A 62,569-nucleotide genomic window follows, 5' to 3' on the forward strand; every position below is an offset into this window, starting at 1 on the left:
TTTAAAATACACAAGGGGGGAAATTATGAGCCAAAGATTTTATATCCAGCAAAGCTGACTTTCAAATATAAATCCATTGATAAATTGTTAGCAAAATGCAAGAGTTCAAAGAATAGAGTTCTCTTGAGTCTTTCCAAGAAATCTAGAAACTAAGTTTCAGGCATCATATATCTTGAGAAACACCAGATAAAGAGTGGTGGCAAGCAGTAGACATGTAGTTGCTCATACATCAAAGTGTAAATAAATGTTAAAGGGAGAAAGAATGTATTTAATTACTGCATGCTGAGAAAATATAAACAGACTTAGGAGAATTGAAATAACACATGCAAAATTTTTAACTTTTCTCAAGTAATCATATCAGTGGTGATGATGTTAAGATTGTTATTTTGAGACTGTTATATATGTAATATAGGACCACTAAATGAATAATTATGAAATTTGAATATTCTAATCCTATAAGCCTCTTGGTTCTTTGTTTTAAGGTTTATTTTTATTTGTTTACTACTGAAATACACTGCTGAGGGGAGTAGCGGGAGAGACAGGAGAGGTCTGCTGGGCCATGTGGGTAGCTCCCTGCCGGGGATCGAACATATGGTGCAGTGGCTAGTGCTAGATAGAGCTGAGACTTTAACCCCTGCACCACCAGGGAGGCCTCCTCTTAGTTCTTGAGAAGCAAACCTGAAAGGAGAATTATCAGAATGAACTCTTGAAGTATTTTATTACAAGGTGTGTGGGGGGGGTGTGTTTGTGTGTGCGTGTGTGTGTGTGTGTGTGTGTGTGTGTGAGAGAGAGAGAGAGAGAGAGAGAGAGAGAGAGAGAAAATGAGCAAACTAGAACAATAAGCAGACTTAATGATCCAAATTCTTACATCCTGGTCTTCATATTTTTTTGCTTAAAAAGGCAAAGAATGATTTGGAGAAATCACTGCTTTCATGTATAAGATAAGCTAAAACTTTTTTTTTATATCAGCAGTGAGGATACTACTGAAGACTATGATCATGTCACAGACCTCAGAAATCAACTTGAAGACGCTCCCACCAGCTAAAGATGAGACTATCTGAACTTCAGAAATGATAATTATTACAATTGAAAGCCATGAAATACATTAAAATGCTTTCATTCACTATACTTTTTAAACCTAGTTGGAGGAAAATAGAGAATCGCTTATCTCAAAAGCTGGTAAGTTTAAGAAAGAAACTTAAGTCTTTTATTTTCCCTATCACCTTGCTATCTCTGGGTGCCCAAAGAGTAGATGTGAGAAATCATCTCTTTGTTAGAAGTTATAAATGAAAGAGAAATTACAGAATTAGAATGCACCCTTTTTTTCTACCTCTGAAAAATGAATGGACTTAGGTAATAAGCATGAATGGCTATAATTGTGGTTCATAAAAAAAGACAAGCAGGGTCTCCCTGGTGGCGCAAAGGGTTAAGCACCACACTATGAAGCAATCGGCAGCCTCTGCAGCACGAGTTCGAGTTCCGGAGTTCCATCCCCAGCCAGGGAGCAACCCACATGGAACGGCAGACCTCTCCTGACTTGCTTGCAACTCCCTTCAGCAGTGTATTTCAGTCTGCCTGTTCTGTTCCCCACTCTGTCTCTGGTGAATCCTCTCACCCCCCGCATCTCTGGCCTGTACCCTAGCTCTTGTATGCATAAATAAATAAATCTTTTAAAAAAAAAGAGAGAGGGAGAGACAAGCAAACTGTGTGTGCTTTCTGAACAAAATTCACAACATCACTTGCATGTTGCCAAGCGGACAGGACTGAGTGTGATGGTGCCTCTGCATCCACCTCCAATTCACAAAAATACAGAAAATGGAAGAACATATTAACTACATCTTGAGTATGAGAACACAATCAATAAAATCAGGGCTCTGGGAAATCTACAGATAAAACGCCCTGGGGTTTTCCAAAAGATAACTTGCTTTAAAAAAAAAAAAAAATGGAAGGAGGTATAACTATAAACTAAAAGAAATTTAAGACTTTTTTTTAATGGGATGTATCCATTAGGGATAAGTGATAAACTGTTAAAAATAGACGCATACAATGATTTTTACACAAGTCAGGGGTGTGGTTACTTTCAGAGAAAGGAATCGAGAGTAAAGGCACATGAAGGAGTTTCTAGGGTGGCTGGAAAAGTTTTATTTCTTGACCTGGGTTGTTTACAAGGGAATTCATCTGATAAAAATAATAACTATAATAATAACAAGATTAACAAACTACACATCTATTTTGTGTGGTTTTCTTGAAACTACACATCTCTTTTATAATAAAAATTCTTTTAAGGGCCTTCCTAGTGGCTCAGGGGTTAAAGTCTCAGCACTATCAAGCTATCGCTGTGGCCTGAGTTAGATCCCCGACCATGGAGCTAACCCACATGGTGCAGCAGACCTCTCCTGTCTCACCCGCTGCTCCCCTCAGCAGTGTATTTCAGTACATCTGCCTGTTCTGTTCCCCACTGTCTCTGTTCCCCACCCTGTTCTGTTCCCCACACCCTGACACCTCTGGCCTACACCCCAGTTCTTGTATGCATAAATAAATAAAATAAATCTCTTTAAAAAATTTCTTTTAAGACACTTTTGCAAAATGAAAAAAAATGTGTACAGCAAATCTAAAATCCTAAATTTTCTTTTCTTGGTAAATTCATATTTTATTAGTCTGTTAGATCAAGTACATGCAGGTGTACTAGGTGTGTGTTTTTAAGAACTATCACAATGCAATCAATCGACACATGTTTATTGAGTACCTGCTGTATGCAAGACACTCGGCTCCATTGTAAACGGCTATGTCTTCAGGTCTTTGCACCATTTCCCAGATTAGCTAACATTGTGGCGTGTTGAATGTACTCACTGTGCTATTACAGCTATGATGTTTAGGTGTATGGATTGAATGTCTGTAATCTTAGAGAGGAGATACTCATGAGACACTCCACTCCACAAAAGGAGCCTCTTTCCCTGGCCTTAGCTACTGCTGGAGTGAGACCACAGCCCAGTGGCCAGGGGCTGCCTCTGATTGCTGTCCACAGTGGAACTCTGCTTGCTGAGAATCTTCTCTGTTACTGGACTATACTTTGGTGACTCATCTTCCCAGCCTAACAACCACACCACATATCTGGACCACCAGTTCCTAGAAATGACAGTTTCAGAAAGGTTTATAATGAACACCAATTCCCAGCAAAACAAAGGAGTGTCTGAGAATTCTTACCAACCCTAAATCACAAACATCCCAAAACAACTTACTCTTTCCCACCAGAAAAAAACCCAGTTTCTAAATCTAAAACTTAGCAAGCACATCATTTTTTTTGGTTTGTTTTTGAATGCTATTTAAAAATTAACTTGGGCATCCCTGGTGACACAGGAGTTAACGTCTTTGACTATCGCCAGCCACTGCAGCAAAAGTTTTGAGACAGGGCAAGTTAGGGTTATTAGGCAGTTTTAGGGACAGTGCAGGAGGGGACCTCTGAAGAATTTAGGGAGGCTTCAGAGATAAGGACAAGCAAGGGAAAGTAACCCATTTCATTAGGAAAAACAAACATGCCAGGACCAAGGACAACATTGTTAATGCTGGTCCTGGTTTCCTTCAGGTGGTAAAGGGAGGCGGAGATTGGAGAAATGGAGAATGGTTTAATTTATGGTCATATTAGAAGGGCAGCTGTTTAACTTCAATGCAGGGATGCCCATCCAGAAGACTGGGCCATAAATTTAAAGATGCAACAAATGGGGAAAGAGAAAGCTGCTAGATAAGGAACGTGAAGATCCCCCTACTCAGTAGCAAATTAAGTGAGACAGCCGAGAACTGACCAATCACAAAGAGACTGGGGCAGCTTTAGAATAATGAGGGAAAAAAGGTCTATATTCCCTAAGACACGACTCCACTTTGGCTTCCTTGCCCCTCCCAGGCCTGGTTTCCTGGCCTGGGAGTCCCACTTTATTTCTGCTCTTTTTCTCCTCAATAAACTTTTTCTTTCTCTAAACAAACCTGCCTCTTCTCACTTGCTTGCCTGAGCGTCTGCGAAGTTCCTGCTGCGGCTTCGTAAGACACCAACCCGTGGGGGTCTAGCGGCTGGGGCTCAGCGCTGCCCTGCAGCCTGGAATCCGATCCCGGCTGGGAGACTAGGCCTGACAATTCCGGTATCAGTTTGATTCCCAACCAGGGGGCTGACCCACATGGCACAGCAGACCTCGCCTGTCTCACCCACTGCTCCCCTCAGCAGTGTTTTTCAGTCCATTTGCATGTTCTGATCCCCGCTCTGTCTCTGGTGAATCCTTTCACCCTCCCCCACACCTCTGACCTGTACCCCAGCTCTTGTATGCATAAATAAATAAAAATAAACTTTTAAAAAAGATTAACTTGTCAGTCATCTATATGTACACATAATCTTGGGATTATATTTTTATTCCTCCATTTGTGCCGTTTCATTCACCCTCCATCAAACTTCCCAAAGTACATCAAATGTTATGCTTTTTCTGGAAAGCCTAGGAAGAGAGTTGCAAAATTCCAAGAAGCTATGGCAATCAAAAGTACCAGAGTAGCAATAAGCAGGAAAAGAAGAAAGAGGAGAAGATAGGTAGATAATTGATAGATACATCCATCAACTGATAATTTCAACTAGGTGCCAGAGGGTGTTCTAGGCAGATGACTTGATTATTTTTATGTAAATCTCACCACAACCCAAGCAGAGGTGGCATTACCACATTCCCATTTTACAAAAAGTAACCAAGGGTTTAAATATCTTGGCCAAATCACACAGCTAGTAAATAGCAACGCTAAGACTCAACCCACGAGTTCTGACTCTAGAGCCTGCGCTGTCAGTCACGTTACTATATATCACCATGAGTTCTATACATTTTGACAAGCCTAGTAGAAGCAAGAGCAGGGAAGATAGTATTCTCTATTCCAACACTTACTGGCCCGTCAATTTTGTATTTTAGTTACCAACCTGTGGCAGCGAGCACAGTTAATCATTGATCAAATGACTTCCGCTCTATCTCCTTAACAACTCTCTTCCTAGGCTTTCCAACAGTTCTGTTGATGTCTTTCCATTGCTACTGCCTTGACTTTATTCAAGCCACCATCATTCTCCACTAGATAACTGCAGTAGTGGCCTTCCAACTAAGTGGCCTTCCAACCTCTAGCTTGAGTTGGAGAGGAAAATAAAAAATCAAGCAGAAATACAAAAGGCTGCCAACCTAGGCAAGAAAACACAAAGATCAACCCAACAACTTCTAGAAAGCAGTTGCACACTCAGGTCCTTTCAAATCTCTTAGAGAAAGCAGAAAAGCAGAAACTTTCAACAAACGAAGACTTTGAACAAAATCACACCATGAAGTATTGGTGGCTTGGAAGTGACCTCGGAAACTGTGGGCCCCAGAAGCCACTGTACGGGAGGACTGCCTGCTCTCCTTTCTACTGCAGCCTTCTGGGGCGTAAGGAAAGTCTGACTGGCTGAAATCACCCTCCCTCCTGCGCTGGCCTTGCTGAGCTGTGCCCTGGGGGGCACTGGGCAAGAGGGAGTCGCCTCACATGATCCAGCTTAATCCTCTTCTCCCTCTCCAAAGCTACTGGCTGCAGTAGGAGCACAGCAGAAATGCTGACAAAAGGAGGCCCGAGGTGGACAAGAAGGATCCTGCTCCTCGGCTTCTTCTGGGCCTCGGCACACCTGCCTCCCCCAGGTGCCTCCCTGCTCCAGCGTCTCCCAAGGACCACAGGTAGGTGGAAATTGGGGTCACTACCTCTGCTGCAGCTGCCACATATGGCTTGAAAGAAAAAAAGAGGGAATTTCTCACTTGACTCACTGTGCTTATAGTGCCTGTTATTAATTGCTCTGATTTTCAGGATTTAGAAGGAGATCAAATATTTTTGATCCCCCAAGGCAGTCCTCAAAAAGAGCGCCAAAATAATTTAAAGATATCATGAAGTAGGAAAGTCTCCAGATTTTATAGTTGGAGACTTCCTCATGAAAATATATCTTCTTTCACCCTAGAAATTCTCTCTGCAAAAAAGCGACAATTCTTTGCAGGCCTGTGGACAACTTGAGCTCTGCAATGGGAAAATAAAAATTGTACAGACGTTTAAATATTATATCTACTGCAAAGTAAGGAGGGTTTAAGAATTCCCTTTTAAAAATGAAGCAAGCAAGGAAGAGTGATTGCCCGATTTCCTCTCTTTAATTATTCTACTATCATTTGCTTATTTTACTAAATCACTTTTTTAAAGGATCTACAGCTGCATCACATTCAAAGGATTTTATATGTTTTCATGGGGCTCTTAAAATTCCACCTAGATCCTCCATACTTGGAAACTTCTTAAGGAAGCTATTTTGTGACTTTAGCATGTGTGACTTCCACAATATTCAAACATTCACCTCCTTTTCCTTACCAGGAAACAGCACCCAATGTGTTATGTCTCCATCATCAGAGTTTCCCGAAGGGTTTTTCACCAAACAGGAACGTGCAGATGGGGGCATCATCATCTACTTCCTAATTATCCTTTATATGTTCATGGCTGTGTCCATCGTCTGTGATGAATACTTCTTACCCTCCCTGGAAATCATCAGTGAATGTAAGTGGCTAGAAATTGTCCCTATAACCTTCCAGAATTGCTGTGTGTAAGGGCAGGACTGGACATGGAGCAGGTTTTCTGATCCCATGCAGACCGGGTAAAGGAGGAGTCAGAGTCCTCAGTGGTTTTGCAGGTTTTTTATTGGGATTTACCAGGTACATGGCAGGCAGGGGTGCTGGCTGGGGGGCTGGCAGGCTGGCAGGCCTCTCAGCCCCCAGCAAGTCTTCACTCTATCTGAGCTCTCTGGAGTTCGTTTTGCTGCTTCTCCGCTTCTCTTTCGGCTTTGGCTTCGGCTTCGGCTTCGGCTTCGGCTTCGGCTTCGGCTTCTACTGCTGCTGCCGGCGTCCCCGTGACGCCGCCCTTAAAAAGCACAGTCTTAGCTCAGCTGAATCCCATCTACCTATGCCCACACCCTACTCCAGGTGTCCGCCATCAGGCATGCATTCAGGACAAGGATCCATCATCTATCCTGATGGCGGAAGGGCAGAAAAGCCTGATATTTTCTTTACCCTACACTGTGTCAGACATATAAGTGACTGTGAAAAAGCTCAGCAACAATTCTGTCCATCTGAACCGGAGGCAAAGACCCTTTCTGTGTTTTGGGGGGTCCTGTGGTTTTTCTTGGTAGATTATGAGCACCAGAGTATAATTAAATGAGTACCCAGCAATTATTACTATTATCTGTCTAGCTCCAGAAACTTGCTGTTTGTCTACTCAACTGCCTCTTTGTTAATTAATCGCTCCAAGTGTTCCCATTTATGTGCTTGCTGTGGAACCCAATTACCTGCCATTTTATATTTTTAAAAACTTTTCTTGTTTTTACTCTAATAACATGAAAAAGGTTTTAAAGGGTAGATGATAAGCAAATGCCCTCTAGGTCTACCCTCCTTCTGTCCCTCCCCCAGCATCCTGCCAGTAAGGAAACTGATTGATGTTTATGAAACCAAAAGTCAGTAAATAAGACCTGCATCTTATGGAAAGTGACCTCAGCCAACAGATAATTACAAATTCAATTATTAAACATTAAACTTAGTGGCTGGTTTCTGAAGATAGGGTCTGCCAGTCAAAGCCTCTGGGATTTATCCCATCCATCCTGAACACTACCCAGGATTCTGAGCAGACACTTTTCTTTGGTGTGCTAGTCCCTCAAATATTATCACTGATGCTTTGTGCCACAGAAGCGAAAGTGCCAGCATATCCAGCCTCTCCCCCCTGCTTGTTAGTTGTGTGAGCATGCTCACTTCAGAGATGGATTGCACTGAAACAGCATTCTATCCTCCCAACACACACACACACACACACACACACACACACACACACACTGCTAGCATTTGTTCACAGGGAAAAGATTGTGCACCTAAACTCTGCCTTTTTCCATGGCCCATGCCCCGCCCCCACTGAAATGCAAGTTCTTATTTTCTCAAGTTATTTCCCTGCAGTATAGTGACATCCTTAGGATCTAAAACAGAACCTGACAACATGTATTTGTTTAATAAAAATTCTCACAGACTAGGTCAATGTAAGTTTATTATAATTATTTAACTTAGCAGATGTAAATATGTACATTTTTATAGTGACCTGACACTTTACATTGACATGGATTTTTTCTTGAATAGAGATTAAGTTACTTTAAGATAGCATTTTTACTTAAATTAATGATGCACAAGAAAAATAGAAGAAAACAAGTAAAATCACCCATCTTTCCCTCATTTGGAGATCCCAAAGTTACCATTTGGTGTGTTTCTTTTTTAATAGATGGGTTTGGTTTTGTTCTGATTGAGTTCTAAGACTTTTTAAATCTATATAAGAATATTAACCCTTTTTTAATGCAATTTTTATATAATTTGCTACTTCGTGATTTGTTGTTTCCCTTTTATTTTGTGTTTGTCACACTGAAGTTTGTATATTTTTAAGAAAATTTATAAATATTTGCTTTTATGATTTTCATTTTTGATCTATACTTAGAAAAACCCTTCATCCCTAGGTCAGAAAAATTGTAATATGTTCTTTCTATAATTTATTTTAAAATTTATTTCTTCCAGTAAGAATTTATTTTGTTAGAGAACACAATGCCATTTTTTCCAGAAGCTGATCAATTTTCATATACTAAGTTCTTTTTGCTGATAAATTTTCCTATAATATTACATAAGTCTCAGATGTACATCATTAAATATTAACATGTATATATACTCTACACTAAGTTCGCCATACCCTAAGTTCTCACATATATATGGATTTGTTTCTAGACTCTTCATTTGTCCTCTAATAATCTATTTGCTCATCCTGGTCAGTACCACACTTTTAATTAGAAAAACCAAACAGATTGTGTTAATTATAGAAACTAAGAAATTTGATATTCAAGGTACTCTATCCCACAAAGAAAATTAAGAAAATCTTCCCAGAAAATAAAAAGTCACGTCATTTTTGCTTTCACGTTTCCAAACAATGACTTGGCCAAAAGAATAAATCCATCAGTAATGCTTTTATAAAAAATTATCTTGGAAGTGGTAAATAAATGACTTTTCTAGCTCTGCGGAAGAAACAACTGCATTAAAATTTAGATTGCTACTTCAAGATAACATTCATTAAGTGAAGACAAAGAGTAGCTATAATCATGACTTCCACCATGCCACTTGTGGCATTACTTTGAAACACGTATTTCCTGAGTGAATTGCTATCTACTTTGAAATACAATATAGTAGCCCACACCACTGCCAAAGCTTCAGCACTAAGATTTGACCCTGGTCTCAAGTATTGAAAATACTGGCAACAAAACGTGACAGAAATAGTGCTAGCTCGATTCATTTTTACACGTCTATAAATTAATTGTGTTGTTTCTCTTTCCATGGTCTAGCATGGTCTTATCTAAATTAGGATATCGGCAATGAAAATCAATTTCCTTGAAATTCGTTTACATCCATAGAAACCCAGTTCAGAAAAGCAAGCAAATGCTTTACATTTCCCTACTGTTCTTTGATGTGCCTTGAATTATAATAGTTCCATCCACTTATCAACTAATAAGTATTAATATAATGCTCAAAACAGTTTACTGAAGGATTCCACAATGCAATGGAGTGTTATCATTTATTCATTTGTTAGTTATTGATCATGAAACAATTATAGAAGACCAAGCATGGTAACTTATAAACATATGTATATATTGTATGTATAAATATACATACTCTATGTATATGGTTTTATTTAGTTTTTATAAATAAAATGGGAACTATTAGATTGGTTTTTTTAAATAGAAAACCAAGCCTGAGAGGATATGTAATTCCCCAAGTTTGCAAGTCAGTTCACAGCAGAACCCTGTCTCTCCAAAAGCCCAAACCAGAGAATTCTCAACTGCCATATAATATAATTTAACACATCCTTGTTTGAGGTTATTTCAGAGGAACTACTCTATTTGAAAACTCTTAAGAGGTGTTTTCCTCCCAAGGGCACTGAAATTTTGACCAAAAATATACATCAAATACCCTTTGTAACTGTGGAGGAAGTATTCTACAAAACAGAGACTCCACTGCTACAAAAATCAGTGTAGACATCTGGTAACCTGTAAGGGGTTATAAATTAACATCACAAACACTTCTCCACAAATATTAGACTGAGTTCTAAGCATTTGTATAAGATGTACCTGAGCTCATAACTGTATTGTGTAACCCGATCAGCAGGTGGGATAGAGTGACTTTCCATGGGATACATGTTCTGAGGCCATCGTAGAACACCACTGCAGAACTGGCAGGTCACGGGCCCATTCCAGCCTCACTATCCTTTTACTCCTCCTCAAATCACCAGCAGTGGTTCTTTTGGTCAACAAAAGGGACTTCAGCAAGGCTATGTCCAGAAGAGGCTCATCTCCATGTAGGGGACAAGTAGGAGAAAATACCAAATCTAAGGTATGCCTGGTAGAACTTGCAAACCAAGTTTAGGCAAATAAAAACAAGGATGACTTAAATGTAAGAAGTCAATTTGTGAAACCCCTTTTTTGTATTTGACCTAATAGTCCATGCTTTACATTATGCCTTAAATATCTCTGGAATATATCCTTTAGAATTCCCTTTATTTCTTTTGAAGTCCATACTATTTACCACATCTTGTACAATCTTTTTTTTTTTTTTAAAGATTTATTTATTTATACAAGAACCGGGATACAGGCCGGATATGCGGGAGGGTGAGAGGATCCACCAAAGACAGAGTGGGGAACAGAACAGGCAGATGGACTGAAATACACTGCTGAGGGGAGAAGCGGGCAAGACAGGAAAGGTCTGCTGTGCCATGTGGGTATCTCCACGGCCGGCCGGAATCAAACCAGCATTGCAGAGGCCATAGACAGCCTCACAGAGCTGTGCTCAACCGCAGGTGCAATCGTTTATTGTTTAACAATGCTTTATTGTTTAAAAATCTTTTATTGTTTAAAAACGTTTTATTGTTTAAAAATTTACATATAAAAATATAAGCTATATTAACATATAGACAAAATAGGACTACTAGCTCTCATCTATAAGTTGTTCATTTTTAGAAACATAAAAATTCAGAATAAAACCAAAGCTATCTTCTTTTTATACATCTTTCTGCTATATTATGAGAGTCCCCTGGAGTTAATCATCCAGAAAAAACTGAGAACCCCTAAGATTAGTCCCAAAGAGTTAGCTATGAAATTATTTTTTTTTAATGTTACACTAGTATAATACTCAGCTAGAAATTCTAGTCCCTCCATCATGTCGATTCTTTGAGATATGTCTTAAACAAAAAATTATTTTCATAAGGTTTTGGGGAAACATATATTTACCTTTTTATTAAAAAATGGTTTTACTCACTCTGCTTTGTACTAATATTTGTCCATGTTCTCCTTTACGTTCAGAAATAAACAATAAAAAAGAAATGCAGGCTTTAATTCCAGGTAGAATTGGTTCTAAATTGATAAAATTGAAAGGAAGTCAAATCGTTCTGTGAGTGTGGCATTTGGATAGCCTACAGTTTCAGGGAATTGTTTGATTCTTAATCCTCATGAAATTTACAGAGGCAAAGCCTTCCCAAAGAACAAAGAATCTAAGAATAGTGCTTCTTCCCTGTCACACGGGTACTCATCCTCCTCTGAAAATCATTTTTATCCTCTTTGTTTTTCTTTTCTCTCTGATCGAAATTGTGGTCCCCTTGGATTGTATCTAAATCTACCTCAGCCATATGGATCTAAGTAAGTGCCAAATTATACAGATAGGAGAGAAGACCTGGATTAGATGTTACCAAGATGCTATTGCAAGAGCAAGCAATGAAAATAAATAACAATAATGATAATAATAAATAACAACAGCAGTTAATAACAAAGCCATGTATTAACCTCTTCACTTTACCAACACGGATAGCAGAAAAAATACTTTTTGTAAGTCAAAATTATCTAGGCACCCTCCCATCATCTGCAGGACCTTGGGTGACTTATGAAGCCCAAACTCTGGTCATTGCAGAATTTGGATATAAAATGTCTTGCATGCGCTTTATATGATAGTGCCCCTGGCAGGTGAAAATGCACTGGAATGTTAAAGCTGCTAGACTGAACATGATGGGAAGTCCTTCTTTTTCAGGCTTTTAAAAGCTTTATACAGGGTTTCATGATTCATCCTGTCATAGCTCAAAAATATGAGGTAGTTACTATAAAGTATACTCAAAATGTTTTTAATTTGTTGTTAAAAGCAACATAGCTCAAATAAGACATCAGTGTAAAAAAAAATAACAACAACAGCACAAAACACAGCAAAGCAAAAACAGACAATTATAAACCAGAGACATCCTGCAGGGGAAGAGGAGGGAAAGGGATCAGAGGGAGGGAGGAGCACAGGGGACTGAGGTGATGGTGCACGGGTGCCTTGGGGAAGGAAATTCTATGGGGACTCAATCTGAGGGGGTGGGGGAAGCAAATACTGTTTAACAAAAAAAATAAATTAAATTAAAAAAAAAAGCATCACAGCTCATAGAATGCATTTGCGTATTGTTGAGAGAGTAGGCATTTTTTCCAATGAAGATGACTATTTTCAAAATAATTTTGCAAATTATAAAAAAAAAAATGGTTCACAACTTCACTTTGGATACTCAATGAAATTACTCAGTAGGCCAACCCACCCTCATCACCAAAGTTGGGTCTGAATAACTTTTGATGGTTTCCAAAGCTCAAATTCATTCACAAAGAATGAAAATTTGCTATCATTAAAGACTTTTTCAAATTGTGCTAGAGAATGCCAAATTGCATATAGCTGTGGATGTAACTCTGATAAAATGTACACTGTGAAAAGGATTAGAAATACAATAAAATGATAGCAGTAATTAAAATACAAAAATAAAAGTGTAAGTGGCTCTCCCCCTTTTAATCCCCCCTCCACCTTCTATATTTTCAATAATGTAAGGGCTTATTTATTATAAAAATATTTAATAATGAAAAGTGGTATATATTCTTAAGGTATAGAATTTATACTCTACTTTTTGGGTAAAGATTGGTAAAATTAGAAGATAGCCTTACAATTTAGTGGTCAAACCCTCCATTTTATTGATGATGAAACACAAGTCTCATCTTGAGTTTTATATTAAGTTTTATAAAACTAGAATCCAGGTGTTCACTTTACCTTAAAACTTGCCCTATTCTATTTCCTATTGTATTTTTGAAAAACAATTTTCAAAAACTGTTATAAACTTTCCAAAGCAGCTTGTTTTCCAACAAAAAGAAAAAACATGCTTAAGGAAAATTCTAATGAGTATGCAGTTCATGATTATAAATTTGAACTTTATATAAACAATGTAAAGATATCCAAACCTATAAAGAAAGCTCACCTTGAACATTTCTCTAATACCATAATGAAAATATAATTATTCCTGAAGAGTCATAAAACCAGAACAATTTATCTTTAATAATAAACTATAGCAGGGAGAAATGCTACCCAAAGGTCAGGGAAGACAAAGGCAATCTATTCTAAAGTTCAAAGGTATAAACCATTTTACAAAATGGTTTAGAATCTTAAGATACAACTTGTTAAAATATCTCTGAAGTTTTACACATGCACCTAGACAGAATCTCTCCTTTCATAGCTCAATTAGATCCCAGTAAATACCAACAAGCTTTATTGTTACTGCCTTTTGACAGCAAAAGGGTTCCAAAGGGCCATTTTCCAACCTAGCAACAGCTCAATATATCACCGTTTCTCTCTTGAGATTGAATTTTTCTAATGAAGCATTTTTCAGGCAGCATTCAATAAAGATTGGTCATTCACTCTTCAGATGCAGCAAGTTTGGAGAATTACTTAAAGATAAAGCATTTGTTCTTTTTAGTTTTCTTTACATATCATCTAGCCCCGATTGAATTTGTGAAGAAAATTCATGATTATATTCAACATCACTACCTTTTTATATTCTCTGGGATAAGATGGGAAACTCAAAATGTTCCTGACTTCCAGAAACTATTTCTTCCCTTGAAAAGAAATGGAATGGGAGAGTAGAGAAGAAAATTATTCAACCATCTACCATTTTATAATTGGGGTGCCTAAGCACCATTCTTTTTTTTTTTTATCACCAATAGATTTCTTTTGTTTTTTATTTTATTTTATATTTGTGGGACCCTCACCGGTGGCCGGCGATTGAACCGGGGCTGCAGAGCAGCTCGCAACCCAGCACTCAACCGCTGCGCCGCCAGGGGAGGCCCCTCAGCACCATTCTTATACAGGGTTTCTAGGGTAAAACAGACTCATGGTTCATGTTTCAGGCTCATCACATTGAAGATTCTTACTATCCAGGTAACTGAGTTACATATTCTCCTGGACCTGTTTCTTTATCTGAAAAATGGGAGTACCATCACCCATATCTGAGAATCGTTGAGATTAAATTATGTGTATTAAAGTGATTGCCTATCACGAATTTAAGGTTTTTACACTTCATTCCTAAAATGAAAAAAATCTAATTACAAAGTAATGTATTTTATCTTTTTCTGTTTTAAATTTTATGTGGGTTAGATCCCTGGCCAGGGATCAAACTCAGGCCACACAGGCAGTAGCGATAGCGCTGAGACTTAACCCCAAGGCCACCAGGGATGCCTACTCTTTGCTACTTCTAATACATATTTTATCATGTCTATATTCTCTCCCATGGGAGCAGAAACATTTGTTTTGATACTGCCATTTTCCTAGCATATAAAAAGAGCATCTGGCATAGTATTCTAATTATCTATGGCTATATATTGCTAAGTGGCTTAAAGACCATTTTATTATTTCTCACAGCTTTGGGTGGTTTACTGGGGTCATCTAGGGAGTTCTTGTTCAAGGTCTTTCATGTGATTATAACCGAAAGATGGGGCTAGAATTATCTAAAAGCTCTCTCCCTCACATGTCCAGTGCCTGGGATAGAAGAGTCAACATTTGAAGGCTAAAATGGTAAGAATTATCAGGTACCTCTATTTTTCTTTTAATTTTTTTTTTTTTATGAAATGGAGCTTTTTTATTTTTTGTTTTTAAAGATTTATTTATTTATTTAAACAAGAGCTGGGGTACAGGCTAGAGGCACGGGAGGGTGAGAGAATTCACCAAAGCCAGAGAGGGGAGCAGAACAGGCAGACTGATGAAGTACACTGCTAGGTATCTCTATTTCTGTGTTCTTTATGTGATCTCTCTAGAATGTGGCTTCCAAGGTAACTCGACTTTTCATGTGGGAGTTTAAGGCTCTAAAGCAGAAGTCCCTTGAGGGAGAACCAGAAGAGAGTTGTTGCACATGTTCTGCCTCGGAAAATTATGGCTCTCCCATCCTCTGTTAGCAAAAGCAGTCACAAAGGCTCATCCAGGCTTAGGAGCATACTCCATCTTCATTTTTTTGATAGGAAATGGAAAGATTCTGGAAATCCCATGGGCAGAAATTTTATATCTGTTTATGGAAAATACAATCTGCCACACCAAGGGGAGAAAAAGCAACCAGTAAGGTCTAGCAGAGTAGAACATGAGGTGGACCTGAGTGTGATGGTCCCCCGCCCCAGGCAAGTAGTAAGGAAATGCTGACCACCGCTGACAGCCTCAACCAAGCACACCAGAATCTGAGGGTACAGGAAGAGTGAAGTGTCAAGAATAGGTATAGTAAATGATCAACAAAAGACTTGTTATCAAGATCCTTGAAAACATAAATTTTTGTTCTCTTATGTTAACTTTGTGACCTCTGGTAGGTAATTTAAAGACCAGCATGTTACCTCTATCAGCTACGTTTTAATCTACCAGGAAAGCCTGAATGGGGGTTTCTGATGCACCCTTCTCAGCAAGGTAGTTTCTTCAGTGTGACTTTCTCTCTTCTTTACTATAAGTCCCTTAGCCAAAAGTTTCTTAAAGACTCTCTGGTCAGTCATTTTACTTGGTCAGTCACTATGCTTATGTCTGGAGAATATTCACAAACCATTTGAAAAGTGATATTTCCTTTTACTTCCCACTCTAAAACAAAGTTTTAATGAGTCCATTTTAAACTAATAGATTGTCAACTCAAAATGGATTAAAGAACTAGACATAAGACCTGAAACCATAAAATACATAGAAGGAAATATAGGCGAAACACTACGTGATATGCACATCAGACATCTTTACAGACACATCACCCAAAGCAGTGATAGTGAAGGCAAAGATAAACAGCTGGGACTACATCAAATTAAAGAGCTTCTGCACAGCAAAAGAGACAATAACAAAAACAAAGAGAAACCCCACCAACTGGGAGAACATTTTTGCACCCAACACTAATGATAAAGGACTGATCACAAAAATCTGCAAAGAGCTGATGAGACTCAACAACAACAAAGAAAATAATCCAGTCAAAAAATGGGCAGAAGAGCTAACAAGAAACTTCTCTGAAGAAGAAATGCAAATGGCCAACAGGCATATGAAAAAATGTTCAACATCACTTGTCATCAGGGAAATGCAAATCAAAACTACCATGAGATACCATCTTACATCAGTGAGAATGGCACATATTAAAAAAGGTAGCAACAACAAATGTTGGCGAGGATGTGGAGAAAAAGGAACTCTTCTGCACTGTTGGTGGGAGTGCAAACTGGTCCAACCACTGTGGAAAGCTGTGTGGAGATTTCTGGACCTACTAAACATAGAGCTTCCATATGATCCAGCAATTCCACTCCTAGGTATTTACCCAAAGGACACAGAAACATCAATTCCAAAGAACACCTGCACCCCTATGTTTATAGCAGCACTGTTTACAATAGCTAAGCTTTGGAAACAACCCAAATGCCCAAAAATAGATGACTGGATCAAGAAGATGTGGTACATATATACCATGGAATATTACTCAGCATTCAAAAAAGATAAACACATGCAATTTGCAGCAACATGGATGGCGCTGGAAGGGATCATGCTCAGCGAAATAAGCCAGAAAGAAAAAGAAAAATACCGGATGGTCTCACTCATAGCAGGAATCTAGAAAACTTAAATTTAAGGGACCAGGAAAATGAATAACTATAAGAAAGTGAAAATCAAAATCAACAAAAAACTGTGAACCAGAGACACTTTTTGGGGGGTGGGGGGCGGGAGGGGAGGGATTGGGGTCAGAATGGGGGGGCTGCAATTGTATGGGGAATATAAAAATAAAATTTATTATTTAAAAAAATAAAATAAAATAATAGATTGTGTTGCTACAGTATTAAAATTTACTTGGCTTTTAGTTAATTCCCTCTCATTTGCAGTTAGACACGGCTAAAGCTGCCTACTGCTTTTTGTGAATAAGCACCTCGGCTTTATAGATCTTAAAAAATGCTTTTTCGTCTCTTTTAGATGAAGACTCCAAAGTTACCTTCTCTTAGCTCATTTTGGAGCTCTGTTGGCAGTGTAAAGTCAGGATACTGCTACCTATTTGCAAGTTCTACATCTAGAAAGGAATCTTTTCTGGGTTCCCAGTAATTCCAATCCTGGCACTCATGACACTGAGTAGCAGAACACCATATCTCTTCCTGGCCTTCTCTCCCTTTCTGTGAAGAACTGATTTATTAAAAAACAAGCAAGACTCTGGGGATTCCTATTTTTTCAACTGCGTGTTCTATTTTGTTCCAGTATTAGTGCTTTTCTATGAAGCTGTAGTTTCGAATATTGTACTTAGTGGTATATTGTGGCATATTCATTTGTCACATTACCAGGCATAATGTAATTTCATTTCTCTTCAGCCCTGGGTTTGTCTCAGGATGTTGCAGGTGCAACTTTTATGGCAGCCGGTAGTTCAGCGCCTGAATTAGTTACTGCTTTCCTAGGTAAGTTGCTGCTTCTATTTTTTACTTAGTTGAAGAGATTTTTATTTTCTTTTGCATCAATACTAACTTAGCTACTATCTTGCCATAGGTGTATTTATCACAAAAGGAGATATTGGCATTAGCACCATTCTTGGATCTGCAATTTATAATCTCCTTGGCATCTGTGCAGCCTGTGGTTTGCTATCTAACACGGTATGTTAGCCTACTTCGTTGGACAAAATTTATTGTCAAATTGTAATAATTGTTTATAGTCTTAGAACAAACAAGGCACAAGTAATGTGTTCAATCAAATCAAATTTATTAATCAGTAGAAAAACAGCACACACTCTAAAGTTAACCCACAAATAGATCTTGGTCAAATATATGAAAATCAGAGATTTAGAAACACATTTTTTCTTAATATTCCTTTCTCTCTAAGCAATATGCAAAAGATAACAATATTTAGCTATAAATATACAAACAATTTTAGTATTACACTAGGCAGGTACCTGAAGTTAGTGTAATGGAAACAGTAAAATTAACTATCATTTTACAGGTTTCAACACTATCATGTTGGCCCCTATTCAGAGACTGTGTGGCTTATGCAATTAGTGTGGCGGCAGTTCTAGGTATAATATTCGACAACCAAGTTTACTGGTAAGCTTGAAATAATCCTCACTCTTCAGTAAGACACAATTACAGAGCGAACTTGTATGAAATTCTAATGGTTTAAGATTTATTTTCTGATGGCTTAGATTTATCACTTCTAAATTATCTGCCACATATGCACCATTTTCCAGTGGGTCTCTGAGATAACTTCCTCATTCCAATTACTGGTTGTATTCTCCCTACTCTGGAAATTTCTTTTTAGTCACTGCAGTCTTTTTTTGTCTAATTATGGATATTACCACCCTTCCTTCTCCCCTCTGGCTGCCTCTTTAGAAAGTTTTCCAACTTCCATTGTCCATTAAAGCCCCAACAATTGACTTTTTCATCTATTGGATTACTGTTTGCCCTGCCTTGGTTAGAAGTGATCATGGGTACAAGATTGGAGAGAGAAGATGAAAAGGATTGGAGGAAGTAAAAGAGGTTTATTTAAATTCCTCCAAATTTCTCTTACATTCATTTTCTAGCCTTCTTCCTGAAAGAATCAGCAATGTTCAGTTTTCAATATTAAAAATTGTTTGCTTTCTTTGTACTCTCCTTGTGCCTTGCTGATCCAAGAAAATGAAAAGAAGTGATTTAGCAGTTAGCAAATAACTTTTTTAGCTAATAAGCACCAGGTATATTAGGCACTTATAACTATGCTAGGCAAAGAAATGTAAAACACACAGCCACGCAGCTTGAGCGCTACACACCTCAAGGACACCAGAAAATGAAAATGGCACCACTCTGGACTGCTACAATTTAGCAAGGCTGGATAGTGCCTGCTCCGAAGAAACATAAAATCTAGCAGGGAGCAGAACTTCTAATGAATCATCCTGAAATTAAGTTTTGTCTCAAGACTGATGGGTACAGTAAGAATCCTTCTTAGACTCCATAGTTGTCTGTAAGTGGTCAATGACTGTGACACTATTCATGCTCCTTCCATTAGGGAAATCAAGAACTCTATTTTCAGCTGTCGCAGAGATTTACTGGCTATAAAAAGGTAAATGCAAGGTTCAAAGGTACTATTAGCTAATCACCAGTTCTTTAGGAAATCAAAGATAAGAAAACAGTTCTCTGTGCCTAAGGTACAACTTTATTTCTGAAAATGTAATAATTTTCTTGTGACTAAAAGCCAAATTCAATTACATTAACATCATCGACAAATTTCTGTATAGCCAAAAGAAGAGCCCCAGTCAAAGCCTAATTCGAATAGACACAACTGAAATGAAGTAACACACTATATTCCTTTATAATTATTGCGTATTTGGGGAAATGCTGTCTGCCAATGAACTAGAGGACACCCACCATTTCATTAGCATCATTTTTATTTTGAAAAATCTACAATTATTATTTTCGCCTATCATTTGGAAAGACTCTACAAAACAATGAATTTATAATCCTAGTTTTTCTTGAAATATAGAAAGGATAATGCCAAGCTTTTGAGTAAGTCTGTAATACCATAACCAATTTGGAAACATCTACAAAACCAAAATATTATCTAGAAATGTTTTTGATGTGTTTGTTAGATGATTGAACAGATACAGTTCAAATCCTATTGATTTTTGTTTTTAATTTAAAAACACACAAATTTCTCTAATTTATAGGTATGAAGGAACTTTACTGCTTTTCATATATGGATTATATGTCTTAGTGCTATGTTTTGACATTAAAATTAACCAATATATTATAAAGAAATGCAGTGCTTGCTGCACCTGTGTTGCCAAAGCTACAGAAGAGAGAAGGGAACAAGAGTCACTGATGGGATGGGAAGATGAAGGTCAACCATTCATCCGTCGACAATCAAGAACCGACAGTGGGATATTTTATGAGGATTCTGGCTATTCTCAACTTTCTATAAGTTTACATGGTCTTGGGGAGGTTTCTGAAGGTAATATAATCATGTCCTGCTCACTATTAAGTCTATTCACTAGAAAAACTTCAAAATCTCATTTTAATTTAGCAAGTACTACTGGTATTTACTATGTAAAAAAACAAAACAAAACTGAAATTCTGAGATAATGAAGCAGCAGCTCCTATGCTTACGTCATTTGAAATATGGTAGGGTAAACACAAAGTAACAAAAATATGAAGGTGTCAGTACCCTAAAGAAGAAATAAAGTATAACACCTAAATGGGACAGACTGTATAAAACCTGATGAGGATGGTTCCACAGGAAAGATTATCATAGAGAAGCAAACATTTAAACAGCATTGTAGGACAGGTTAAGATTTCAACTGATGAACTGCTTTATGACCAGTAAGTAACAGCTACTGAAGTCTTCATTATGTAAGGCAGAGATTAAGAGTCAAGTTTGTTCTGTGATTGATGCCAAGGAAACAACATGAGCAAAAACCTGTTCAGAAACTAGCATAACTGGAGCAGAGAACATGGAGAGTAAGGAAGCAGAGGAATGGGAGATAGAAAGGAACGAGTCATAAATGCTAGTGTTAAGAGTCTGTGAGCAGGGAAATCATTAGAACTGAAGTTTGGGATAAAGACACAGAGGGCTGTAAGCAGCTACTGTAACAGTCAATGTGTTTAGTAGATGACTAGACAGGAAAAGGCAGTGGGAATGACAGAGAACAGATGTGAGACAACGCAGAGGAAGCATCACTAAGATTCAGTGGCTGAAGACTGTATGTTATCAGGTCAGAACAGGGAGCAAATACATTAAGCTTTGATCACAACTGACTGAGAAAATGGGAACACCACTTACAAAAGCTAGGAATTGCGAAAAAAGGGCTGGTGATAAAGAAAGAATGAAACAATTGAGTCTTAGACATGTCATCTGACGCCGAAGTGAAACATTCAGGCAAATATGTTTAGGAGGAAAATCAAATTCACCTCTGGCCAAAAATAAAAATTTAGGGCTAATTTTTTATAAAGTGGTTGTAAAAAACACATTTCATATTTAATTGTTTTCTATTTTATTTTACAACCTAAAAAAATGACTTTTTCATCACCTTATAAAAATTATACTCGCTAGTTTTCAGATGCAAGAGGTATAAAGAGGTTAGATTTTATAACAAGAAACTCAAAAGAACTAAATTTTGTAATTACACTAAAATTGCATTTAATATTCTTTAATGGACTGTTGGCTGAGGTTGGCAAATATTGTGAATTATCTTGAGTAATGTGATTTGATTCAATACATGGGTACATTATTTCGTAAATATACCATTCAAGTTTTAAGTAATTTTAAAGTGAATGCCCATTTTTGTCCAATATATTATCGTCTTTCACTAATTTAATACAACAAACTAAATATAGGACAACATTTAAATTTTACAATTTGCAGATTATATTGTTTGCATTTTCTTAAGGTTCTAACAATTACATTGAATTCTGAATTTGCGATATTAATGAAAGAAAACATACCCTCAAAGTCACTTCTAATGAGAACCAGAACGGTATATTGAACTTAAGATTTTACTATAATTATTTTATAATAAAGCATCATTTGATACACAGGATCTATAGAGGTATCATCAATATGGGGAAATGGAGACAACTGGAGTAGCTAAGGTGGAAGCCAGGCTAATTCCATAAGTAAAATGTTGCCAAAGTCCACCTACATTGTAGAAAACCAAGAGTCCTCGACACTTCATAAACATTATTATCTAACATATTTAGTGAATGACCCAAGACATTTTGATGGATTTAAGGCCCCAAATCAAGAACTGCTGAGTACCACTTTTCACACTGTCTGCCCTAAAGTCTCAATTAGTTTCTTCTTGCCAGCAATATCAGTAATGAGGTATTGAAATGTTTTAAATAGCCTCTTAAAAACTGATACAGCTAATTTATTTCAATACCACTTTCTAAATGGACATTTCTAACTTAATTGGCCATTTGAGAAAACTCAAAATGGTTTAATTTTTTCTCAACAGATCCACCCAGTGTTTTCAACATGCCTGAAGCAGACTTGAAAAGAATATTTTGGGTTTTATCCCTTCCTATTATTACATTACTTTTTCTAACTACACCAGATTGTAGAAGAAAATTTTGGAAAAATTACTTTGTGATAACTTTTTTCATGTCTGCACTATGGATATCTGCATTTACATATATCCTGGTTTGGATGGTCACAATAACAGGTATGCACAATTTAAGGAAAAAAAAATCAATTTCAATGTAAGAACTGCATGTAATCACCAAAAATTGTCTAGCTAAGGAGCAAATTTCTTTTCCAGCGAGACTAAAGATTAGTGTTATTTACAAAAAAGATCAAATATGACAAGTTCATTCAGGTTTTCAGTTGCATATTACATATCAACTATATTCTCACTATTATACAGCCCAGGGGTACAAGTCAAAGGATCACTTTATAAATGAAATCAAATCCACAGGCTGTCTTTCCATTATGTTAGTAATTTAATCATGTTGCATTCACTCTGTATGAATTCCATTCCACAGTGAAAAATACAGCAAGGTGTCAGTGTTTTGGGAGAATGATGGGTACTCACTGTTTTAACTGGATTACATTTTATTTCTGCTTTTTAATATGGCAATATAAACATACTATAAAATAAGTGAATGGGGTATAAAACAAATCTTCATTATAGGTTTCTATTACTTTCTATTGAGACTTAACTATTGAGACTTAACTATTACTCCTAGGCCACAATGAGCTCTAGTCCAACAGAACTCTTAATCCAGAAGGAAAAACTAATTATAAAAAACAACAACAAAAAAGTTAGGAATTTCTCCCAAAAAGACTACCTGAACTGACATGTATTAGAGTGATTCTAATACATGATTTGGCCAGTGTGCCCAAAGAATCACTGGGTATCTTGTTTTTGGCAGTGAAGTTTTACTGAACGCAATCATGCCCACTCATTTATACATTATCATTGGATGTTTCACACTATATTGGCAAAGCTGAAGAGTTGCAACAGAGACCATACAGCCTGCGAAGCCCAAAATAATTACGATATTTAATTTACGTACAGATTACGATCTGTCCACTTATAAAAAAAGCTTGCTGACTTCTGACTTTTCCCAAATTAAATATATGACATAGAATAGTATTCTAGCAAAAAAAGAGCATATTTCCTTTTATTTTCTTTTTAATGAGGAGGACAAAAAAATGCCTAATTAGTTTGCATATTAAGTCACTCTAAAACTTCCCTCATTCAGAACATATTTGACATTAAGAAAAGAACGTAATCAAGGAACAGGTCATAGAAAAGTCCCCAGATGATAAATATTAGTGTTATTTATGTACATTTGAATTCTGGCAAACCAGTGAAAATTAACAACCAATTACAATATATAAGCATGCAATAAATAAGCTAAAGTTCTTTCAACTGGCCTTTTAAAAAAAGAAGAAAAAAATGATACCGTAAGTTACAACATGAAAAGAGAGTTACATGTACTTTTAAAAAATAACTTCCCTCTGGTTCTGTTTCCTAGAATGCATACATGGTCTGATGAATGTTGAACTGACATCAAATATAACAAAGTATTACTAAATTGAGACCATAATATGTTAGATTTAAATAAAACTCTATTTTGTTTTCCTCAGATATTTATTTTCCCAAAGAAAATACTAAGATATATCACTTAAGTAGGGCTTAAAAAATTTATACCATATTAATACATTTATAGCTTAAAAACAGCCATAAATATATTTGCTTAACTGACCACTTTAATAAAATGTTGTTAAAGAGAAAATAACCAATCTCATTAGCAAATATTAAGCAACAACCTTGTCAAGATTTACAGTGGACATCTAAAACATCTATAAGATACTATATAAGAGAATGACTCCTTGGCAGAATTTTAGCTATCTAAAAATCTGTCATTAAAATTCTATGCTACTTGGGTTACCCTATTAACCAATCTTATTCATATATTTTGCTATTAAATCTAAGTTAGTACATATTGGTTCTGAAATCTAACTGTGCCTGTTTTTGTTTAGGAAGGAATTATATGAAATATCAGCAGAGAATGGTCAGTGAAGATTTTTAAGATTGGTAATTGGCAATATCTATGTTTTATGTTTATTACAGGGGAAACATTAGAAATCCCAGATACAGTAATGGGCCTTACTTTATTAGCAGCAGGAACAAGCATACCAGACACAATTGCAAGTGTGTTGGTTGCAAGAAAAGGTAAGAACAAGGTCCCTCAAGCTGCAATGCCCATTCTTCAAGCCTGGCTGAACCACAAGGAACAAAGAAATTTTTAGAACATGCATTTCCTCAGTAATGTATTTTGCAGGAAAAAAAGGGAAGTGACTCAAGAGGAAGGATTTACTATTTAATAGCAGATTAATTTCACTAAATCTAATTCCCCAAATAATATTCATCTGAAATGTGCATTAAATTGTAATGAACCATGTTAAATTAGAATGAAAAGCAACAAGTAATCTATATACCTTACTGGAAAATGGTTTAATAAATAAAGATAATTATTATTAGATAAATAAATGTTAAGACTTTAAATACTACCACTCCAAAATTAAAATATACAAATTCAGTAAGTCTTTTGCTCTAAACAATTTTCCAAACCCAACAAACAAAACAAAAAAAAATCCAGTGTTTTTACTTATGAACCTTATTAATAAAATACAGTATTGGTATGTACATTTTAACAACATGCCTTTTTTTTTTTTTTTTAACAGGCAAAGGAGATATGGCTATGTCTAACATTGTGGGATCTAATGTGTTTGACATGCTGTGCCTAGGTGTCCCATGGTTTATTAAAACTGCATTTATACATCCCTCTGCTCCTATAGAAGTGAACAGCGGAGGACTAACTTATATAACCATTTCTCTCAACATTTCAATTCTTTTTCTTTTTTTAGCAGTTCACTTCAATGGATGGAAACTAGACAGAAAGTTGGGAGCAGTTTGCCTATTAGTATATTTGGGGCTTGCTACATTATCAGTTCTCTATGAACTTGGAATTATTGGAAACAATAAAATAAGGGGATGTGGAGATTAATACTAATAGTGTATTATGTGGAAGTGTGTCTGATGGAGAAGGGAAGAGAAAACTTCATTTCTTCACTAATGTCAAATAAAAAATATCCTGAACTTTAGAATTTAAAACTTATATTAAATCTTTATCACCAAAGAAAAATAATTTAAAACCAACCAAAATGATATCCTAATTTGTCTGAGCCCTTTCTTTTCAAGGACAATTACATATATAAAACAGAAGTTTTGAAAAGAGCATCTATGTTTTACCTTACATTAAGTTGATAAAAGCTGGGGAAACCTGACCAAATAAATCCCACTCTATAGCACTGAAAACAACAAGAAAAATGGCTTATTTCATTAAAAACAGTATAACCATTCATTTAAACTGAATGACCAGACTTGCTGTCTTTAAAAACCCAAACTTGAGATTAACAAAAATCACAGTATATTTAACACTGTACTGTTAAAAGCTGGTGGGAGTTTTAAAAGTTCATTTTTACAGCTTTTGTAAGCATACAGTATTACTAAAAAAATGACTTTTACTAGGAGATTCAGCAAAACAGATGTAAGAATGTTCCAACCGTGGTTTGAAATTATGCATTACGATCCAAACGAACATCAATTTCTCTGCCACTGATTTTTATGCCATTCATTATTCTGCAAGCTTTTTCAGCTGATTCTGCGGAGTCAAATCTGACCGTTCCACAGCCTTTTGACTTTCCATTCTCCATTTTTATTTCTGCAAACATGACATGACCTGTAAAATACAGAATTTCTAATTCAGTAAACAGGTTCCATCTCATAACGCAGGTTTTAAGTTCCTCCTATGTCAATAAAGTGGCAAGTAATTTGGTTAAAAACAATGATTCAAAAATGACACATCAAATAAGCACTGTTACACATCTTATAATCCAGGTATCATGCAATTTATATAGTCATATATATGCTAGAATATACAAAACTGGAATCCAGTTTCTCTTTTTGTTATAGCCTTAATTTCTGAAAGCGAATTCTATAGCAAAAAAGCAAGTGAGCACAAAATGCTACCAAATCAACCAGTCCCTACAAACTCACAAAAGAATTTTTTTTTAAATTGTTTCTTCCATCCAATCCCCCTAGCCTCTCTTCCTTCCCTTTTATTTCCCATATCACTCCTTCATTCTTACAACAGTAGCAAGAGCCCAGAAATATAATTTTTACCAGTTCACGAATGGCCCCACTAATTTTACGACAATGCCAAAGTCATTTAATTCAATATCACAATTTGAACCCCAATAAGAGTGGCACCAAATGTTACAGAAACAGACATGGAAGAGATATTGTAGATATAAATCAATAAGGGTAATAACAGTGACAGTATCAGCATAAAGAACCTCAGAGGAGCTTTCAGAAGGAGGAAAACCAGGTAACTGCTAACTCCAGAGACTGGTATTTGAAGTAACTTAATATTATTTATCAAAATATAAAGGGATCATAAAAATTCATCATCTACACAGAATACTTTAAAGGGAGAGTTACTATTAATTACAAATAACAGCTGGAATATAATGAGATTATTCCAGGTAAACTGGGATGTATAAACTTCTAACCTACACAGATTTAGGAGTGAAAAAGCGAGACTCACTTACCATATTTCCTCTCCTTAAATATTATAGATGCCTGATCACCTAAGGTAATTTTAGTCTGGAAACCAAATCAGAGAGCCAGACATATTTATTTTATAAGGGACTAAAGGGCAAAGGGGGGAAAGTTAAGCAAAGGGCTTATTAAAAACTTGTATAAGTGGGATCAATTTTTAATCTCAGTGCACAGGTGGTTTTTTTTTTTTTCCTATGTAAATTAATACTAGATGATTTCTTATCTTCAATATCCTGGACTATTTGTCTATTTTCATTTTTCCTTCCACCCGTCCATTACTGCATTTTGTTTTTAATCAACTGGTAATCAATCACTCACCTATCCAATAGCTAATAAATGCTCCAAGTTAATAAATGTCATACTATCCCAAAACCATGATATTGCAACACAGGTCAGTTAGTCCTTAAATGTATTTAAAAATAATAAAACAGACTAATCTCAAGAAAAAATGTAATGATTAGAATATGCCCAAACAGTAACCTACAATTGGTCAAAAAACACACAAAGGAATCACATCTTCTAATAAACAAAATGAAACGAAAGAATGACCGAGAGAAAATGAGAGTGTATTTTTTTCTAAATATAGAAGCAGAACAATTTTCCAAAGTCCTCCCAATATCTTTGAATCCTGGAACCTAAATAAAGATAGTTTTTCTAAAGAATAACAAGAAAAAATTTAGCTTCAAAAAACTGATTAAATCTTTGCAGCGACATGGATGGAGCTGGAAGGGATCATGCTCAGCGAAATAAGCCAGAAAGAAAAAGAAAAATACCGGATGGTCTCACTCATAGCAGGAATTTAAAAAACCTAAATAAGGGACCAGGAAAAAGACTAATTATAATAAAGTAAAAATCAAAATCAACAAGCAACTATAAACCAGAGACACACTAGGGGGGGAGGGGGGGGAGAGAGTAGGATCAAAACAAGGGTGGTGGGACTATAACCAAGATGAAAACGCATACATTGTACAAAAATGAAAAATGATGTAAAAAAATATATTAAAAAACTGATTAAATCAAAATCTCCCTTGTCTTCTTACATGCCATGAGGACTTTTTCTTTATTTTAAGACTTTCTTAAATGATTTCAAATCTTAAATGATTTCACTTTCTTAATTTCAATTTCAATTAATTTCAATTTCTTAAATGATTTCAATATGATGCCAATTAAAACAAAAATAGGACTAGTGTTTTAGCAATCAAGACATAATCGAACATACTGTTGCTACATATACTAGTTATAAAAATGCCTTATCCTGCACTAAAAGAAACATTTGCACTTTATTTAACCCAGTCTATTAACTTCCGGGGGCGGGGAGGGGGATGGGGAGAGGGATACTTTGGGAAATGCCAATATAAAAGCACATCTAATAATAGGTGACATTAAAACACTTATTTGTAAGTAAATAGAGAGACAAATGGTTCAATAAAATCTACTGTAAGGTTTTAATACAACCAAAGGAGGAAAAAAAGCAAAATCAGACATTTGCAAGAAAGCACAACTATGAAATAAGATACAAAAAAGTTTTAATGTCTCTTTACAAACAAAAGTAAGTGACACTATCAATGAATACTCTTCATATGTTATTTTTACTATTCCCACATTATTTTTACTGTTTTCTAGAATTAAAGTCCACAAGTCATATCCGAAGCATGTGTTTAAAGTAAATAAAATCTATCCTAAGTTCTCATTTTCTATGCAATTAACAATATAGAAAAATACATATAGAAAAATACTAATATAGAAAAATACATACAGAACAAAGCCATACTTGATGACATGGTATTTTAGTGGAAATCTTTAAAAAAGGGCTCTCCTTGCGCTGCAGTTCCAAAATGTTAGTACGTCATACTAACCCAGAAGGCCAGAATACAGCTAAAGTATATAGATAATATGGGAGCAAGTTTGAAAGATTGTTCCTTTTTTACCTCATTAGCACAAATCAAGCTAATGTGAATTCCAACTTTGAATGGGTCACTTAACAACTTATTTACCTACTTAGCCTTCCTAAAAATGCATGCCACAGGAGAGACAGGAGTTACACAGAGCAGGTGAAAAAAGATTCATATTACTATACTCCCTTACTTCTCACTTTACTGTATTTGAGGACATCTGAAAACATTTTTCTCTGAGATTATAAAAGCTGAGTAAATGTTATATTGAGGTTAATATAACTCATAAAACTACATTTTCTTAGCTTTTATAATTGTTCCATGAAGGGCAGTTAACTCCTACAGACATTTTCTAAGCAGAGGACTTGCTGGTAGGCCATTTATTGGTAGATGTTGTCTGGGAGAGATGGAATACCACTAGACTCTTACTAGAAGCAACTAAAGGAATATACTTACTCACCTGGGCTACAGGTTTGAAGCAGATAGAGAGGCCAAACAAACAAAACCTGCCTTTTACTGTGAAACAGGGGTCATTACTAGCTTGAAAAAGGACAAAAAGAAACATCTCATACCATAAGAGATTATAAAACTTAAAACTCTTAAGATTTAAAAATAAAAAAGATACATGGACCAAAAAAATAGGTAGCTCACTTCATACAAGTCAGATAGTTTCCAGGTTGTCAACAGCAAGATACGTAATTTTATATTACTATAATTTCTTTTCTTTCCCTTTAATAAAGTCCTAGTTTATAAATAGGAAGATGGCAGAGAATTATTTACGTATATTACCTTATTAGAAATGGGAAAGAAATCTGAAAGTTTTTCAATATAACTGAGAAGAAAACCATTCTCAATCTCATGATATAACTATATAATGATAGAAATGGAGTAAGACTAAAACTAAAATAACAAAGTAGAGAATAATAATTTACCCTGAGCTAAAACACTATAAAGATGCATTTTTTAAAATGTAGTGCTGCATACTTTCTTTCATAAGATATGTTTGAATTGCTGATATCCCTGTCAAAATGATGCTACTCCAGGGCCTCCCCGGTGGCGCAGCGGTTGAGTGCTGGCTTGCAAAACTGCCCGCAGCCTCTGCAGAGCCGGTTCAATCCCCGGCTGCTCCCCGGCCACGGGAGGAGGGTCCCACATGGCGCGCAGACCTCTCCTGCCGCCCGCTGCTCCCCTCAGCAGTGTACTTCGGTCCTTCTGCCTGCTCTGCTCCCCGCTCTGGCTCTGGTGAATTCTCTCACCCTCCCGCACTTCTGACTGTACCCAGTGCTTGTATAAACAAATAAACAAACAAATAAATAAATCTTTAAAAAAAAAAAACCACGATGCTACTCCAGCAAAAAAGCCATCAAAAAACCCCTCAAGTTCGCTGCAAGTCTTGCTCACGTCTGACCTTAAGAAGAAAACGGCCCTCTAAACCCTGTAGTGGTCACATTTTCAATAACGTCATTTGTTTGCACCCTTTGTTCTTTTATCTCATTTCACTCTTACATTTTAAAATAATGTTCTATCTCATTTGGGATTTTTCTCTTTTACTGAAACTAGCCTGTATGTGCTGCCACTGCTCTTCATTAAATGCATTCCAAGAAAGCCTTAATATGTTCACTCCTCTGTAGTTAATGGGATTCATGGTCAGATGCTTACTCATTCTAGTAGATTTTACTCCTAATAAAGAGAGCCAATAACCAAAAACGACTTTAGAATTCTGTTTTCTTTTAGTGGTGTCTATTTACTCATTGACACAGTGCAACAACTTTATGATTAAAAAAATATTTTAAGTTTCTTTGTGTGAATTTAAGATATCTATATTAAGAATCACACTGTACATTCTTTAAGTGTCTGTTCACCTTTCTAAATTTAGTAAGTCAACTGCCTAAAATATATGTGTAAGTTCAATGAAAAATTGAAGATCTGCTCAGAATGCTTAACTCGTAAACATATGCTAGATTCCGACCATATGGACAGACACAATGAGAGGTGTTAGGATAAAAAATAATTCTTGACCTCAAGAGCTTGCACCTGGGAGGGAAGAAAATATGTGACCAAATTATTACAATCGAGTTAGGCATAAAGTACTCTGAGAACACAGCATAAAATATTATCTCTGCTGGTGACCACAAAAGACAACTTTTGTGGTCTTGAACTCTGTAAAAAACTACAGATAACAGTCCACATACTTTCAGGTTTCCATTACATCTCAAAGGCTAAATGTATCACTTTTTTAGCCCTTTTTCATCATTATGTGCCACCAAAATAAATCACTACTTTGACTATAGTCTTTGGATAACATGTAATAATCTAGCAGGATATCTGTTACTCTTCACCGTGATCTCTTCACACAACCAACAATAATAATAAAACGAGCACTTTATCAATTAAGATATTTTATAGCAAAAATAAGTTTGATAAACAAAAGGCCCTATTTTAATCAGTATACCATCTAATCTACAGACCTAATGACTATATGAACGGTAGTGTGAGTAGAGTACTATAGCCAAGAAATTAGAAGGGTCACCAGAATGTATGTATATCTAAGGTGATCTCGGCTAAGATTCCTGTGAGGTAGGCAAGAAATGGGTCTCACCTATTAACTCCGTATCATTTGAATGTCTGCATCTCACTGGGTCTGCTGATAATGCACTGCACTACACTATGAACAAAGAAGTAAATATACCATTTTTAACATTTCCCATGACAAAAAAAAAAAAAAAACAAAAAACAAAAACAAAAACAAACAGCCTTTTTAAACACATATAATAATGATATATTAACCTTTTAAAAATCAGGTAATTAAAAAAGTTATCCACAGAAAACAAAGACAGGATCTGCTCTAAATCTTGTTATTTAATAGTAATTTTCACTGCTCTAAGTCAGGATAGAAAAATAACTCATCTACTTGAAGTAGAACTAGACCTGGCAAACTATGAATAAACATCTGGACAGGTAACAGTCTAAACAAAGTATTTAAAAGCTTAAAATCAATTTTTCCTCCATAATTAACATCAATGTGTCTGCTGTCATCGGCATACTTACCACATTGACTGAATTTCTCTTTTAGTTTCTGCCAAGTCAAGTCAAAAGGCAGCTAGAATGAAAAAAGGTATTAGTAACAGATATACAACAATAGAAATAATTTTAAGTACCCTTCACATCTAGTTGCTTACATTTCTGACAAATATTTGGTTGCCTTTGGAGCCTATTCTGTCTCTTATTCCACTTCCCATTGGACCCGATAAAAATCCTCGATCCATATCGATGCTCCTTTCCAGGATAGCTCCGAGGCCTGGACCCATTCTCTCGAAGCTGGAACTCATCCGATCCAGTCCCATCCCCATTCCTGCAGTTACACTGTTCATACCACCCATTCCACCACCTGGATTTTCAGAATGGGAAGGGATTTGGAGAATTTGGTTTCGGTTTTTTAGAAAGGAGAAGAAAAAAGGGGAGAGAGAAAATCATTTTAAGAGAACAATTCATTTACGTAATTCCATAATATATACACCATAAAATTATTTCGTAAACACAGTAAGAGTCTTCCTTGGAACAGAAGTTAATTTGGTATACATTTAGCTGAATATTAATAGCTAGTTGAACCTGTTAATTCTTGCTACAATGTAAATACATTATCTTTTATACTTCTATAAAATTATAGTCTAATCATAAAACACAGCATAGAAGTTACCAGTTTTCTACCAATTACTTTACCCATTAATGTAATAATCGTTTTTATCCTCATTTTTATTTTCCAATAATTAGCTTAGTAATTGCCAGACAAAAGACATGGAGATAAATTCAAATTATTACAATTCCAGACTATGATGTTCCTCTCATCATAGCCTCCTATGTAACATTTTCCTAGCTTACTTTCACCTCAGTTATCTCTTCTGTTTCACACATGCTTTCTTTATTAAATATCAATTAAATTTTCAATTGTCTCAGAAAAATAGCTTTCAATTTCGGTATTATATAGAATTTGTGGAGGAAACAACAACAACAGCAAAAACAATGGAAGCACACCCCATAGCTTGAGCTTAAAAGTTTAGCTCCTATCTCATACACCCCTTCATTCCTGTGTGCTAAGTCCCCTTTATTCCAATCTTATTCATTCTCAAAACTGTTTTTTCTGGTACTTGCTATCCTCATTGACAGCAACAATTATAAATACTAACATCACCCTCAAATTGGCTTTCTGTGAATAATAAGTATAAAATTAGGGAAACAGAAGTGTAAACACTGAGGTGAAAACTATGATTAATGGAAGAAATAGCCAAGGCTTGAAAAGACGATGGAGGAAGGAATAAAATGAGAAGCAAAGTGAAATGGAAGTAGATCTCTTCAGCTGACAGGATTTTTGAATTCATTTTTAGAACAGTTTAAGTAGACTGTGTTTACTGTTTGTGAGATTTCTATCAATTAAAGGACATCAATGAAGTATGGAGAACTCAAAGACATGGCAATTGGAGGTCAAAACCAATCCGTTCGTTAAACCTTAATAAAAGGCCTAAAATGTGTTATGGAAACAAATGGAAGGGATTCACATTCCTAGAAACTACTCTTGAGTCTACCACAGGAAAAGTTTGAGAGAAAACAAGCATCTCTTTCCATCTTAACATCAGGAGGTATCTAAAAGTGTCATATCTGGGGCAATTCGCCTGTGTTTACAAAAAAAACAAGATAGTCACAGATGAAATAATGCTAGTCAACAAGAATAGTTATAGAAATACTCGAGGAAACAAAATTGGTACAAAAGCAGAAGCTGTTTTTGACATATGATTAGACAAATACATTCCTTAGTTGGAAAGGAGGTTCTTGAATTAGCTGCTAACATATACTCTGGGTATTAGTTCAGACATGCCAGGGAAGTAAAATTCAGATTAGAAATTTCAAACAGTGATCAAACAGAAAAGTTCAATAACTATCAAAGATTCTCTAAACTATGACAAGACTTATTAACATAAAATCAAAAAGTATTACTCTACCACAATAACTACTCTTGCAAAGTCTTTTGCAAGCACTCAAATTTTACAAAATAAATTCTAGTAAAATTTAAACCTACTTATTCCAGATCCTACTGGACCCATGTTAGAAGCTCCTATTCTTCCTGCAAACCCTCCAATCATTGCACTGCCTAAACAAGGATGGAAAGATAATAAACTAATTAATTTAAATAATCATACTTTAAAATTCTCAAGGTATTAGGCTCTCAGAAGATGTACAGAGACTGAAAACCATACAGTTTTCTAGAAATAGGGTTCATATATATAAGATACTGAAAGATAGCTAGTACTGTAAAATCCCTAAAGTCTTTTTCTTCAAATAAAATTCATGAAACATTACAAACTTCTAATTTTACACATACACACACACAAAAAAACAAAATTTTAAAACTATAGCCTGTAAAAAGAAGTGTGCAGCCAACCCTACCAAGTCTACCAAAGGAATCTCCAAAGCCTCGATTTATTCCAATATCGCCACGTCCAAAATCTCTCTCCATGCTACTAGTCATTGCACCACGGTATAGCTCTGAAAAGATTATGCAACAAATTAGCCCATTTTTAAGTTTCTCAATAGATGGTAATCCATTTATTAACATATCAAAGCTAAGCTAAAAAAAAGCAAAAGTCACAAATACAAGTCTATGACTAACCCAACTTACTTCACATACAACATACAACCCTCATTTTCAACATGCTTTTCCCTAACCCCTATAGCCCATACGCCCTCTGAAGACATCTACAATACCCATTCCTAAGAAGGGAAATTTTTAATAATAGGAAAAAAAAAAATGTTGAACACACATTCCAATTACCTACCTCCCATTCGGCCAACTCCTCCAAATCCTCCCATGCTGTTCATTGCTTCCAGACCACCAAACCCAATTCCTACGGAATAAAGATTAATTTTGAGATTTGACTGTGAGTTACAAAGAAGAAAGATCCATTTTTAAAATGTTGATTCTCACCAGTAAGCTCTTCCTCCACCCTACACATACCTTTGATATACCTTAATTCCAGGCTCAATTTTTGCTAGCAGCCTTTAGGACTGAGCCAACAATAAACAATGACTTTTTTCCCTTGCAAATCTCAGCACAATTTCTAACTTACTAAAAATAGATAGGTACATACAAAAAACAAATGTTTCTACATACCTCCTCCAAGTCTATTCATTCCACCAAAACTGGGACCATCCACTCCCATACCTCAAATAAAATACAGAGTATATACTTTTAGTGAATCTCATTTTTATGACTGAATAATATGACATAAGCTGTACAACAAAATAGATACCATAGGTCTAGTCTCAATGGAACACTGGACAAGCAGCAGGGCACAGGTAGGATGCTTTAAAGTCCTATGTCATAGCAACTGACTAATCCCAAGACTTCAAAAGGGACTCTGAATATTTATTGCACAAGAAAACAAAATACACTAATCACACTCATATTCAGCTAAAGAATATCTAGGATTAGGTAACCATTCATTTTTTTTTTTTTAAAGATTTATTTATTTATACGAGAACCGGGGTACAGGCCAGATGTCCGGGAGTGTGAGAGGATTCACCAGAGACAGAGTAGGGAACAGAACAGGCAGACTGACAGAAGTACACTGCTGAGGGGAGCAGCGGGTGAGACAGGAGAGGTCTGCCTCACCATGTGGGTTGCTCTGTGGCCAGCAGGGATAGAACCGGCACTGCAGAGGCTGCGGACAGCTTCACAGCACTGTGCTCAACCTCCTGCACCACCAAGGAGGCTCTAACCATTCATTTTTTTTGGTCAGATCAGACACAGAAATGTCACTCTCATTAACTTTTTTTTTCAGCATAAACATATAGGTATCAGTATAACAAATTGAGAGATAAGATCAGAAAGCAAGGACGCCTCTATAAACATGGCAAATAAAGGAACTGTAAAATAAAAAATAGTAGTGTTTAGGAGAGTGGAGGAACTAAGAGTAAAGGAGAAAATCTCCTTCTGTTTGGATCAATATGATTCCCATAACTCCTCCTTAAAGTGTAACTATCGCATCTCAACAAAACTAGGTATCTGATAGAGCTTATTAGTTCATCATTAAAACAGCAGTTCTCAAAGTATGGTCTAGGGGCCCTTGAGAGTGCAATAGATCAAAACTGTTTCATTTATCAAATTATACTAAGATAGTATTTGTCCATTTTACTCTGATTCTCTTATGTATATAAGTCAGAATTTTCCAGAGATAAATGATGTATGATATAGAAACAAACTAAATGCAGAAGCAGATTTAACAGCCTGGGGTCTTACATTAAGCCAAATATTAGAAAGATGTACAAAAAGGTAAAACAATGCCACTCTGGGCATAATTTTTTGTATTGGAAAATATGATTTCTTAACACAGGAGTTTACTATTATTATTTGTAAATAAGTATGTATTTTTAAAAATTTCTGATATAATACATACTGCTAAATATAATCACATAAACAAAAGCCCCTTGGAGTCCTCAACAAATTTTTAAGGATATTAAAAGGTTCTGAAACCAAACATTTTTAAAACCAGTCTTCAAAAATAAACTCTAAGTTAGTCCATGTAAAGAGCAAAATAGCTATTTGAAAAGCTCCTCCCTAACTAGATCTACAAACTTAAAATTGTTTATGATACGGTAGAATTTCAGTCATTCCACAAATACTGTGCATCCATGATATACAAGGATATATATATTTGCTGCCTAAAAGACATTTCAAGTCCACAGTGCTAAAAGACTAGCTACAACACAACTGGCCTCAGGAAAACCCTCATGACCTTTTTGCCCACCCTCTTTTTCTGTTCTCTGCTCCCAAGGTTTCATTCCATTTTCAGACTGAAAGACATCCTAACATTCAACTATCAAATAGGTCCTTAAACATTAAACTAGTAAATAAAAGCTTTATCTAGTCTAGCAATAAAAGCTTTATCTAATCTATCTAGTCTTTATCATTTAAAAAGAAGTTAAGAAAGTGAGCTTACCACTTGGACCCAAATTTCCCATTACACCACCTATGTTCAACTGGCTGGCACTAATAGGCTGTCCGCCTGGACCAAGTCCCATTCCAATGCCTCCAAGACCACCTAAAACACACAGAAAAACAATATAGTCAACTCATATTATGATTAGCTAACTGGCACTAAACATAATTTTAAAGTTATTTGCCTGTAATAGTATCAATTTGTAAACAAGAACATTGGATTTTGTTTTCATTGCAAATACAGGACACTGTAGCCTCAACAAAATACCACTTATCAATAAGAAGTGTTCTATGAAATCCATTTTTATATTCAGTTAAAGGTACATCAAAAAGTACTAATGAAATACAAAGAGGACTTTTAATACTATATGACCTTATAAATGGCATACGTGAAAATGAGAATCTTTCTGGAATTTATAGAACCATTTAAAACCTAAGAATTACTTTTAAGATAATTCAAACTAGAAACTAAACCATGAAAACATAATACTTAAAAAAGCAAATGTTAGCTATTTCCTAGTTTTATCAATGGCATCAATATTTATATTTATATGGCACCTTAGAGAGTTTTCGTACTTGGTATTTATAGGAGAGGAAATTTTGACACAATGCCACTTAGCTATGAGATCAAGAATAGAATTTGGTTTTTGCTACCTCTCTTAAACTAAAATGTTAAAAAACAGACTTTAAGAAAATAATTTGATGCCTTTAAACAAGATAGGACTAATTACCATTTGAGTGAAAACTCTGATTCTACTTCATCTGAATATGGTTTCAAAGTTATTGCTAGTCAATGTAGCAATTAATAGGTGGTGGGACTAAAAAAATTTATACTATGTATATATACACACACACACACATATATTATATACATGTGTATGTATTTAAAAGGCAAAGTACAGAGGTAGGTTGTATTATTTGGAAAGAGCAACAAGACCTGGTAAAGGAAATATTGTCTTTCAGTTCAGTTCCTAAAAACGATCCAGTTGAAAGCAACAGCACATTTGACCATCAACAAGATTCATGCCTATACCTAGCATTCATATTTTTAGCCTTGATATTTTTCTTCACCAAAAGATAGATCTCCTTCAAAGTAGGCAAATTCCATGTCTTGGAAAAAGAAAATATTCATGAATCTGAGAAATTCTGTTTTTACCCAAAAGTAAGAATATCAGGGACATAGGAGATGAGAAGGTTCCCACTTCAAGAGCAGAGGAAGGAGGGAAGAAAGGAAAATAGGAGGTTAGTAATTATTAACTTAATTAAAACAAACTGAACTGCCTCAAAGGTCTGAGATCAAATTATGTCTTGAGTGAAGAGTACATAAAAACATAAATCTCAAAAAGAACAGTAAAACAGCATGCATATAACAGAGAATTTTTCTTTAATCTAAATAAAAAGTATTAAGCAAAAATGCAAATTGGAAGCCTCCACATAAAACCAGGATCCTGAAAAATGATACCCTGAGCGATAAGGTACACTCGGTGGAAGCAGCTAAGGACTGTTCAATAAAGGAACAAAATGTAATACTCAAAGACACACGCACTGAGAATTTTCCAGAATTTATTTAAAAAGATTAAAATCTTTTAAAAAACTGAATTCTCAAACTGTGGAAGCTCAAGAAATAGCACTCCACACCTACAATGTAATAAAACAATATCAAAGATAAGAATTTTAAAATCAGCTAAATGAAGAATACAGTTTACAGATTTAAAAAAAAAAAAGACAGTTCAACAGAAAACTGACTTAATAGTAACAAAAGCGCCAGAAGACTGGAATATTTTCAAAGTGTTGAGAGAAAATAGTTATCAAGCTCAAACTATATAACCAGTGAAACTATCTTTAAAATTATTTACAAACAAACCAAAATTTGGAGACTTTACTAACAACATTCTCATTGAAAGAGCTTTTATAAAACAAGCTTCAGAGTCTGTGAAAGCACAGACGTGAAATGTGAAAGTAGACAAAAAAAGCAAGCAATAATATCTAATTTGTGGGACTGAAAAAGAGTAATAGAGAAGTAAAACACTAAATAATAACATAATTCAGTACGAATGTGGTTAGAATTGAAGCATTCAAAGGCTTTCTACTACAGAGCAAAACAATGATTAACTTCAGACTTTATACAGACATACTAAAATAGCCAAGATAACCACTAAAACTAATACAGGGGAAAAGTAAGTATTTGTAAAAAGCAGAAAAACAGAACACAAAACAAGACAATAGGAATTCAAACAAATCAATGAATGAACAGAAGGTATGTATTTACATTAGGATTAGACAACAAACAAATAATTATGAAAGTCACTCTATTAATGATCAAATTTTAATTCATTAAGAAAATATTAGTTCTAAACTCCAATTCACCAACTAAGATCCAAAATAAAGTAACAACAAGAAAAAACAGACAAGTTTGGGTGATTTTATCATATACATCTCTTAGTAATTAATATCAAAATCAGACAAAATTATTAGTAGAGACAAAAGACAATTTAAATGATTAATAAATCTTGACTTGATGGACATATATAGAACACCACAATCACCAAGTACACCTAGAATAGTTATAAAAAATGTGCTCTACTTTAAGCCATAATATAAAGTCCAAATTAATACCAAAGGGTCACAATCTTACAGGCCATCTTCTCTCACTACACTGTTAAGTTAGAAACTAATAAGAAAAAAAATCAAACATTTGGAAATTTTAATAAAAGAGCATAACTTAAGGGAAATAACAGTAATTTAATAAAACTTTAAAAATTAAATTGCAGTATGTACTCCACAGCAAAACTTGTGCATAGCAGCTAAATTTATAGTCATAACTATATTAGAAAAGGTTGCAAAAATTAGTGAAGTAAGCATTCAACTTAAGGAGTTAAAACAAAACTAAGAGACTAACCTAAAGAATCAGAAGGAAATAAAGAACAGATATTAACATACATAAGACAAAATTCACTTCTTTCAAAGTGCTAAAACTAACAAATCTTTAAGTTAAACTGGCAAAGGAAAAGAAAGGGAATTACAAACCTTCAGAAATTAAAAGGACACAACTATATATGTGAAAGAAATTGAAATGACTGTTTTATGTCAATAAATCTGTAAATGAAAAAGTGGTAAAATTCTTAGAAAAAAATATAATTACTGAAATTCATTCATAAAGTAGCGCAAAATATAATATTTCCCAAAACAATATACCACACCGTATGGCTTTACAAGTAATTTTGAACAAACACTAAGAAAAGACATCACTCTGCTATAGAACCCTCCCCAACTTAGTATTATTGCTAATAACAAAAAATTAGAATAACCTAAAAAAAGTATATAAAATGTGGTTTAGCAGTTAAAATGAAGGAACTAGAGCTACTTCTAGCAAAATGAATGAATCTCAAAAATAGCCAAGTTGCACAGTTATACAGCATGCCACACACCAAATTTTAAATACCTAAACAATAAGTATTGAGTGCTTATATTATACCAGAACTAAGTGCTTATCATTATATCCACTCACGCAATCAATATTCATGCCAACACCATGAAGGAAGTGATATTATTATTCCCATTTTGCAGATGGGAACAAAGATGTTACAACAGAGATGTTCAGTACATTACATTACTGTTCTATAATCCTTTGGAAACTATTTGATAATACAGATCATTAAGTATACCTTAAGAACCTATATAAATCTACTTCAGGGTGTCTTACCTATCTTACGGAAATAACTAAAAGCATACCAAAGATTTATATACAAAAAGATTACTTACTCTGTTGATCGTTAAAGGAAAGAGTTAAATCACCTAGATGGATGTATGTAACAGTGAAATGTTATGGAGCATCTGTATGATAAACTATAATACAGCCAATAAAAACATTTGGAAAGTATTTTCAATATGTAATAAAGCTTAAACTAACATTTAAAAAATATAAAAATATACCATACTTCTAAACTATGTAAAAAATACATACACAGAAGGCTAGACTGGAAGAAAATATATAAAAATGCTATCATGAAAATTACTTAAGGGTGATAAAGAATTTTTTTCTCCTTCAGAGGAAAATTTAATTAGTGGTTTTGGAACTTTTTCAAATTTTCTATGATAAACAGTAATATATACAATTTATATCACACTGCAGTGTAATAAATTCAGACATGCATATATTTACACATAGAATATAACTGAAATAAACAAATAATATTTGCTCTAACTATGAAGCACCTTCTATTTTTGTTATGATTGCCCACTTCAGCTGACTTTTAATTTTTTTTTTTAATTTAGGTAACAATGGTTTTTAACACTTGTATAGGATCACATCATTTCACATGCATGTCCCCAACCCCACCCCACTAAGTCACCTACAGTCCTGCACCATAGTCCACTGTGCTCCTCTCCCCCACTGTGTTCAACTCCAAGATTTCTTGTAGCCTCAATTTCAGTCAAATTTCCAGGGTTTTGTTATTAATGTGGTTTTGCCTGACCCTATGTTTTGTTTCTCTACATTCCAAATGTAAGTGAAATGATCTGGTATTTGTTTTTCTCCTTCTGACCTACTTCACTCATCATTAGCCCCTCCAGTTCTATCCAGGCTGTTACAAATGGTAAGAGCTCAACTTTTTTATAGCCAAATAGTACTGCATTATATATATATACCACATTGTGCAAATCGACTCTTGTTTTAGGGGAACTTAGGTTGCTTCTGTAACTTGGCTATTGTAAATAGTGCTACAATGAACATAGAAGTACATATATCCTACAAGGATTTTTTTCCCCCATAAAAAAACTGCTTTTATATTGCTTTCATAATCAAGAGAAACTACCCAAAAGAAAAAGAAAAATGACCCATTTGTCTTCTTAGTCTTCTTAATCAATCACTTCAAATTAATCCTAAAATACAGGCAACCTGAGATAGAAGCATAAAAACAAAGATTTTCCTTTAGCACATAAAAAAACTGGAAAAGAACTGTCTGTATTATTTCTAATAATAGCTTTAACTTACGTGGTAATTGTGGAGTTTTACTATCATGGGACCGGTAGTCTTCATGAGGGACAGACTTGTCATCCTAATTGCAAAAAAGTGTATTAAATGGTTAATTGTATAACTAAAAAGATGTGTAAAGTAGAGGAGAGCAGAAAAAGATATGAAGACGGGAGGGTTGAGGTGATATATATAGGAACTCACCATTTTCACATGCATAGGTCTATCAAACAAAAACTGCCCATTGAACATAGCTGTTGGTTCAGTCAAGGAAAACCAGTTAAGACTATAAAATTACACTTGAACATAAATACATCTGTAATAATGCTATTTAAAACTATTTTTAACATTATTCACCATCTTAAATATCTTGCTCACTTGTATTAATCTCTTCATATACTCAGTCATCTTCAATTCTTTGCTTTAGAGTTTCATCTTATAAATAAAATAATCTTTTAAGCATCGGAAAAAATAAGACTTCATTTAAAGGAACTGCATTAATGGACAACGGATTACCTAACTGTCTACATACAATCAGTGTGTCAGAAAGAGAAAACAGACAAAAGGTCAAGCCTACATATACACTACGGTGAATTCAAGTTTTAAGAGTGACTTTAGTACTTGGACATAGTAAAGGTTTTTATGCACTGGAGACTAAAGTCTAAAACACATTTGTAAGCCATGTAAAATGTGTTCTCTAAACATATTTTCTAAATTCCATGATTCAACAAATTGAATCATTCGTTCAACCTTATTAAATAATGCTAAAGTGTTAATCAGGATACAAATTGCTTGAACTGCTTCAATTGCTTGTTCAAAAGTGACTGTGCCCATTCCTCTGCTCTTGCCATCCTTGTCTTCTTTAATATCTGCCCGCTTTACAGTTCCAGCTATGCTGAACACTTCCTTTAGCTTCTTCCAACCAACTTTGAAGTCAAGCTTAACATAAAATCATATTAAGTTACAGACCTAATAAACCCTTCTTCCCCCTTATAAATAATATAAACAAATCTTTTCTAAAGTCTCAAAACTATAAAGAACTGTAATTCTTGTATAACAGTTTATCAACAGTATTCAAATAGAACCATCTTAAATTACTTAAAATCAGTGAAGCTACATCTACCTTGTTCCTTAACCTAAATTTTTTAAATTCCCCAGTTTCTCAACTGCTCAATCCTGCTTTGTACATTTAAAACATGCACATCTGTTTTTACTAAGTTCAGATTTTAGAAAGTATTATTGCTATCACTGACGTTCATAAGCTTAAAACAAATGACACAACAACTACAACATGCACATTCACAAATATGAAATATCAAAGCTAAAGAAATTCATTCACCAATATGAAAAATCAATAAAATTAATTTCAAGAACTGCTTAAATGCTAATAAATTCCACAGTTCTCATTCAAAAATTCCTAATACTTATATTTACAATCTAACCTGATGCATATATATTGACTTAAATTGGGTTTGATGTTACAATAATTACTGTTCATCTTAATTTAGTTAAAATTAAGCAAAATGTTCTATAAACCTATAACTGATTCATCTCATTATATAATCTCATGCTTAGAACTAAACCTGAATGACAAAATTTTAGACTAAAACTTAAAACTTACATTAGCAACAAAAATTGTTGAACCAAGTCTACCAGCCTGCAAATTACTTATAACCTCAGGAGGAATGTTTGGATTATTGAGAATGGAAGGTGGTAAATTCATCAACCCTGATGCCATATCGGGCACATGTCCTCCTGGAAATGATCCTCCTGTTCGTTGCAACGCCCTACGAGCATTTTCTCCATCAGGATCCTATAACACACATTGAATGTTAAATGCCACTAGATGCACAAGAGTAAAACTGTACAATTAAAGTAACAACTTCAAAATCTACAACAGCTATCCAATCTGGCTCAATTTATTGACTCTCTTGAAGAGTGAACTTTTTTTCTCATCCAGAGAATATAGTCCCATTAAAAACCTGTGGACAGACAAAAGATTTCAGTCTCCAGAGATGTCAGATAAATACCACTTTCCAATCACTAAAGTCACTTAAGAACTTGAAATCCTTTTAATTTACCCTCATCTAGTGCAGGATATGGCTCATACACCTAATTCAAGAATAAAGTACTTACCATGACTCCTTTCCAAAATGCAGTAATGGTGAATTTTCACCAATGGAAGCCTAACGCAGTGCCAAATTCAGACTAATTCAAAGTTTTTCAGCAGTGAAACAGTTATGAAGGAATATGGGGGTAGAGGCGAACTATTACAAAGTATAAATTTCATTCTTGAACAAAATAAGCTTATCTACTTTTCCAATCTCTTTCCATCCTCAACAGTGATTTAGATCTAAGACGGAGGGAAGGGGAAGATAAAAGCTAAATGTTCTAGTGAAAAATTATACTAAACAATGCTTATTTTTTTAGTTCATTAACTTTGGTAAGAGAAATTTTCTATCTTTGAATAAAACCAAGAAATATTTAAACATACTTTTCTCTCATTAGCTTGGAACACACACACACACAAATGCATACATTAATAGACTACAATATGCAATACCAAATGATTATGAAAAATGTAAATATCAACTCTATTCTATGGTCTTACCCTGGGAATACTAAAAAAAAAGTTTTTAGTGTTCAGAAGGTGACAAATTAAATGTAAAAATAATAGTACTCTGGTTTTCTAATATATTCCTCCATCATTAAGAATTAAAAAAAAATACACAAAGAAACAATATTTCAAAGAATGCTATAAAACTTTTAAATACTTCAGGTCTAGGATTTTAAAACTTTATGCAAATAGAAAATTTAGGATAGTGGTTACTTTTGAGAGACAGAAATAGGGAAGATGCTTTATGAACTATTAAGAGGCTATTCTTAACATTTTAACATTAATAAAGCATAGTACTAAGTTCAGTCTTTTATATATGTCACATACAAATATGCATATACGCATATATAGAACATATATAACTTATATAAAACAAATTATCTACTATAAACCATGTTTTTTATTTCTCTTCTCCCCTTGAGAGTTAGCCTGCCAATCACTGCCTGATTTGCTACAAGAAGATCTATACTAAGTTCACAACTGCTAAAAATCCTCATTAAATTGAATGAAAAAATGCAATTCTAATATCTATTAAGGAACACTAGAAATGTACTTTTCCTTAGTCTCTCATTGGTTCTTAGCACTGACTCCAGTTATCTATTTGTAAATCTCATTCTCAGGAATAGAACCTTTAGTATTAATCCAAAACCATCAGTTGAATAAAAACCACCATCATTTAGCTAGGCAACACTCAACTATTTTTCTTAAATTAGTTAAAAATGAAGACGCCTACTACATCAACTTGGATCACATAACTTTAACTTTATTCTAAGGTCTCTGAAATATTATGGATGATCTACAGTATGCTAACACGAGAACAAATGCATGGCCTTGGTCTTTAATAGCCAATAAATTCTATTTTCAATTAAAAATTTATAATGCTTTTCTTTTGAAAGGAGTAGGAAGCATCATAAAACATCAAATCATAAAAATAATTTTCCGTAATGGTAGTTGTTCTACCAAAGTCATACCTATGGGGAAATTACTTAGTATAGCAACACATTTCTGGAACATTGGTGCTAGCTTATACATAAAAACCACCATGACAAGTCTAAACTTTCTTACCAATTCTCCACTTCCCAAAATATTTTAAAATTAAATATTTATTGACCCCTAGGTTCCATCAGGATTAGAGGAATTCAGAAAGGATATGAAATAACTGTCTTTGCTAACAGGATGACCTTTAATTTTAAGATATTATCACTTCATATTCAGGAACAAGAGATCTAGTAACATTCCCACAGTGGATAGGAAATAATAATCACTCTTATAGCTAACATTTATTATGTAATTACCCTGTGCTAAGTGTTTAATATAATATCCAATTATAACAAATACCTAAACACTTACTAAGTTTTTTACATATTTTAACTCTTCCAGTACTTATAATACCACAAGATAGGTTTTGGTATCATTTCCATCTTAGCAGTAAGGAAATAAAAAGGTTAAGTAATTTGTCCCAGGTCATACAAATTCTCAAATGTCAGATTCTTTACTGTGTATCTGATTTAATCCTCATAAAAATTCAGCTGTCAGGAGTATTATAATTATTGAAGTTTGGAGAATAAGTAACATGACTAATCACACAACTGAAAAGTGATAGAGCTGGTGTGACTCCAATCACTAGTATACTAAGTTAAACTCTAACAGTACTGCTCTTCTACCAATGATTAGCATCCATCTCACGGAGACTAGTCTGGGTCCCAAGACACATCTTCTACCTGTTTTTTAATACAAACTTGAGCAAAGATACGTGTATAACTGGTCTGTGATCAAAGTATTCAGATGAGAGTAACAATATGAAATAAAGAAAAACACAAAAAGGACCGCTGTTCAAGCCCATCATCCCCGTTATTTATCCCTAAGTGTAAATAGTTTTTTTTAAATGCATCTTCTGATCATTTTTTTATCAACTTATAACCACTATAATTCCATACAAAAGGATTACTTCCATTTTACAGGATTCTAAGTTCCAGCTGTAAATTCTGCTAAATTTATAATCTTTCTTAAATATTAATCCAACACAAATTCAGGTTAACTGTATTAAAAGCGACTTCCAATTTTATTCAGGTATTTGCATTATTAAGCAACTTTTAATCATCAACTACAAGAATATCTTCTATATCCCTCAAATTAAACAACCTAATCTAAAAATTGTCAATGATTATCTCAAAGACAGCATCTAAAGCTTGCCATCTTTAAATTTCTAGCTTAAAATTATTTTTAAATCATGCACCTCTGCATATACAAACTTAGAACAAATCAAAAACATAGGATAACTGCTAAGGGAAAATAAGAAATTATGTACAGGGAAAACTCATCAATATATAATGCTTTAATAATTAAGTTATAGACAGACAGATATATGACCAAAGTAAAAATAAAAAAAAAAAAACCTACTCCTTATATTCAAGTATTTAAAATTATTCCAAATGTAAAAAAAAATCTTACCTCTTTAATATTCAGGGGTCTGCCACTAAGATCATATTTGTTCATAGTTTCTAGGGCTTTCTTTACAAATTCTTCATCTTTGAATTCAACCACACTTAATGGGAAAAAATTTTATAGGAAATGTTTATGTACTAAGACTTTTTTCAATTAGAAATTTAAATTTGACTTAAGATACTTAAAAAAATTCTTACCCACAACCCTATAATCCAGGAAGATTTGTCAATATACATATATATGCAAAAGAAAAAAGTTTTAGATCAGTAGATGAAGTTAATGATAGTCTAACATTCAGTTCATTAAAAGCAATCGATAATACAATTTTTTTTTTTTTTTGGTCTTTTACACCTCCAGAACATAACAGGCAAGTGACCACAAATTTTCCATAAATTTTTAAATCTATATACTTGAAACAGTAAAATCTAGCATTTAACAAGTTTGGAACACATTTTTACTTTCAGATGACCCTTTAAGTTAAAACTAAAATAATCTCATGGTACAAAGTCAATCACAACTCAAAATAACTGAAGGTTCCAATATACCTATCTTACATAGTTACAAATATTTTCAAAAAATGTATTATTCAAAAACTGTTTTTAATGCATGTTTCAATTTTATGAAAATCAAAACAGGAACACTTATCCCATTTTAAACAAAGTTTTGTATGAGAGAAAACTGGCTGCACACAATTTAATAGCATCCAGTTGTAATTATGAAAATAAAATCATGTATGCTAAAGAAACAACTTTGTGGACTTATTTCTTAAATAATTCCTTGTGATTATTACTGCTCAAAGTGCTATTTGAATGAGATGACAAGTTTCTATTTCTCATGCATCCAAATGGTTTTTGTTAATTGAACATTTTTAAGTACTTTCTGTTGTATTATTTAGTGTACTACATTCTTGTTGCTAAAAATCAAATCTACTATCAACCAATTCCTTCTATGTCGATTTAATCATCAATGTCATTCAAACCAATTGGTCAGAGCACTGCCTCTTATGTAATCCTGCAGGCTACCAAACTAAGCTCTTCGTTATAAGTTTCAAACATACATTCTGAATTAACACCTTAACGTTAAAGGCCTCTCATTGAACTCTTAGGGAATATTATCAATTCAGTGATTTTTAAAGTATCCTTGAAGACATCAAAACACAACAAAAAAAAAAAATCCTAGATTAAAATCTATTGACTAAGAAGCATTACCTTAAAGCATTAGGAAAGTGAATGCCTTTTATGAGCTTTTACAAAACCCATCCCTTCCAGGCAGCTAGTTTGGTTTGTATAAGTATCAGACTTGCTAGTATAAAGCCTCAAATCTTGCATAATAAGGGAAAACAAAATGAAACTTAAGTTTCCAAAAACTGGTACAAGTAAAGTAAACTGCTGAGGAACTTTTAAACCTCAAGCAGATTATTGCCCACAGCACTTACCCTTGATTTTCCTTCCGCATCCTTAAAGAGCTCCACGTATGTAACCTCACCAACTACATAAGACATACAAAAGGAAGATACCAAGAAACAATACATTTAAACACCAATATCTTGCTTTACTGCACACCTGTGCACAACTCTACAGAAAAGCACCTATTATTCACCAACAATCAAAACCAGACCAACATACCTCCTGTCAATGGCTATGTAAATTTAACTAATTTTCAGAAATATACATCATCCACATTCTCTAAAAAAAAGCTAACAACCATATTAACCTAATTCATACTACAGATCATATTTTGGCCAGCATGATATAGTTGGTGAACAAATGCACATATACATACAAATGGTCCCTTAGCCTATCATGTTAAAAAACATCAACATTAGCACTTTTCAAATAACTTTGGTCGCCTACACACAACAGCTGTTTTAAGGTGACTTTCTACCTGAATGTCTTCAATCATGTTTGCCATCAATAAACTAAATTTACAAGTCATGCTTCACAGCAAGCCACACACTTTCTAAATAAAGTCAATGAATAAAACCAATCAAATAGTTGTCACCTTACAACAGATACACCGATGCAAATTTTTTTAAATTTATTAGAAGAGATCAGCCTCAAAACCAAATACATAGTTTGCAGGACTGTTGAAACTCAATTTTTCAAGAGATAACAAAACTAACTTTTACAAGTATTAAAATTATTTTTCCCCAAAACCAGCCATGTATATAATATGAAGGTTTTCAGGTTTTATTCTGAAAACAAAACTGCGACAGCAGTAACACAATTTTAATATAGAACTGCAGAGACAGCATCATAGCAGTCATGACAATGCAAACAAAATGAATTCCACAGCCAGATCCAGACTCCACCAAGATAATAACAAAACAGCTTTTGGAAAAAAAAATATAATCAGACCTTATTATTCATACTTTAACAAGCTAAATGTATTGCTTAACTAGTGCAACAGTCCTTTAAAATTCTATAAAAACATCAACTAGACAAAGCAATCACTTTAACAAAATTCTTGGTGGCATGCATATACTGGCTCGCTACTATTCCAATAGAATGGCAAAAAAAAAAAAAAAAACTTCATTTATCCATACTATCTTGTAATGAAATTGTGTAGAGGAAAAGATTAATTCATGTGTCAAGAAATACACAAAAAGCAATTTTTTTGAGTCTGTGGCTCTAAGGAATAAAAAAAGTTTGCTTAGTTTAGTTCCCTCCCCCACCTATACGAAAATAATCCAACAATGGGTTCATGAGAGATGGTTACCTTTTTCTCTCATTAGGTCTTTAATAGCTTGCCATTTCATGTCATATGGGATGTTGCTAATAAAAACTCTGTTACGATTTGGACCCTTCTTTTCTCCAGTGCCTGAATTCTTGTCTTTTGAATAAGGATGAAATCTATTGGTTTTCTTATTTCCTGTAGATTTTTCTTTCAATTCAGATTTTTCTTCTTTTACTGATTCATCATTCTCCCTATGATTTAAAAAAAGCAAACAACAACAAAAAAACCTCAGTCATGCTTCTAATAATAGAAATCTATATTAAATATAAAATATTTATCACTTTAGGTCACAAAACTTTACACTAGGTTTGACCTCAGAAAAGCAGCTGGAGAGTCAGTCTGATGGCTCTGAAATTACCCAATGCCATATCAAAACATGGCTTTGAGTATATCAGTGCTCATTAACAAGTCCTCATTTTTCCCAAGTTAAAGAGGTACAGTATCAAATAATCACCCAAATTGTTCCATTATACTAGTTAATAAATGTTATAAGAATCTAACAAGGGGAGGGGAGGGTGATTTCATGCCTAGTCTATGAAATGGTGACACCCTTAATGGAGAATTAACTCTGGGCCTCATTCAGAATTCCATAAAAACGTATACAAAATACCCTGAAAAGTTCATTTCTTAAAGGTTAACGGTTTCTTCCCAGAATTTTTCTCCTCTATTACTTAAAATCATTATCAAAATACATGGTTATGTCTATCTATATATGTACATATTCCCATATGACTCATGCATATTTTCTAATCTTAATTTGGATGAACATTAGAAAACTGATATGGTATTCTAGTATTTTCAAGCTAAATATTTTCTGTATATTACTTATAAACTAGGGACAGGGGACTTCACAGAATTAGGCTATTTGTATTGGTATTGTTACCTATAATGGAGCAGTGGGGCAAAAGAAGTAAAGTACTTAAATGCAAATTCTGTAAATCTGTTTTCTAGAAACTCCAAACTGGAAAACTGTTGAAGAGTACAATCACACTGCAACTAAATGATGCTATCCACCAATGTCCGTAAGATGTTAAGTTTACCCTTACAGTAAATCTTACAAAAATCTGAATTTGTACAGTGCAATTTTCAAAAGGAATATTTTAAACAAAATAAGGAGCAACAGATTTCTTTTAAATCATTACGCTAGTAGTAAATTTAAAACTAAAACTTAAAAGCAATTTTTCACATGCATAACTAGTAAAACTCTCTGGGCATGACATCCAGGAATCAATCTTTTAAAACTTCCTGGAGTATTCTGACAATAAACCAGGCTTCATAACCCAGGCTCTAAATTGTCTTCTAAGTCAAGCATAGTGGGAATCTACACACTGTAGTTACTCTCATACCCTCTTATTTTAGTCACTTGTTCCTTGACTTTTTAGATACTACTTTTCTGAGCAGTTAACAACAGTCATAATGTACTATCTAAAACTCTGTGACAACAAAAACTGTCTTCTCTTTCCTGTCAGCAAGATCTAGCATGGTGACTGCATATAACATATACTCAGAAAATATTAAATTTTGAATGAATACACCGTCAATTAGGAACCCATACTCATCCCAGGACAGACAGTGCTGGTGTCTATCGGAAAAACTGCTAAAAATCAAGGAAGAGACATCACATCAAACTTGTTTTTACTACCTTTTCAAACCCTGACAGGGACTACCTTATTGATCAAACTCTTGCCTCATCAGAAATGGCACAGCCTGAAGGGATCGTCTCAACTGTATAACTCTCTACCTGCCTAAACAGAGTGGGCACTTTTGAAAGTGGCAGCAAGCAGCCAAAAGACAGATGCCTTTTCTTTGTTTCTGGGTACAGCAGATACAAGAACAAACCCTTCTTTTTAGTCCTCAAAAAAGCCCATTTACATATTAGCGTCAATTCAGTAACTAATTTTAAAATAACTAAGTCTCTATTCAGGTGAGCAGATTAACTACATGATCTGTAGTTAAATACCCATCCCTGCTGATTATTTTCAGCAGGGAAGAAACCAAACATGAAAATTGCACAAAGTTCTGAACACACTGTTCTTCTACTCTTACAGGTATGTTCTAAGCATCAATCTGACGATTTTATTAAAAACCACCCTGTTTTAAATATTGATTTGAAGAACAACAGAAAAGAGCAATTTCTTCAAGTTTCCCCACTTAGTGGCATTTTAAAGATAATGCCAAATTGCTCATCTTACAATGCATAAATTATCTATGGAAGGCAGATTAGTCTAGAGATATGATTTAATTACTAAGAATATGAGCTATAATTGACCAGTCAATATCTGAATATGTTCTCTTGTCAAAAATACACTATGAAGAGAGAGCAAAAACATGTGAAAACTCTTAGGGAAATGATGCTATATAAAAAAGACTATTCGGAATTCCATGTAATATTTCTTTTAGGCTGACTCCCATTTTAATGTACTTGAAATAAAGACTAATTATTCTAAGTCACAAAAAATGATATCTATTGTAACTGAATTATACCTACTCAAATTACAACACATTTCTGAAAAATCAATTATCCAACATTAAATAAAGAAATACGTTTTAATGTGACTTAAGAATAATGCAATAGTATGAGATCCAAAATTAAGGCCAGTTCCATTCTCTACTCCTTGTTCCAATGCTTAATATTTTATGTTAAGTACCCACAAATATCCTAATGTAGTTCTCCATATACTCCAAGGTGTTATTTTATCACATACACTTGAATAATAAAGAAATAACAATACTGCTGTTTTTGTTATTCGCTCAAAAGAAGAACTAGTATGCCATTTTGGAATAAAGAAAAAGACTAGTGCTAGCCACTCCTTAATTTCTTGTCAAACGACGTGAACATGTAAACTACATTCTCTGTATATAAGTTTAATAGATCAGAAAAGTTCACTTGTGAATTTCTTAAATATTTAGCAGGTCTCCTAAGTATAAAGATGAGTAAGATTCAGTGGTCTCCCTCCTCAGTGATTAACTATGGATTAACCTCTGCAAAAGTCATTTCAATCTTAATGACAAGTGGCACTCTATTTTAAAGCAGTATTTGGGAATTTTAACATCTTGTTGAATTCCTATCATTAAAAATACACAGTAACCAATTCAAGGTTTATGTGCTGGGTTATTAACTATTCCCGTTGGTTTACAGAGTTAAAAAAAGAAATGCTGGGTTGATATAAGAAAAGGTCCCCACTTGTTCAACCGAGTGACCCATGCTGAACCACGCTATGATAGGCAGAACAAGAACTGTACTGGATGTAAAGTGGTCTCTTTTCCCAGATAGTTTCTGGGAAAAGAGAAAGGGAGAAAGATGAAGTATAAGTGATATGAAGGGAATCCACATTTGTATTTACTTAGTAACATTCCTTTATTTCTTCACCTTTTATTTTCCTTTCCCAATTAGAAGTGAAAGTGCTTGTTTTCCCATCTATGTCCCTTCCAGTCCAGCTACACCACCATGATGCTTTAAGAGATTAGACTTTTAGAGCTGAAGGTTTAGTTACCAGCTTTACCTGTACCAGTGCTTTCTCACTAATTATACCCAAGTATAGTAAGGCTTCTCTGTGTAATTCAAGGCCATACTTTTTTGTTCAGGAGAAAAGGGTGACAGGTCCATGTTTAGATAGAAAACAAAAAGCAACCGTATTAAGATTCCTTCTCTGTTGGATTTCACTCATACGTGTAATGCTAAATCACTGAAAGTAAACGTTTTGGAAGGCACAGTAGAAAGTGCTGTGCTCACTTTTCAGTTTCTCAGTTACTGTGGGGCACCACTTTCCACAGAGTCAAACAAACTCTACTGAGGATAAATCTCTTCCACCTGTACTTCTATTTTGAATAGAAGATGCTGCAGATCCTATCCAAACACAATTGAGAGCAAGTGTCCTAACCTAGCTGGGAGAGCTCCCAAATCTTACCAGCCAACAGCCCTTACACAGACTGTTCCAGGTCTCACCACACTGTTTCAAACATTTTTACCAACCAACGCCCCCCACCCACCAAAAAAAAAAAAAAAAACCCTCAACATAACATCTGCCTTATTTTAGAGTATATTTTCACTGCTTTCTACTAGGAGGCATATCAGGAAAAAGAAGTTTCCACTAAACTATTTTAAAATGTGCTCAACTTCAATTTTATTGAGGTGAGAGCTGACCCCATGAGAAATGCTTGATTTCCTACCCCCCCAATGATAACGAGAACAAAGGCAAGCATATCATTCCCTTAGAACCAGGAATGATGGATTTGATTCACTTATATTCTTTATAAGCACTGATGACAGCTGCAACCTTAAAAGTAGCGGAAAGCCTTCCATTTACAAAAAAAGTCATTATATATTATATATTATATATATTTTATATATATATATATATATATACACACACACACCATTACACCCAAGTAAGACTCTACCATCACACAGAGTATACTGTAAATAGCCTGCAAGGTTGATAAACATGGGGTGGGGGGGGGGCAAAGAAGGCACCAGGCCGGGTTTCTCGTCTTAAAAACACCTCTCCTCGATTCCAGGGGCTTACAAAGGAGTCCAGACTCCCACAGCACATTATTCAACTTCCTCCGGGCCGGGGGAAATGAACACACACACGCCAGAAAACCGCAAAAAAAAACACACGGACAGGTAGAGCTCAGGACGAGGCAGGGAAACTGGGGGTGCGGTGGAGGGGGGAGGCTCTCCCCGGGGTTCGCAGGAAAAGCCGATGATGTCATCCCTAGTGACGCCCTAGTGATGAACACTAACTAATGGCCTGGAAAATGGGGGCGACTCCCCTGCGCACCGTGGCGCCCGCAGGGCTCTCCTCAGAGGCGCCCCGGCCCCGGGCAGAGCAGAGTGGGGGGGGCCCCGCGGTCCCGGGCCAGAAGTCGTGGCGGCGCCGCGGCTCGGGGCCCGGGGCTGCACCTGCTCCCGCGGCCGCCGCGGCTCGGGGCGGCCCCCACCCCCCGGCCAGGCCCGGCCCGGCCCCGCCCGGCCCGCGCCCCCCCCGCCCGCCCGCCAGCCCGCCCCGCCGGGCCCGGGCCCGGGACAATACATTTTCACGCCGTTGGAGCTGCTGCTGCGCGGCGGCGGCTGCTTCTCCGGCTCCGGCGGCGGCGGCTCCCGCCGAGGCTCGGCCGGCGGCTCCGCGGGCTGCGGGCGCGGGCTGTCGTCGCCGGCGGCCCCGGCCGCCTCGGGCTTGTCGGCGTCCGCCATCCCCGCCGCGGCCTCCGCCTGCGCCGCTCCGCCGAGGGGCTCCGCGCGCGACAATGGCGGCGCCGGGGAGCGGTAACGGATCCCGATTTGAAAAGGCCCCGAGCGCTCGGCGGCCCGGATCTCGCGAGAACCAGCCGGGCTGGGCGGCTGGGAGCGGGCGCGGGCTGGGGGTGGGGGTGGGGGTGGGGGTGGGGGTGGGGGTGGGGGTGGGGGTGGGGGTGGGGGTGGGGGTGGGGGTGGGGTGGGGGAGGGGAGGGGAGGGGTGGCGGGCCGGGACCGCCGGGGTGGCCGGGGCCGGGCTGCGGCCGCGCCCCCTGGGCGTCCCTTAGCCTGGAAGCCCCGGTGGGCCCGGGCTCTGGCTACCAGCCCGCTGGTGGCTTGGCACCCCCTGGGGTCTTGGCTTCCAGAAGTCACTGTGGGTGTTTGCAGCCCCTGGAGCTCTGAACCCCCATCTCTCCAGTGCATTCCTTGCAAAGGCAGTTTAAATCGGAGAAGCACACACACACACACACACACACACACACACACACACGCATAGTTTTGCATCTGTAAAGAGGTCTGCAAATCTGCAGACACCCCTTAGAAATCCTTTAAATAATGCAACTGTATCTTGCCACTTCCATGCCTAGGTACCCTGGGACATTCAGTAGTTTTTGATGGCCGGTTGCAGTTCACTTAGATGAACGGCGTTGAATTTCGAGTTTGGCTCCTATGAATGAAACTTTCCTTGGAACTCAGCTATCAGCTTATATATTAAAAACAAAAAAGAAAAGGGAAGGTTTTTAATTCTTTGGGCAGCCTTCAGTGGAGAGAATCTATAATTTTCGTATGAATTCTACCACTGGATTGACTAAAAATTAACACTTTGGTTTTGGTTATGTGTTTACTGTGTTTACTAAATTACATTTGAAGCAGCTATAGGCTCTCAACCAAATTTAATTACCATATGGAGTTTTAAAATATAGTCATAGGTTTTCCGTAAGTATGAAAAAGTTTATCAACTTCTAACTCTTGAGTACTATAATATTTCACAATGAAATAACCTTTTTCTGCTGAAAAGTTTGAACGTCCCATAAGTTTATTTTAATAAAGGAGCAACTGTGGCATTCCATGCCTTGCAGAATCTCACACACATTAAAATGAAGCTAGAAATTAATACCAAATAAGACATGATTCCTTCAATTTCCCCATTCTTTGGCATTTCAATATATAGGTTCTTCTCTTGACCAAAAAATACCATAAAAACCTGATCCTATGCCAGAAGAGCTGAGTTACCTCATCAAATGTAAACACATAAAAATCAACAATTTTAATCATAACAACTATACTTGGTAAAATACCGTCTTTTAACATGCTACCAACATCGTTTCATAAGCACAACAGAAGCTGTTGTAGTTGCTGCATAAATTGTCTCAGTCAACCCTAAGGTTTAAAGTTTGGAGTGACAAAAGGGAATTGAATTTTCAAACAGAAAACCTGGGTTCAAACCCCAGCATTGCCATTTTCTGCCATATGGCTCTAAAGTGGTTTCTACTCTCCAGACTGCTCAGGATTTTAGTCAAAGGGAAGTCAGGTGATTTGCCAATAGAACTGAATTTTAAGTACTTTCAGAACATTCTTCACTCTGTAATTCTTTCGCTAGAGTTGAATTTAATGATGAAAACTTAGCTTCACCATGCCTTGTATAGTATATTCTTGCAAAATCCTTTTACAGAATCAGTTTAATGTGTTTAAGAGGCCTGTATGTTAGAAACAGAGTAGTAGACACATAAGGCATACAAAAATGAGTGCAGCTCTTTGGGGAGAGGATGTTTATAAAAAGCACTGTTTGAGTGCTGTAACAGAGATAAAAACTAAGTATAATTAAAAATTTATTTACAAAAACAGGAGACCAGCCTGCATGCTGCAGTGAGCTAATTAAAACACCCCATTAAAATATTTATCTTGATTACTGAGCTTTTTGACATTCCTTTAAATCTTGAGCCTAAGACACATATTTCACTCACTATACCTTTGTTCTAGTCCTGATAAATACATAAAAGGCAGAGGTTAATTCCTACAGGGGGATTGGTGAGAGCTTCATGGAATAGCTTAATTCATAAAAGATGGAGAGAATTGGGGCCACTTCTGAAGAGAAAATGATTCTTGCTGCTCCATTTTTCCTCTCCATCATCTGACTGCTATATAAATTAATCTTTCCCCACTCTCTTGCTACCAATACTGTACTTATCTTAGCTAAATCTGCAAAATAAATTAAAAATAGTTATTAACACCCTATTGCTATATTTTCCTTCCTTCCTTCCTCTACATTTTTTTGTCCACATATGCATACTGAAAAATTCTTGAATAATGCTTTCTTTTTTCTCACTGTTTCCTCAGCAAATATTATCCTTTGCAATTGTACAAAATGTACAGGCACAACTTAAATAAACACTTTTTTTGTTTACAAATTGGAGTATATGTGTTGACATGTGTATGGGGTGGGGGTGGCAGCAATATACATATCTGGAAATTTAACCCTACAATTCCAAAGTATTTTCAATTAGTACTTTAATGTATGCATGATTTAGGAGCTCTGTTCACCTTCTAGGAACAGAGACTAGAAATAATGTCTGGAACAAAATAGAAACTATTACTCTTTTAAGCAAAGCTGTGCAGCAGAGTCTTCCCCAAGCAGATGTAATAGCTGGAGAGTCATCATAGTCTCAGTTTCCTTGTATTTCAATCTTTTATCATGCTAGTGAGGCGGATTTTCTTAAGATAACCCTGTGATCCAAGATGGCCACAGAAAATCTAAGTATCTTGTTTGCCCTGGTGCCAGAAAGTGGTCCAGAAAAGAAGAATCCTACCCAGAAGTCTCTCACAGTACTTGCACCTATGCATCAGAACTCGGTCACATGACACACACCCAATTCTAGACAAAGTTGGCAAATAATTTTTCAGCTGGGCTCACTGCCCAGGGTTCTGCTCTCAAAGAAGAGAACGAAGTGGCAGCCCGAATGTAAACAACCTTTTTCTTTGCCTTTAAGACTTAGAAGGTAAAGTAGAACAACATGCAGGTAAACAAAGTTATGGTATGACTTTTAAATCAATTTGCTTGGCTTTAAAAATTAAATAACTACACTTAGAGTCACTAGATTTTCAAACTTTATAGAGAACTGAAGCATAAAGGGGGATTTATAACTACAGGTTATATTTGGAAAATCCATATATAGTCTCCCCTTTCATTAGAGAAGTTCACTCTGTGATGAAAAAGTGAATGTTGGCAATTGTCCTTGGAAGGAAAAGTACAGTCTTATTCTGACAATCAGCTGCATACTATTTCCTCCCCCCTTTTCTTATCCCTCCTCTTCCTGTCCTTCTCCTCCACCTTTCTCTCTCAGTGCCCTCCTCTCCAACTTTCTGTGGTGCTCTTTAATTGAGGAGCATTTTTTTTTTTAGCATTCCAAAAATACATCCTAAAGAAAGGTCTCTACCAGCCAAGTGAGGTTTAGAATTAAGGCAATTATCTGAATAATCCAAGCAGAAACTCCACATTCATCGTTCATCTCAATTATTCAAGTAATTCAGATAATACCAAGGGTTTTGCATGAATTCCTTAGATAATTGCATTTTTAAACTTTAGGATACTAGGGTCATTGCCCAATAACAGATTTACTTGGTTTACTTTTGATGTTTGTAAACAATATTGGGTGTTTTTTTTTTTCTTTGAAGACTATAGACTCCTGTAACTCCCAAAGAGTTACACGAGTCTCCATTTTTATTCACTTTTTAATTTCTTAACTCACCTTGCCTTTTCTTCAGTCTCACCTAGTAACTCCATTAAAAGGTGGATCAGAAGAGCAAATTTGCAAGAGCTCTGCCCCACTTTCCTACCAGTTTACTTACCTCCTCCTCCATGAATTGGGTTTCTTCTGTCCAAAGCCACAGATTTTTTTTTTAAAGATTTATTTATTTATACAAGCACTGGGGTAAAAGCCAGAGGCAGAGAAGGGTGAGAGAATTCACCAGAGACAAAGCAGGGAGCAGAACAGGCAGAAGGACCAAAATACACTGCTAAGGGGAGCAGCAGACAAGACAGAAGAGGTCTGCCACACCATGTGGGTATCTCCCTGGCCAGCTGGGAATCAAACCGGCGCTGCAGTTGCTGTGGACAGCTTCACAGCGCACTGCGCTCAACCCACTGCTCCATCGGGGAGGCCCAAAGCCACAGATATTATATAATTATGCTTTAAAACATCCTAAGTTTGGTATCCTAAGTCCAAGAGTATTAATGAAAATGATTACTTTATATCAAATATAGTTTTTCATTTAATTACTTTTTTTAGTAATATCACTCTTTTCAACTGTACAATTGGAAGAGAAAATAGATTCTTAGAGTGATGAATAATAAGGAGTAATCCACATGCTGTCCATATATTTAAAAATCATTTTATAAATGGTAATGGAGTTAATGATTGACACAATCCATATGCCATCCTTATTTGGCAATAGAAGCCCAATTTATTTGTGTTGGGTATGACTACCAATAGTCCACATTCCCTAGCCTTACTTGCAGTTATGCATGGGCAAGACATTATGTCCTGGCCAGTAAGATATGAGCAGAAATGTTTTTGAGAACAGTGTAAGAGTTTATTTAGAAGGTAGTGGTTTACCTGGGAGAATGCACTGTGTCTCCTCCAGCTGCTGATTTAGGATGGAGAAGTGATGTCTGTAGTAATAGCAACCACATTGGACTGTGAAGTGACCTTGTGATAAGAAGCTAAGTGCTGAGGATGGAGAGACAAGAAAATAAAATTAGGCTCTTTGATAACACCATGAAGCCACAGTAATAATCCTTACATTCCTACCCCCAAGCTTGATTTTAAGAGGAGGAAATAAATTTCTCTCCGATCAAATTGCTTGCTATTTGGAGTCTTTCTATTATACACAGTTGAAATTAATCCCGATGACCAATATATTTTTATTGAAATGACTTCTTTGCTTCAATAGTTTCTTCTACATTGGGGTCATACAAGCACTACTTGAATTGTTTTTTCCAAAGACTTGCATTGGTTTTTGCGTGCTCCTTTGCTAATGCTGTAGAACGCTATATGTTTCCTACCCGATATCTATTCTTCCTTTTTTCACTGACAGCCACAATTCTTTAGAGCAGAAGTGTGTTGAAATAAATACCGAGTAGCCATATACAGCTCTAAGAATTTCTAAGGAGAAATACATTAGAAATTCTGTTGTGGGGTGAAATATGGGGGTAAAGCCATAGGTGGGAGTGAAAAAATTCTCCAGAGACTGAGTGGAGAACAGGAAAGGAAAGATTTATTGAAATACATTATTTTTTTTAAAAAAATTATTTATTTATTTATACAAGCACTGGGTACAGTCAGAAGCGCAGGAGGGTGAGAGAATTCACCAGAGCCAGAGCGGGGAGCAGAGCAGGCAGAAGGACCGAAGTACACTGCTGAGAGGAGCAGCAGGCACGGCAGGAGAGGTCTGCGCGCCATGTGGGACCCTCGCTGGTGGCCAGGGATTGAAGCGGCACTGCAGAGGCTGCAGGCAGCCTTGCAGCCCAGCGCTCAACCGCTATGCCACCAGGGGAGACCCTGAAATACACTATTTTTTTTTAAATAATAAATTTTATTTTTATATTCCCCATACATTTGCAACCCCCCCCCCATTCTGACCCCAATCCCTCCCCTCCCGTGCCCCACTCCCCAAAAATTGTTTCTGGTTCATAGTTTTTTGTTGATATTGATTTTCACTTTCTTATAGTTATTCATTTTCCTGGTCCCTTATTTAAGTTTTCTAGATTCCTGCTATGAGTGAGACCATCCGGTATTTTTCTTTTTCTTTTTGGCTTATTTCGCTGAGCATGATCCCTTCCAGCGCCATCCATGTTGCTGCAAATTGCATGTGTTTATCTTTTTTGAATGCTGAGTAATATTCCATTGTGTGTATGTACCACATCTTCTTGATCCAGTCATCTATTTTTGGGCATTTGGGCTGTTTCCAAAGCTTAGCTATTGTAAACAGTGCTGCTATAAACATAGGGGTGCAGGTAAAGAGAAGCAGCAGGTGAGACGAGAAATGTCTGCACAATAAAGAGGATTTGAGGCTCTCTTTTCTACTGTTCTCTCGGGCTTTCTAACTTGGGGCACCCATTTGCACCAATTATCTGCTGGGATTTCTGATCTCTGGCACTGGCCTTTGACACAGTTCTGGCCTTGGCATCTGCATTCCTGGAGCTGGCCTGGTTTTTCTGGTCATGGTGATGGGTCTTATGGCCTTGTCCCCAAGGGAGCCTTATCCATTCGCTTATCTACTCATGCCTCCCAAGCCTGCCCACTGGGGACAGAGGGAGTGAGGCTTAGTTTTTAACCTTACTGAATTATACCCTGACAGATTCTACAAAGTCTTTCCTAACAATTTGTTTGCCTTGATTCTTTCTCATGAGGAGAGACGGTGGCATGTTCTCTGGAAACCCCAAGGCAACAGGTATGAAAACAAAAGCTATAAACTAAGCACAATAGATCAGAAATATGAAGATTGAAACATTAATGGCTCACGAAGACATTTATACGTCCTAAATTGCCTGCATCCAAACTTCTTGTTTGAGAAGAAGAATAACCACCATTACTCTAGACATTGCCATTGCATTTCTGCTCCTTTATTTTCAAGAAACTGAACAGAATCCAAAATTTCTACTCTTTTGTAGCCTTTCTCAACAAGGTTCACACCATTTTTGATGGTTGCTTATGAAGGTAATTTGTTGTTATTACCAGATTTTTCAGTAGTATACAAATGTGATACATTTTTTCCTGGTGTATTACAGATTGATGGGCTGAAATAATTTCAGATCATATTTCAATGCACAAACGGTTTCAAAATGTCAAAATTATGTGTGTGTGCATATAATGCAAATATGTCTATAAAAATCAACTTAATTAGGTATCTTCAATTACTTTCATTTCTAACTTTACACAGCAGTAATACAGCAAGAAATAAACACATTTTTGATCCAGCCAAACACTGTAGATATTTCATGTAGGATTTAATGGACAAAGATTTAGAGGTTTTGCACGATAAATAGTAGGTTTGAGGAAGCAAAGGACTAAAAGCCATTGCTAGAGTTTGAAAGATTAAGAAAGGCAGGAATCACCGAGAACCATCACCAATGATCTCTGCACCCTGTGGCAGCAAAATGAGTCTCAGAACTTCCTTACACCACAAACTACTGACTTAGCATCTCATCTGTCATTTGCTGATCCCTGCAGTTGCTATTGAGACTGATGACTGCTCATTTTTTCCTCCTGCTAAATTTTGCACCAGTACCTCTCATTGATAAAATTTAGTCAGAACATTATCAATAGCAGAATCAACAAAAGAATATGATGTGGATATATGAGGGAGAGCTTCTAAGGATGAAAATGATGAGTATCACATTATATTTGGCAGTTTTAAGTTATTTGGCATGTGCTTTAAGGTATTCAAATATAAAGGAGAAAACTAAAAAACTACTATATTTTTTCATTCATCCTTTCATTGATTGTGTTTTTTAAATTTAGAAATGTCTGTAGCTCTAAATAACATAAAGTATGTAAGAACATGTGTAAGTTATGTTGTTCTCTTGATTCCATTAATCAATCACATTTGTGAGTTTCCTAAGATATTCTTCAGGTTACTATGGAAACTGCATGGTAGCACTGTCGGG

General features: G+C 35.7%; 2 protein-coding genes across 5 annotated transcripts; one reads left to right on the forward strand and one right to left on the reverse strand.

Moving 5' to 3' along the window:
- Window positions 1-5,587: 5,587 nt before the first annotated feature.
- Window positions 5,588-25,396, forward strand: SLC24A5 (solute carrier family 24 member 5; the record flags this gene model as incomplete). Its single annotated transcript, XM_084239997.1, has 9 exons — window positions 5,588-5,708; window positions 6,382-6,561; window positions 17,735-17,818; window positions 17,907-18,010; window positions 18,354-18,454; window positions 20,050-20,333; window positions 22,336-22,542; window positions 24,460-24,561; window positions 25,074-25,396. The coding sequence occupies 9 exons, from the start codon at window positions 5,588-5,590 to the stop codon at window positions 25,394-25,396; spliced, it is 1,506 nt and encodes a 501-aa protein (XP_084096123.1).
- Window positions 25,397-25,967: 571 nt separating this feature from the next.
- Window positions 25,968-54,861, reverse strand: MYEF2 (myelin expression factor 2; the record flags this gene model as incomplete). 4 transcript variants are annotated; one of them, XM_084239895.1, is made up of 17 exons in its annotated part: window positions 25,968-26,131; window positions 31,953-32,004; window positions 32,084-32,292; window positions 33,976-34,047; window positions 34,344-34,442; window positions 34,733-34,801; window positions 35,068-35,118; window positions 36,896-36,997; window positions 41,888-41,951; window positions 42,071-42,120; window positions 42,652-42,805; window positions 43,488-43,679; window positions 46,935-47,028; window positions 47,126-47,133; window positions 48,364-48,416; window positions 49,647-49,855; window positions 54,701-54,861. In XM_084239895.1, the coding sequence occupies 17 exons, from the start codon at window positions 54,859-54,861 to the stop codon at window positions 25,968-25,970; spliced, it is 1,803 nt and encodes a 600-aa protein (XP_084096021.1). The 4 variants fall into 4 exon arrangements, with proteins under 4 accessions (XP_084096021.1, XP_084096022.1, XP_084096023.1 ...); XM_084239896.1 differs by lacking the exon at window positions 35,068-35,118; XM_084239897.1 differs by lacking the exon at window positions 33,976-34,047.
- Window positions 54,862-62,569: the final 7,708 nt, after the last annotated feature.

Source organism: Talpa europaea (assembly GCF_964194135.1).
Source record: "Talpa europaea genome assembly, chromosome: 8".
NCBI classification, from domain to species: domain Eukaryota; kingdom Metazoa; phylum Chordata; class Mammalia; order Eulipotyphla; family Talpidae; genus Talpa; species Talpa europaea.